Consider the following 72,089-nt stretch of genomic DNA (forward strand, 5'->3'; position numbering starts at 1 on the left):
CTGGATTAGCTGATCTCTAATGTCCCTTCCAGTTCTAAATCTACAATCCTATAAACATCTGTGATCCTATGTTTCACATTCAAATACATCTTCTATTTAGGTCAACGTAACAAAAGAAAAATAGTTTTGTTTTATTTTTTTCAAATTTGTATCCTTTGCTTTACATTCAAACCAATACAGTAGGACTAGGGGAAGCTGTTTGTTGCCTGTGGGCAACATAGTTGCCAGTATCAGGAAATAAGGAATTTTAGGGGCTTGGAATATGAGAGTGCATGTCAAATCAAGCCAACAAACATTTATTAAGCGCCTACAGTATTCCAGGAAATATATTATGTGCTGGGGGTATGAAGAAAGCTTTTTTTTTTTTTTTAATAGTCCCTTCAGTCAGTCAATAAACATTTTGTTAAGCACCTACTATGTGCTGGGCACTGTTTGCTGGTGTTGTATATATGAAAAAGAAAGAGTTCCTCTTCTCAAGGACCTCATGGTCTAATTGGGGAGATAATATGCAAATAATTATGTGTAAACAAGATACATTCAGAATAAATTGTAGATCATCTCAGAGGCAAGGCACTAAGATTCCTGGAGGACCAGGAAAGGTTTTGCAAAGAAATGCATCTTTAGCTGAGACTTGGAAAAAGCCAGGGAAGTCAGGTATTTAAATTCATTCATTTTTTGCCTTGATTTATTTGGAGTGGAGGCTTGTTGTTCTTGTTTTTGTTTTTTTTTTTAAAAAGCATGACACAAGTTGTCTAAAATAAAATGCATTTAAACCCCCAGAAATAAGTTTTAAAATAAAGTATATACTCCTGTGTGGATAAGTAAAGGAGATCTGGGACAACTTGTAATACCACCAGGCTACATTGATACAGTTATGGGTTTCAAAGAGGTTTTCCTGGTGTAATACAGTAGTCACGTGGATCTGAATTGCCCAAGTCCTCCAAGTGGGCAGACATCTGATTGTAAGTCTTTCTGCTCTTCAAGGCTATATAAAGAATAGGTTTCTTATTACACTGGAAAATCAACCAATCAACAAGTATTTGTTAAGTGCCTCTACTCTGATTCAGGCACTGTGCTAAGTGATAAGGACACAAAAATGGAAATATTCCTGCCCACAGGGAGGTTACACTACTCCAAGAGAAGTCAGTGGCAGTTATTAGTGACAACCTCACTATTGAGGGAATTAGGACAGCAAGTGGTCAATTGTGGGAACTGAGTGAACCACACAGACTCCATTTTCCAACTCAATTCTAGAACTGGCTCAGTTCTCTTTCTCTTCAATTATGGGTCTTAGTCCAATTTCTGCTCTGTGAGAAAATTTTATTCAATTGTGAAAACTGGAAGAAAACCTATTGCACTATTTTGAAACTAGTCCCATGTGGCTAAAACACCGGATCACCTCTCCCGTTGTTCAGAGAACCTTAACTGAGGCCCTAGGTTACCAGGACTTGACACCTGATCAGATCCAAAGAATGATATGGAGTTTTTTTCACAACTGTACATCTCAAACAACCCATATGTCGTATTTGAAAATTGGCCCCATATTGATCAATCAGCTATTGTTTCTTTGTGATTTTGATTGTTTACAGATACCTGAAGGAAGTGGAATACCTCTTTTTCTGAATTCAGGGAAATATACCTGTCCAGTCTCCTCCAAATTTGGAAAATCCCTAATCTTTTATCTAATTAGAAATCACATGACCTAATGTTGTGTTGTTTCCTTTTAATCAATTGGATTTATTTGATTGTTTTTAACATACGAAAATCTGTGTCCCCATGTATTTTGGGTCCAGGCTTAAGCTGACAACTCTTGGTCCCAGTTTGTTGAGAAATTGGCATACAATGCTTGATAAATCAGCATGCTCAGAAGATCAAACCTTTGTATCTTCAGTCATTTCATTACTCCTCCCCCCTCCCCCCTCCCACCGTACCCCTTATAGATGGCTAGTAGTGAAACTTACCCTTAACATCTCATGCCCTTTTGGAGATTGTGGGACTGGAACTAGACAAAGTAGGAGCCATCTTCCATAGAATTATTTTGCCATTGCAAATAGAAATGAGAAAAAGATGAGGTTTTGACAACCTGTTATCCATCCCATACCCCAAAATAATTGCACAACATAATCCAAATACAGTTGTAGAAACTGGGCTCTTCACTTCATCAGTATTCATATTTCTGAGGCATATGCCTCATGTTTTACAGATGAGAAAGTTTTATACTTAGCTCCACCAAGTCTGTTTCCCCACTAATCTCCACAAGATGTGATAGCTAAGTGGGTAACTGTCCAGTTCATTTTATTTGTGTGACTTGGTTCTAGCTGAATCCTGTGTTTATGGACTGACCCAAACAAAAGGAAACCCTGGGATTTAGGGTAGAAATCTATTTCTATTGGCAATTGCCCTAAGGGACCAGGAACTAGATTGTATCTCAGAAGCCATCTCAGCTCCCTTATTTTATGAATAAGAAGATATCCAAGGAGATTGTGATTTGTTCAACGTCACACAGATAGAAAGCATCAGAAGGAGAATCTAACCCAGATCTTCTGTACTTTCTACCATACTATGCTTCTTCTTAGAAGCTGCTTAGAGCTGGGAAATTAAGTGACTTGCCTTGAGTCACACAAATGGTAAGCATCAGAGGCAAGATTTGAACCCAGGTTCTCTGACTCCAAAACCAATAATCTTTCCATTGTACCATTAGTAGAGTCATTAGACCAGAATACTGTAGGGACCCACCCCCTCTAGAAGTTTCAAGTCATTTTATGGCTGATGCAGGGTGGTACTGGGAGATCAGATTTAACCAAACCATTGCTCCTAACTAAAAAGGATTCTAACTTCTAAGGATGTCCTGAAGTAACCAATTCAGTCTCCTATAATCCAGGGAGAATCCAATGTTTTTCTAGACCTTTTAGGTTATTCCTGAATGGGCTGAGACCCTGCTTTATATTTTTAAAACATTGTTGCACAGGATTACCTCTACATACTAGAGGGAGAGAAAGAGGGGATGAAGAAGGAGGGGGGAGAGATGAAAAGGAGGGGAAAGAAGAGAAATGAAGGGGTGTTTGGGGATGAAACTGGGAGAAACTGCAAACAGTAGCTAGTAGAAGCTAGCCTATGTTAAATTAGAATAAATATATACTACCTAACTATATTGTGTGCCTATAATGTGCCTGTCAATACATAGTTTATACCTTGGGATACTACATAATAGAAAAGTAAATCTTGTACTTTAAATAGTAGGCTTAGTTCAGGAACAAGTGGATAGGGTCAATATGAACAGTAATAATGATGATGATGATAGTAAGTATGTATATAATGCTTTAAGACTTGCAAAATGCTTTAAATGTAATATTTAATCATAACACCTTTTCTGTGAGGTAGGTGCTATTATTTCTTCCATTTTACAGATGGGGAAACTGAGGCACAGAATGGTTAAATGAATTGCCCAGCATCATACAGCTGGGAAATGTCATTGCTAGAATTCAACCTTATATTCTCCTTATTCCAAGCCCAATGGTTTTTAAACTTTACCTTTCTGTCAAATTAAGTACAAGGTTGTAAAAATAAGCTGATGGAAAGAGCACTAAAGTGAGAACCAGCAGGACTTGGGTTAAAATTTCAGTTTTCACTTTGGGTGAATCTCAGATGTTGTCTGGGTCCCTGTTTCCACACCTACAGAGTGAGCAGGTTGGACCAGATGATATCTCTGATTCCTTGTGGCCACAACCTTATGCTTTTCTCCCTACTTTTCTTCTTTATAGAGAACATTCTTCTCTGTTTTAAATTCATTCCATCTATGGAAGAAAAAAAAGGATCTTAACTAGGATTCTATCTTCTCCTTTCTTGGCATCTCCTTAGCCAAGAGACCATGATCATGTGCAACTTACTGAAAAACAGGATTGTTTTTTCTGACCTTTTTCCAGGTACTCAAACCTGGAATTTATGCAACATTTTGGCTTCAGCCTAGATAACATTCTTTTTTTTTGTTTCACTGCCTTTTCCATCCTTTTCTGACTCTACCAATCGACACGATGTACCTACCTCAAGACTGTCTCCTTTTGCTCCACACACACACGGCCAGAGCGGTTTCCTCTAGCCTACTTTCAGTATTTCTAGTTATTCCTGCCCCCATTCTAGTTTCTACTTCCTTTTCACTGTTTTTGAGGTCAAAGTCTCTCTTTTTTGAATTTAATGCCAGTTATTTTTCTAAAAACTTTATTACAAAACTAAATTTTATTCTTCTGTCATATCTGTATTCTTTCCCCCACATCCTCCTCATTGAGAAAGCAAGAAAAAAAATCAATTCTTTCAATTCAAATGTCCCATTGTTGTCTCTTTCTCCCTTGTGGAAGTCTTATTCCTTAAAGTGTATACTTAGAGGGAAAAACATAGCACCAATTTAATATATCCTTTTGAGTGGATTGTGCAATCTCCCTTTGATTTTTCTACCTCATTTCTTATCACTGAAGTTAACTTGATTTGGTGCCTACAATCTTTCCAAGCCTTCTCCACTCTTTTTCTGATGTTCCTTCCCTTGGTACCATATACTCATGTTCAACACTTATTTGGGGATTTTTCCCCCTGGCTTGGCATTAATTTTTTCAATTTTTGAAAAATCTTTCCCTCCCTAAACCTTTACTAAAATATCAGAGAGCAGGGAATAGGGGAGGGATGGGATATTTAAAAATAATCTCCATATTAATTTAAGGATCTATTATTTCACTGATGTGGATCCTGTCTCCATTGACAAAAATCACCACTCCTCTTATCTTAGACTCTTCTTTCAGCAATGTAAACGTCAGTATGGAAATGTTTTACATGATTACACACATATAACCTATAATCTAATTGCTTACTGTTTTAGGACAGGGAGGAGGGAAGGAGAAAATTTGGAACTTAAACATTTTTTAAAATGAATGTCAAAAATTGTCTTTATATGTAATTGGAAAAATGCTGTTTTATATACATACATAGATGTGCATATACATGCATATCTATGTATGTTTATGTGTGTATGTATCTGTACATATATATGTATATAAACATGGTCTATTGCCTGGAACATACTTGAATCCTTTCTAACTGTGTAGGAACTCCCAGAGTTTACATAATTCTGGTATCACTTTTTAGAACGTAGGGTCATCTCCACCTTGTAATAACTCATCAGGTTAGTATATCAGCGGAAGATAATGCAAACTGTCTGATCCAGGGATCCTAAACCTAGGGACAGATTATCAGAGATTCATGAACTTAGATGAGGGGGAAAACATTCATCTTTATTTTCATTAACTTCTAACTGAAATTTAACATTTCCTTCAATTGTTTCAAAACTTTACTCTGAGGAGTACATGGGCCTCACCAGAATGCCAAAAGTGTTCATGACATACACAAAAAGTTTAAGCTGACAAGCCTTTATAAAGCACCTACCACACATGTTTGTATATTGCATATGCATGTATACCCATATATACATACACATACACAAAACATAGCTTTTGCTACTTTGTTAGATCAGTAATTTCACTGCTCTGGTACTTCTGGTATCCTTATCTTTTTGCCTTTTACATCCATGCAATTCAATAAATCTCCAATAAATCATCCATTCAATCAATGTATTTTTCCTCTGGCTCTTATAGTATCTCAAGGGATACTTGGATTATTTTGCTTCTCACTGCTACAATGTAATTGATCCATAGACCTTTCCAGTCATTCATGTCCCCAATTTATCCTGGATAGGTAGATGAATAGGGAGAGAAAAACAGAGACATAGAGCTACAGAGAGAGAAGGAAAGAGAACTACAATTGTTTAATACATCAAGGATATTTTATTGCATGGCAGAGAAAGGGAAGGAAGGAAAAGGGGAGAAAGACTTCTCCCACCAAAGCAGATCACAAATCTCTAATCCCTAGGGAATGCTCTTCATCCCCCAAAAAACTCACTGCTCAGCAGCCAACATGTCATGAATCTCTTGAATTTAGCTAGTTTGGTTATTAAACAAAGGATATCAACAGGCTCACACTCAAAGTCTTACTAGTTCAGTTAGACTTGCCAGTTTGTACTCCATTAGCATAGACTTGGAGAACCTAGGGTCAAAATCAGAACATGACAAGGCATCAGAGCAAGAAGAAGGCTACAATAAAGGATAGTTATACAAGAGATACTTGCATGAGTTTGAAACATACTACCTTAAGGGGGCCTTTTCAAGATATGGAGATGAGGAGGAAGAGGCATGGTTAGACAGAAGTAACTCCAACTGAAAAAGATAGAAGGGGCTTAGTGCACTGCAAACTCAACAAAAGTCACCTTTGTTATTTATATGTTATATATATATATGTACATATATATATATATATATATATATATATATATATATATAAAATATATTTCTAGGTTGCGTATTTGTCAACATGGGTGCTCAGGAGCCAGCTGATTTAGCTCCCAAAGCTTATTGTCAAATTTTTCACTTGCTTATTCGTAAATAAGCATTTATATTTCAGAAATCACCAAACAAATCAGGGTTTGATGTATGGTTTTATTGATTGTTTAGACCAGAGGTTCCCAGACTTATTTGGCCTATTGTCCCCTTAAAAAAAATTATTCAGTGTCCCTCCCCCTGAAATCCACTTTCTTTAACCGTTTAATGTTTTTCTTAAAATTTTCATCATTTCAAAAAAGTTTCCATGACATCTTAAATTTAATAATTTATTGAAAGTTTGGAGTTTTTCCTGCACTGAAACTTTGATGATGCAATATTGTGTCATGTGACCATAAAGTATCGTATTATAAACCAGTCATTACGTGCACATATTCCTGCCAACTTATGCTGGATTTCCCAACAACGCCTCACCTGCCAACACTTGCTTATTAAGACTTGTCCATGGACTTCACCACTGATAGGTTATAACTTGCATTTTGTGTGTTTCTTTGTAAAATAATGTAATCACTACAACTTTAACTCTGTTACACAACAAATGAAGCATGTACAAATGGTTTTTCAAAATTTTCTTCTATTTTCTTCTTTCCTTATGCTTCTACCACTCCCTTATTTTTAATCAACAACTCCCAATTGCAACCAAGGCCACTACTGCCCCTTAACCTGGATCATTCCATTGCCCCCCAGGGGGCAATATGGAGCCTTTTGGGAATCTATGGTCTCTAGACTTAGGAAAGTGATGGAGAAATATGCTAATAATGCAAAAAGTGTGTATTGCATATTTTTTACCCTGGAGAGCTAGTTGTTAAATATTTACCAGCATACAAGCCCAAAAAGAGTGAATGTAATTTGGGGCTGCATTCAGAATCATTGCGCCTAGGATTATGGAAGGCAATAGATAACCTTTTGAACTTTTCTCTAGTCAGATCATATCTAAAGTATTTTGTTAGATTCTAAACATCTCCATTAAAAACATTGAAACCTAAAGAATGTACAAAGAAAGGCAACCAAGATGGAGAAGGCCTTTAGTTCACATCATATGAAGGCATTCCTCTGGGAAATATGACAGAGAGAAGGAAATTCTTCCAGAGGTGGAGACTACAGGAAGAGACGAGACGACCAGATTGATTGAAATGGAAAGAATGGACAGATTTATGGCACAGCATGAGATGTCTTATCATAATAGTACATGATGACTTTCCACCATTACCTGAAAGTATTAGAGAAGGGCATAGTCATTAGTGTGAGTTCCGATTCCTTCTCTCCATTGATTCTTTCATTTGTTACTTCAGCAACTACTTTTATTTGCCTCTAATATACTCTAAAAGAGGCTGTCAAGGTGGTTGGAGGGATGGATTTGGAGCTAAAGAGGCCTGGATTTACGTTCTGATTCTGACATATACTAGCTGTATGATTCTGGAGAAATCAAAATCTCCCTGCCCTCAAGGAACTCTCTGCCTAAGACTATAAGTTATGGGTGAGTTGCTTATATGTATTGGTGTGAGGTGAATTCCCTACATCAATCAAATCATAAGTCCAAAATGATTAAAAAATGAATTTCTGTTTTAAATAATATTTCTTCAATTACATGTAAAGACGATTTTTAACATTCATTAAAGGTGATTTTTTAAAAAATTATCTAAGATGTGGACTAAACTTTGTCCTTGTATTCCTACTACCTAAAAACAGTGCATCACGTAGTAGGCACTTAATTAGTGCTTCTTGAATTGAATCTACCTAGTTCTGCATTACATGTTACAAAGAGATCCAAAGGTTGTGAAATACATGAACTCACTGATGCATGTGTAGCAGGGTCCTCTTGGAGCTGGAGATGTGCTCAAGCCCAATGGGGGTTGAAATAGCGGATAAGGCCACTTGCTTAAAGCACAAGAGGGTGCCCCTGTTTTCCTATTTCCCATGACTGGAGGGTGTCAAAGAGGATTGGTGACTGAGTCAGGAGGAGCGTGTCACCCACTTTAGTAGAACCCAATCACATATCGAATCTGTTGCCTTGTCTTGTTTCTATCTTCACAACATCCCCCTGCAATAAATAGCCTCTGGTTGGCTACCTAGCCTCAAGTCTCTCCCCATTGCAATCTACATACCATTCAACTACCAAAGTGATTTTCTATCCTACTCAATAAACTTCAGTGGCTCCCTTATTACCTTCAGGGTCAAATATAGAATTGTCTATTTGTCTTTAAAGCCCCTTACAACTTCATCCTTTCTTAACTTCCCAGACTTCTTATTCATTACTCCCCTCCAAGCACTGTCTACAATTTTAGCTACAATGACCTACTCTTTCTTCCTCTACTCTATCTGCTACTGTCTCTGTACCTCTTAATATTCCTCACACTGAGGTTTCTGTGCCTTTGTTCTGGCTGTTCCACATGCCTGAAATGTTCTTCCTTCTCACCTCCCCCTCTTACTTTTCCTGGCCTCCTTCAAGACTCAGATCATTTCGCTTCTTCTTCGGGAGAGGTTTCCTGGTTCCCCCAGCTGCTACTGTTTTTATTCTCTGATATTGCTTCAATGTACTGTGTGTGTGTGGTTATTTACATGTTATCTACCTAATTAGAATGTGAACTCCTTAAGGGTAGGAATTGGTTTTGCCTTTTTTATCCCCAACACTTAACATAATACCTAGCACATAGCAGGAAAAAAGCTCTGGTTGTCTCTTTTGACCATATTGTTTAAGATTCTTCTAGCTTTACTTTGGACAGCCATCAAGGGGGAAGGGATCTCTCCCCTCCCTTACTAAGCAGCAACAGCCGCTAAGAGCACTTGGTAGGGAAAACACAAGCCTATCTAGGCAAGATTGAGATTGACTTCAAGTCTTTGGCTGCCTCCTCTGCATCGTGTTTCTTTCCTAAGCACAGGTGATCAGACATTTTGAAAGATGGAATTTTCCATCCTTGGCTACTATCTTCTGAGTTTGAAAATGAAAATATGAGTCATTTCCCAATTGAAAAATGGTCAAAGAATATGAGCAAGCAGTTTTCCAATGGAAAAAAATGCCTCATTTGTTGAGTTACTATCATATAGACTGCACATCTTCAGGGGCTTCCTGAAGAGACATCATTCTTCAAAGGAAACAATCCATCATTCATTTTATGTGAGTTTTGCTAAAGTTCTGTTTGTAGAGATTTTCACAAGAACACCAGCATGGAGGCAGAACGGAAGCAAGCTTTGAATAGAAAAGCCTGATTCCTCTCATTCCAGGAGGTAGAGTCAAGCTACCCCCTGGGATGACCTAGGTCCCTCTGAGTAATTATGGTAATAACTAATAATATTGAATAATAATAATAATAATAATAGTTAGCACTTATATAGTGCTACAAGATTTGTAATATATTTTTACATGCTTTTTTTTTTTTTTGATCCTCACAACAGCTCTGGGAGATAGGTGCTATTATTATCCCCATTTTACAGGTGAGGAAACTGAAGCAGATAGAGGTTAAGTGACTAACCTATTGTCACATGGTTAGTATGTATCAGAGGCAGGATTTGAACTGAGATCTATTTTTGCCTTAGGACTCTAGAGTCCAAGTCCAACCCACTCTATCCCTTAACCCACTTATTTGCCTCTGAGTACAGAGCCAGAGCCCTGTTCTGGGGAGGAGACCCTTTAATGGATGGGTACTGCTTGAAAAGATATGTGATTTTACTGGTGGGGGCATTCTTCTGTAGTTAACATAGAAAATGAATAAATTAAAAGATCATTGGAATGTCTCAGTGCCTTCATCTGCATAAGAATACTGGCCTAACCCCAACTCATCTCCACGTAATGGCTTTCCTGGCCAAGAAATGATTTGGCCACTAAGAAGCTAATCCTTGCCATGACTCATTCTTGCTCTCAGGAAAGTCAAAAGTCCAAGAGAATAAATGCTAGAATGTTCGGAACTTTTGATCTTGAAGAATGAATGACAATCATCCCCATCATCCCTTTGGAGGTGACCATCCAAGATCACAAGCACACCCCTCTGAGGAATTCTTTGAGTAATAAACAAAGATAAATAATGAATGGTTTCTAGGGCTTTCTACTGGGGGCAGAGATTTGTAAGCAGTCCTTTCTCTGAAAGCCTGAAGGTAGGGGGTTCTCAAGCACTAGCCTAGCCCTAAAATAGAAGTGCTTGGCTGGCACCAGCCTCAGCACACAAATATTTAGATTGGTTGGAAAAATCTGCAATCTGAAATAGTCACTCCCTCAGTTTTTGCCCACATGGCCTGAGATATGTGACTAACCTGGGCAAATGCTGCACCAAGAATTACTGCTGGCATGGAGCCCAGGGCTAAGTGCCAGCTCAGGATGTACTCAGTGCTCCCAATCATCATCAAAGACCCAGATAAGACAGGTTAAAAATGTCTTTTTTCCATGTTGCTGAAAGCTCAAAGCATGAACAGGACTTAAAGAGTGGTTATTACCTGTACTTTTTTTTTCACCCCAGTCCAGTCAAGTAAGGAAAGGTATGAGGTATTTTGTTGTTGTTGGGTAGCTAGGTGGTGAAATGGATAGAGTTCTGGGTCAGGGGTCAACAAGACTCCTCCTCCTAAGTTTAAATCTGGCCTCAGGCACTTACTGTTTATGTGACCCTGAGTCCTCTTTGCCTCAGCTTCTTCATCTGTAAAATGAGCTGGAGAAGGAAATGGCCAACCCCTCTGGTATCTTTGTCAAGAAAACCCCAAATGGGATCATAAGGAACTGTATACAACTGAACTACTACTTACCAAGATACTCCATTGGTGAATTGATTTTGGAAGCAATTACAATTGTAAAATTATACAATTATACGTTGTATAAATACAACAAATATACTACATGATATTACAAGATGCCAGCCTAATGGTGAGAAGATCTGGTTGGAGTCTTAGTGCTACCATTAATACATTATCTTGGATAACTCAGTCTCTCCGAGCCTCAGCTTCCTCATTAAATGTGGAGAGGTAGATCTGCCCTGATGACTTCTCAAAGTAGTTTTGAGGAACAAATGAGATGATACATGTGAAATCTGTCAAGTGTCATACAAACGTGTCAGCATTTGTTAAACCTGGGTTTGAAACCTCCCTCTGACATTTACTAGCAGTGTTACTATAGGTGAGTTAATGGACCTCTCAGGGCCCTAGTTTCCCATCTATGAAAAGACTAGTCAGGGTTGGGAACCTGTGGCCTTGAGGCCACATGTGGCCCTCTAGGTCCTCAAGTGTGGCCCTTTGAATCCCAACTTGGATTGTCAAAAGACCACACTTGAATTCAGTCAAAGGGCTGAGCTTGAGGACCTAGAGGACTACATGTGGTTTGGAGACCAGAGGTTCCCCACCTCTGAACTAGATGATCTCTAAGGAACGTTCTAGCTCTAAATCCTGTGATACCAAAAACAGCATAGCTGGAAAGCGTTAATTCAATGACATCCATGCAGAGGAGAATGAGGTACAATGAGTCATTATTCACTATATTTTCCACTGAGATAAGAAGCTGTTTTGTGTTTGACTTTGTAACTCAGGGAAGGTTTTACTTAACTCCACAAAGCTTGCGAAGGAACTGCTTCTACCCCAGACTAGCTCTAGAATTTTAGCAACTGCTTTATGATGTCTCCTTACCCTCTTACCTCCTTTTGACACATAGGGTTAGTGAGAATCTGAGCTTAAATTCAGCCTGCTTGCTGAAATGTGTTTTCAGCTAAATTTGAAAACAGGTAGGCAATAATACCTGTACCTTGGCTCCCATTAATCAATCAACAAATATTTATTGAAGGTCTGCCATATAGGAGACACTGTGCCACTCAACTAGAGATTGGAAGATTGTAGGATGTTAGACAAAGCTCAAAGGAAACCTCAAGGCCTTATATTTCACCCCTTTCATTTACAGATGAGAAAACTGTGGCTGGAAAAGTTCAAAGGATTTACTCAGGGGTCACAGAGTATGCTGGGATGAATTATGAGTGGGCTAACAGGACCCACAACTATAAAACCAATACCTGATATACAGAGGGAGCTTTAAGCTGTACAGAGTGCTTTACTTATCTTATCTCATTTGATCCTATCCTGTACCAAGTACTTCCAGTTCCCATACTACACTAGCGCCCCACCTCATTGCTGGGCAATCTAGAGACTTAGTCATAGGACCATAGATTAGAGTTACAAGAAAATTTTAGAGATACTTTTGTCCAACCCCTTCATTTCAGAAGAGAAACAGAAAGTGCAGAGAGGTTCACTACCCCACAAGTAAGTTACAGAGCCTGGATATGAAACCTGGACCTTTGAATCCAGATCAGATACTCTTTACACAGTACCATGTGTCCTTGATCTCCTCCTCCTACCAAACTGATGATCTGCAGAGCCATTATACTAACCTCATTGTTGTACACCTGTGAAACCTGGACAGTCTACCCATGCCATGCTAAAAAAAAAATGAACCACTTCCATTCAAATTGTCTTATGAAGATTCTGAAGATCATGCAGCAAGATAAAGTGCCAACACTTTTTTTAAAGTACCAAAGTCTTTTCTTAAGCTAAACTACCAACCATCCAAACTCTACTACAGAGAGCACAACTCCAATGGGCTGGCCATGTTGTTTGAATGCCAAATGTACCTTTGCCTAAAAGACCATTTTGTGGAGAACTCACACAAGGCAAGAGCTCACAGAGAGGTACAGAGAGGTCAGAAGGAGGAAAACAAGGGCATCTCATGGTCTCTCTGAAGAACTTTGTTATCCATTGTGAGACATGGGAGACGTTAGCATAGAATCATCCAGCATAGTGTACCTTTATCAAAGAAGGCACTGTGCTCTATGAGCAAAGTAGAATTGCAGTAGCTCTAAAGAAATGTGAGATGCACAAATTTAGAGACATCTCCCTCCCAAATGGTCATCCAGCCCCTGTTAAAAGCCCTCCAAGAAGAGTGAGTTCATCAACTCTTTTTTTTAATTTAATTTTATTTTCACCTCTGCATTCTCTCCCTTCCACTTCCCCTTTCAGTATGCCCAATGAGAAAGCAATGAAAACAAAATCCCTTAAAAACATGGAAACATGTATAATCAAACAAAACAAATTTCCACATTGACCATTTTAGGAAAACAACAACAAAGTATCAATCTGCACTCTGAGTCTATCACCTCTCTATCTAGAAGGAACCTACCACCTCGAGGCAATCTATTCCATTTTCATTGTTATCTAGTCCTTTATTCAGTTGGGTCCAACTCTTCATGACACCATTTTGGGTTCTCTAAGCAAAGATATTGGGTGGTTTGTCATTTCCTTCTCCAGCTCATTTTGTAAATGAGGAAACTGAGGCAAAGAGAGTTAAGAGACCCCCAGGGTCATACAGCTAGTTAAATGTCTGAGGACAGATTTGAACTTAGATTTTCTTGACTCCAGGGCTGGAATAAGTCCCCAGGGGACATTTTCAACTTATAGACATATCAAATATGAGCAGAACACTTTAGTGATTATTTGAATAATTCAGGCAAAAAACATATTTTTGTCAAAAACATCTAGATGGGTTAGGGGGCAGCATGTAGTCAGGGTAAGGGGAAAGGGGAAGAGGTGGGAAGGAGTTGGAGGAGTAGTGAATTACCTAAATATCTCTTACCTTAGTTATTCACTTCCTTTTGCACATGGCGATAATCATCAGTGATCTTGTCCCACGAAACTATATCCAAATTCTTACTTTGCTTGACCTAAAACAACAACAACAAATAAAACCTCCTGGAGTTGTTCCAGGCTGGACTTCAGACCTTAAAGCTATGGTAAACCATATTTTAAAATAAGAAGAAGGCATTGAACATAACTCTCTTACTGGACCCCTTCTAGCTCTCTGTAATCCTATAAATCCCAATAGAACTAGGTCCAAATCCTTACCCTCTTACTTACCACCAGTTTGACCTTAGAGAAGTCAACTGACCTTATTGGTCCTTATTTTGCTACATTATAAAATGAGAGGATTAGATTCTATGATAACTGAGATTCCTTCTGGCACTGTGATCCTATGGTTTGTTCATTACTATAACTATCCTATCAACTGTGGTTATGAATGGAAAAACATACTTTACCTACTTGGTAAAAGTAGGGGGGGAAAAGAACTGCCTTTTTCACCCTTTTTGTTTCATAATTAACCAGAGGACCTGCTCATAGCAGATGCTTAAGAAAAATTTACAGAATTAACTTGAATTCTGCCATATACCAGCCTTTAAAGACTCTTGGTCTTAGAGCTCCCTTTTCTGTGGTTTTTGCTAAGTCACATTCAAAGACTGATATTCACAGAAGGAGATAAAAGTCTTTGGGTACTTAAAGACTATTTACAATGTTCGATATGTTCCTGTAGTTATAAGACATTGTTTGCCTTATGTTTTGCTTTCCTTTGTACCAATAAAAGTGAAGTTTAAAAGTGATTTTTTTTACCTCCACCTAGACATTTGGCCTCGGAGTCAAAAATCACTTCAAATCCCAACAATCCTGTGTTGGGTTTTTTTGGTTTGGGTTTTGTTTTATTTTTTCAGACCAAACCTATGATTTTGCCAAGTTCTGGGACTTCCTGTACCAAAGTGCCCTTGCTCTACAGTTTACAGTCTTAAGAAAGTGCCTAGGAGTACTGAGATAGTAAGTGACTTACCTGGAGTCACATAACCAGTGTGTGTTAGGGCTTGAACGTCGATTTAAGTGACTTTAACATCAGCTCTCTCTCCACTACACCTGGCTGTCCCTCTTAATTATAACTCAAAATTGTTCAATTTCTCCCAAAAACCGTAACAAAAGTTATTTGTATTATAAACACATTGGCAGGTAGGTGGTGCAGTAGATAGAGCACCAGACCCAGAGTCAAGAAGACTTATCTTGTTGAGTTCAAATCTAGCCTCAGGCACTTACTAGGTATGACGCTGAGCAAGTCGCTTAACCCTATCTGCCTCAGTTTCCTCATCTCTAAAATGAGCTAGAAGAGGCAGCTAAGTAGAGCAATGAATAGTAGTGCCCTGGAGTCAGGAGGATCTGAGTTCAAATTCAGTCTCAGACACTTGACACTTAGTAGCTGTGCCCTTAGCAAGTTACTTAATAAAATAAAATAAAATGATCTGAAGAAAGAAATGGCAAATCCCTCCAGTATCTCTGCCAAGAAAACCCCCAAAGGGGTCACAAGTGAAAATGACTAAACAATGCAATTATAAATATATTCATGTAATGGGCCGAAAATTTTTGGACCTATGGGAACACCTCATTTTAGGAAAACACAAATATATCTCCTACTTTGAACTCTCCTGGTATATGTTAGGTCTTGCCTTGAGGTCTTTTTTTTTTAATCAATCAGCTCTATTTTCACAAGTTCTGAGAGTAACCTCACTTTGATGTACATCTTCCCTGTTAAAGCCCAAAGACTATGAATATTTTCACTGACCCTGATGCCATAGTGCAAACTAATATTTGTAGGAGATTTTTTCTTCAGGGGCTAAACTGAACTAGAGATCCCCTAATCTAACTGACTGACTCAGGTCAAATCCCAACACCCAGATGCAGACTTACTGGATCACCAATAAACCAGGGCATTTAAGCCGGGAAAGACCAAACCCCAGCTAAACTTTATCATCCACCATTAGTCAGAGAAGGCATCAAACTATCACTCAGGCCACCCTCCCAGGAAGCAAAAGAAAACAACAAAATTCAAGAGGAAAAATAGGTGTTGAGAAGCTCCCTCAGGATCTTCTTCCCTTTCTCAGCACACTACATATTCCACCCACTAAGCATTCTATCTAATCATGTTCTTCATTAGCAAATTGGCCCCATAGATACTGGGAGATCTTAGTCCAGGAGTAAAGTACTTAAAACAATGGCATACTCATTACCTAGGTAGCAGCTCACAAGATAAAAGAAGTGTTTTCCAGAGGAAGGAAGGCAAATCAGATGGCCTCTTGGCCCAATGGAAGTTACGGATGCTTCACCAAAGGGCACATTACAGAGGTATGAGACAAAGGTTTTCGAAATAAACCCTTCTCTCCCTCCCCACCCCAGCCTCTGCCATGTTATTTATTACACAATTTCCACTCACCTTTTAAACAATTTGCTTTCCAAGCCAATGTACATTCCAAGCCAAAAAAAAAAGAAGACGACGACGTTGGCTTCTTTCATACACAGGAAATTGCATTTTTCTGGGGAATAATTCAATATATGGTGATGCTAATTCTACAGTGCCCTAAGACTCCCTGCCGGGGGAATACCAAGGACATATTGAGGGCCATGCTGTCCCACAAACTTGTTATTTGGCCCAACAGATGAGAAGAGGCTATTTGTAAAGACCAAATTGTGTTACCTTGGCTCCTAGCCCAAGACCTAATTCACTGGAGGCACAAATGACCCTATGAGTCACTTAAGGATGTAAACTCCCTTAGGAAGAAATAGAAATCCAAATATAAAATATGCACTGCTTTAAATATATGTATATTATATATATATATATATATGTATCCTATGTGCATATGTATTAAAGTTTCCTTAAGGTGACAAATATTATTTCAAAGAGGCAGGAAAGATAATTAACATCTTTTCACTTTCATTTTTGACTACGTGTATTTTTCAATACCGAAATGTCCCCAAGTCTTAAGTTATTTAGCCCAGTACTGGTCAGAATTTTCAGAAGATTGGCCAGGCTCTTGTATGAGTTCATGCAGACAGTATTCGTTAGTCTGCTGACTGTCCTCTTTGCTCTGATCTAGCCTGCCAGTTAACTTTCCAAAAAAGCCTTTCCATAGTGTCACCCTCTTCTTCCCCACCCTATCACCAAATAACCAGTGATTTTCCTATAACCTACAGGATAAAGTACAAACTTCTCAGCCCTCCCTGATCTAACCCCACCCTTCCTAACTCCTTTATTTCTCCTCTCCACACAAAACTGCTGCTCCAGCAAGGAGACATTTTTCTCCCTGAAATCCAAACCCAGGAGACAGTGTGACATATAGTGGAAAATTAGTTGACAAAATGACATTATTATGTTGGAGTCAAGGTACAATATGTCCAACTGTGCTGTTCAGACCAGTATAAACTCAGAAGGCTCTACCACAGGTTGGGCACAAATAGTCCACATGAACATTTGAAGTGGAGATGTCTTTAAATTTGCACATCTCACATTTCTTTTGAGCTACATCCACTCTGCTTCACCTATAGAGCACAGTGCCTTCTTTGATGTGGGCATCATGGGCCATGCTGGGCACTCCTTTACCAGTATCTTCAATGTCATGCAACTGATTTCAAAGTTCTTAAGAGAAACTTTGAGAATGTCCTTGTGATTGAGCTTGTCTTATGTGAGTTCCCCAAAAAAGTCTTTTAGGCAAACCTATATTTGACATTTGAACACCATGTCCAGCCCAGTGGACTACTATGCCAGGGTGCAAATCCAACCTCTGGAACTTACTAGCTGTGTGACCTCCTAGCCTCCAGTGATAAACAGTCCCTATTCAAATCCCATAGTAATCAATAAACATTGATTAAAATTTTTCACTTGCTCTATGGACAGCAAAAAAAAAAAAATCACCTTGAAGGAAGACTACTTACAAATAATTATGTACATAAAAGATAAATACAGTGTAAATGCTAAGTAATCTCATGGGAAAGTGGGGGTAGGGAGTATCCCCTCCAGGACGAGGCGGAATTCGAGCAGAGTCTTAAAAGAAGGCAGGAAAACTAGGAGGAGGAGGAGGTGAGATGAGAGAATACTCCAGGGATGGGGAACAACCTGTGTAAAGACATCGGAAATGAATTATTGTTTGCAAAGAATGGCAAGCAAGCCAATGTAGCTAAACTGTAGGGAGAATAAAGTGTAAGAAGACAGAAAAGGTAGGAGGGGGACAGGTTGTAACAGGTTTTAAATGCCAGAGGACTTTTTTTTTTTTTGATAGTAGCGGCAATGGGGGATCTCTGGGGTTTATTGTGTGACGTGGTCAGGTTCAGATTTTAGGAAGATCACTTTGGCAGCTGGGTGGAAGAGGGAATGGAATGAAGGAAGACTTGAGGCAGAAAGAGCTATTAGCAGACTATTTCAACAGTTCAAAAAAGAGGTGAGTGATGAGGGCTAAGAACTAGGGTAGTAGCTATGCGAGTGCAGAGAGAGGCACATGTATAAGAGATGTTATAAAGATAAAAAATAGTAAGATGATGAGACTGCCCTTTGATCACGTTGTTTTCCATTTCAGGAATGTTCTTCTTCCCCTCTACCTATCTAAACCCTACAATCCTCCATCATCTAGATCACAGTATTTCCTTCACAAGGCTGTCCCCAGTCATTCCAGCTTTTGTTGATTCCCTCCTTTTGATGAACTCCTGTAGACTTTATCAATTAATTAAAAATTAACAAGCCTTTCTTAAGCACCTACTCTGTGCCAGGCACTATGCGGGACACTCGAGGTACAAAGATAGAAAGCAAAAGTCTCTGCTCTAAGTGTGCAAATATTACACAATAGAACCACTAAACCTTTCCATTTTCCCTGAAGACAAACCATCCTATGTGTTTGTATCCCCCCTCTGCCAAAAGAATGTGAACTCCTTCACAACAGGGAGTATCTTGGTTTTCTATGCACATTCTCAGGGTTTAATACAGTACTTTGCACTACTAGGCAGTTAGTATCATTCATTCACATATGGCAACATATGTGTATATATACATATGTATTATGCATACAGACAAACTAAATAATTTGGTAGAGGAGGGACTAGTCATTAGGGAGATGAGGAAAGTCCTCATTAAGAAAGTTGACCTTGAGCTGAGCTTTGAAGGAAGCTAAGAGGTGGAGGTGAGGTATACATTCCAACAATGAGGAAAGGCATTGGCCTGTACGCAGACATAGAAATGGAATATCATATGTCAGGAGCAGCCAGAAAACCAGTTTGACTAGACTAAAGTGTGCATGAAGGGGAAGAATGTATAATAAGGCTGAAAAGGTAGGATGCTGCCAACTTGTAAAGGGCATTGAGTGAGAAGAATCTGTACCTGAGAACAAGCTTGACCCCAAAGAAGAACTATAGGAAGACGTTTTTACCCACTCCATAGCAGAAGTGGGGCAGGAGACATCCACAGGTACGGAATATTGCATAAAATGCCTGATTTTTTAATGTATTAATTGGTTTCACTGATTTTTTTCTTCTTCCTCTTTATTTTTTCTCTTAACTTCTTTTTTAAATGAAGGATGGCTCTCTGAAAGGGCAGGGCTACAGATATGGGAAAATTTAGGTGATACAAAAGCAAATGATGTCAATAAAATTCTATTTTGAAAAACAAACAAGAGGTTTTTTATTGAATCGTACAAGTTATAGAGAGCAACTGGAATTTATTGGGCACAAGGAGTAACCTGGTCAGACTTGTGCTCTACACGATCACTTTGGCAACTATGTGGAGGACTGCAGAGGTGAGAGTCTTGAGATAAGGAGGCTAGTTAGGAGGATTTCAATTAGTCCAGTTGAGAAGCAATAAGAGCCTAAAATAAGGTGGTGGTCACACGTGTGAATAATTCTTAGTGTCCTTCGATGCTTTGCTAAAGGATGCCTTCTATGCAAAGTCTTTCCTGATCCCTCCCCACCACTGCCTTCTAGTACCAAAATCATCTTGTACATGCACACACACACACACACACACACACACCCTTACCCTTACCAAATATAAGCACTTTCAGGACCCAGATTGTTTTGTTTTGGGATACCAAGCACTTAACACAGTGCCTCTCATATAATTGATGCTTGATAAATATCGATTGAAGACATATAATGGATGATTAATAAATATAGGTTGAATAAGAAAGGGCTAGGTGAGAGTTGTGAAGATGGAATCAATGTAGCCTTGCATTTGTTTTTATTTCATGTGTATCTATCTTGTCCCACCCATTAAATTGTATGTCTTTCAAGGTCAGATACTATGTAATAATAATAGGAAAAATAACTAACATTTACATAGCACTGAATATCTAGCAGGCCCTATGCTAAGCACTTTACAAATATTATCTCATTCACAACAACTCTGGGAGCTAGGTGCTATTATTATCCCCATTTGTATAGATAAGGAAACTGAGGCAAACAGAAGTTTAAGTTACTTACCAAGGGTCACACAGCTGGTGTCTGAGGCCACATTTGAACTCACATCTTACTGACTTCAGGCCCAGTGTTCTAACTGCTATTTGTGTTTCTTGTTTCTTCTTTTGCTACACAGTCTTGGAACACAGGATGCTCAATAAACCCTTGATGGACATGAAAATAGTAACATAAAATTGGTTAAGTGAGTGAATGAATCATCTCTAACAGTCAGTGAAAGTTTCCCCCTGTTCATTCAATTCCCAAGACTTTCCTTATCTTCTACATTAGTGTTTTTTTCTGCTTAAATTAATAAGGCCTCTCTTCCTTTATGCAGTGCCCTGTGACAGCTTTTAAGGCAGACATTAAAAAATACTTGACAATTATTTTCAGGTGTCACTCACTTTAATGGGTTTCTAACCAATTACCATTTTTTTTCTTTACAAAATCTCAGAAGTTAGGAAGGCCTCAAAAGCCCTCTTACTCATCCCAACCCAAATTACAAATCCCCTCTGAAATGGCAGACAAATCCATTCAGATTCCACTTGAAACCTTCAATGATTGAGAAGGTCAATTCTCAGCCCCACACTAAGTGTCCATTCCATTTTTGTATAAATCTGAATTTGAATAAGTATTCTGTTGACTTCAAATCTACTTCTACACATCCTGTACATTAGTCTTGGTTCTTCTCTCCAAGGCCATACAGGATAAATCTAATTCCTCTTTTGCACGCCAGTCCTTCAGCTTTTGAGCATTGCCATAATGATCCACACAATCCAAGTGTGTCCTATCTTCAATCTTTTCTTTTCCCAAATAAACAGCTTCCATTCCTTCCACCAATTCCTGGGTGGTATGACTCAGAATCTTGTCACTTCCCTACTTGCCCTTCTCTGGATGTGTCGTAGCATGGCCAAAGAACAAATTTTCATATTAAATTCCACAGGGAGTATACAATTATATTTTTATTTCCTTGTGAAACCAGCAAAAATATAGATAATAATCTGGAAGGAGTTGATGTTTCCACAAATATAGTATGGTATAAATTACAAAGAAGAAAATAATAGCTTTTGGAGTATGATCCATTTCCTAGAATCTGAGGCTCTGGATTTATACAGACCAGGTTCGGTCTTGGGGACTTCACATATAAATCATGGTCTTTGGCTCTTGTACCCCAACACCTCTGGCTTTCCTTGGAAACATCAGAATCTGAATCTTGCCTATGTATTTACAAAATGGGAGGTAGCCCACAGTGGGGGAAACCACCTAATAGAGGAGTTCTATGACCAAACATCCTGAAAGGAAGAAAAATTCCTCAACTAAGCTGATTTCCTGGACCAATCAGGATCTGAGGACCAGAAAGATCCTGAGCTAAGACATGGAGGAGCAAACTCAAACCTTGCTCTTCATCAGTACTAGGTCCAGGCACAAACCATAGTCTGATATTCTTAGGGGGAAATCTGAGTGGGATCACAGCAAGAGATTGAATTGTGGGATGCCGCCAGATTGAACATAGACCCTATAAAAAAAATCACAATGAAGTTTTGGATCATGGCTTATAATTACTGTCATTACAGCATTATGTTTAAATAGAGCTTTATATTTCCCAAAGCACTTTCATGCTCATTATCTCAATAATCCTCCTATCACTGTGATCATTCTTTCCCTCCTAAGTATTATGCTGTACCAAGTTTTCCATATATTTTGTGTCTCTTCAGGAGAATACAGTATTCTGCTCATTGAGTCAAGGACTATTGGGTTTTTTCTTTGTATCTTAAGTATTTATAGTGCATTACAACTCATTGTTGTTCAGTCATTTTTCAGTTGTGTCCAATTTTTCCTGACCCCATTTTGGAGTTTTCTTGCAAAAATACTGGAGTGGTTTGCCATTTCCTTCTCCAGCTCATTTTACAGATAAGAAACATGAGGCAAACAGGGTGAAGTTACTTGAGCAGCGTCATACAGCTAGTAAGTGCCTAAGGACAAATTTGAACTCAGGAAAATGAGTTTTCCTGACTTTAGACCCTCTATACTCTGGACCAATTAACTGCCCCAGATTATAGGTAATAGGTGCTTAATAAATATTGTTGAATTCTTTGAATTTCTAGACAGAGTTTTATGAATAAAGAGAAGTCAGAAAAACTTCAAAAGTGTACTAGATTCTTTAGGAGATGAGAGTTTCTGAAGCATACTACTACATTACAATTTCTGTTTCATCACTGTTTCTCTTCAGAAAATGCAGACTTTCCTCTCTATCTCCTGGTATGGTAACTTCTCTGTTTGCTTTATACATATCATCAAATCCCCATCCGGTTTGGACAAATGGCATTCATCAACAACATTTACTCTTCCTGGTATAGTGTTTTGTTCACTAGAGAAATCAGCAATCCAAATAGTATGTTTTCATTTTTTAATCCCAGTAACACCCATCTCTAGTAGGAGACCCCAGAAAGTGCTAATTGCCAGCAAGTCAGGTCCAATCCTGACTCATTTTGTGACCTTGACCTCTCGGAGACATAGTTTGTAGAGTAGTGAAGGGATAATAATCATATTTCACTGTTCCATTACAGTGTTCTTATAAGTTAGGCCAAGTCAATAAGCATTTGTTAAGTACCTACTATGTCCCAAGCACTGTGCTTAGTGTTAGAGATACAAAGAAAAGCAAAAATGGTTCCTGCCATCAAAGAGTTCACAATTTAGTTGGGGGAGATAATATTCAAACAGCTATGTACAAACAAGATGCATACAGGGTAAAGTTGGAGATAGTCTCAGAGAGAAGGCACTAACATTAAGGAAGACCAGAAAAGCATATTACCAAAGATGAGATTTTAGCTGTGACTTGAAGGAAGTTAGGAAGCAGATATGAGGAGGAAGAGCATTCCAGGCATGGGGATAACCAGGGGAAATTCACAGAGGTCATGAGAAACAACAAAGAGACAAGTGTCACTGGATTAATCAGGAGGGGGAAAACTATAAGAAGACTGGAATTCATCATCTATGCAAACATGCTTACAACAAACATGTATTAAGCACCTTTTATTTAAAGCACAGATAGCTAGATGGTGCAGTATATAAAATGTTTGGCTTAAAGTCAGAAAGATGAGTCTTCCCGAGTTCAAATCTGGCCTCAGACATTTACTAGCTGTATGATCCTGGGCAAGTCATTTAACTGTGTTTGCCTCAGTTTCCTCATCTGTAAAGGAGCCGGAAAAGAAAACAGCAAATCACTCCTGTATCTTTGCCAAGAAAATCCCACATGATGTCATGAAGAGTTGGACATGACTGAAAAACGACTGAACGACAAATTCAAATGCACTGTGCTAGGCTCTGGGGGAATTACATAGATAAATAAGACCTGCTCTATGCCCTCAAAGATCCTTAATGGGAGGAATGACAAGATGAACAGAGATGAAAAATAACAGTAACTCACATTTATATAATATTTTAAGGTTCACAAAGCACTTTCTTCACAACTAAGATAAATAGCATAAGTATTATTAGCCCCATTTTACAAATAAAAAAAAACTGAGGCTCAGAGTCTATGGTTACATAGAATTCTCTATGCATTATGCTAGGCATGTCATACTCAAGTGACAATACAAAGTATGAGGTCATGTAAGGGAGGGATGTCTTCTAACTGGGTGGGGGAGATTCATGGAGGCATTTGAACTAGATTTTGAAGAATGAATAGGATGTCAACAGGCAGAAATGGAGGGTATCCTATATATGGGGGAAAGAAGGCTCAAAAGCAGAGAAATTCAATTAAACCAGTTCTACTTGGCTGGACCATTGAGTGTGTGATGCAAGTGTGATCTACTTGGTAACTGCATGTGTTTCTGGTAAACATTTCCAAGAATACCTTCTCCTTCCCTCTTTTTTATGTTTTATCAGCTAAAGAAGATTACCAGGGAGGATTTCAAAGATACTCAGGAAGGACTAGCATTCTAGCCCATCCTCACAAACATTCCCTAAGAAGTCAGAAATACTTTTAAGAGTTTGAATTTTTCTTATCACAAGCTCATAAAACTAGCAGACACATTGTAGAGGATGGATAAACAAGTGATATTAAGGGAGACAGTAGATCTGTGGTAACAGTGGGTAGGTTTAATTGGTATTTAAAAAGAATAACTCAGCATGTTCAGCTTTCAAACACTGTGAAAATGTGTCAGAGTTAAAGACATTTGTATGTATATGTATACATACATGTGTACATGAGCAATTTTTAAACACCCCAGAAAGCTTCTAACTCTAAGATATCTATAGTAAGGTACCACTTTCAATTTGCTGTATTTAGATTACTTTCTCTCATATGCACAGAGCTACTTTGCTAGGTGCAAGGGACAGAGGAATTAAAAAAGAAATAGCCCCTATCCACCAGAAGCTTATAGTAGCATATGTGTGTGCTTGGATATTATACTTTAATATATAGATCCTAATTCTAATCTAAGTTCATATATAGCTTATACTTCTGCTAGAATACAGTCTATTAATGGACTATGAACATTTAAAGATCATTTGCATGGGAAGAAAGGAAAAAAGAATTTCTTTTTTCCAAGTTAGGAAAAAAAGACCGGGTAAAGAATAATAAGCCTATTATTTTAGAATATACTTTCCCTGAGGACAGGACCTGTTTCATTTTTGCCTTTATATCTCCGTGCCTAGTACATGCTTGGCACAGAGCAGGTCACTAATATATGCTTACTGACTGAACTGAACCTGTTTGAGCTGCCATAATGAAATTCTCTCTAGAAGTGGTGAGGCTGTGTGACTTCCAAGCCAAAATTTCCAAGTGATTTTATTATGAGGCAGCAAAATCACAGCTAAATTATGCAAAATACAATGTACATTTTATATTTATGGGTTGAATGGTTACAAATGAATATAATTTGTATAAATATGTATCTATCTATATATTGTACATGCAAATATAATACACTGATCTTTCATATGCTGGAAGCTCATCTAAAACAGACCCCCATTTAATATTAATATTATAGCATAATAACTTTTTTCAGTTTTTATTTTTGATGTATTCCTGAAAGTAGCTACTGGTTACATTAAATTTTACTTTATCCATAACTAGATTCCTATCCTTTTAGCATCTCCCATCTTCACTCCCTATAAATAATTTCTCTATCAGATTTTTATGGTCAGTCCCAGGGGCCTGAACCACATGAGGATGTATAGAATTGACATGCTTTGAGTAAATTATAAACTCCTTGAGGGCAGAGACTTAAATAAGATGCATCTTGCAAGTTCCCCCACCAAAGTCTAACACATGGCTTGGTATATAGGAAGCAGTCAGTAAACACAAGTTGAATGATTGGTTTGCAATCCAAAAGCAGTATAGTGGAAGATCCAGCCTTAACCTCACTCCTGAGAGCCTATCTTCCATCATTGATTGCCTTTTGGACATCTCAAACACATAGGCATCTCAAACTTAATATCCCAAACAGAATCCATTATCTTTCATCCTCCTCTCTTCCAACTTTCTATTACTGTTGAGGGTGGGGTGTATGGAGTGTTCAGGGAGGACGAGCACCTCTGGTGTGAGGGTTTTGTGTCCACCTGATTCACCTAACTCTCATCTATGGCTCCAAGAAGCTGTTGCCTGTGCAGTGGCCACCTCCTGGTAAACCATCTCAGCAGACAGGCCCTAAACCTGTCAGTGAGTTAGGGAGATATCCACCCCAAGCATGTGAAGACTTCACTCAGCAGAGCAGGTGAATGAGAACAAATTGTTCCAGTGGCCATGAAAGCAGCTGAAGCAGGTCGTGTGGAGCTTGGAACTTGGTCAGGCATTGAAGACACCAAGGTTATCCATTGCATCCTAGACCATTACCAATTGGTCTGACTTGTCTTGCCACTGGACTTTGATGAGTCAAGAAGAGAGAGTGAGGCCGACAACTTTGTGCAACTCTGCCTCACTTAAATCCAGTTCACATGCAAGTCATCATCCATAATGTTATTTTCAAAAACAAAGGATGAGCAACTGTTCAGGATACCACCATCCTCCCAGTCACCCAGGCTTTCTGCCTGGATGTTATCCTCAACTTCTCTCTTGCATTCACTCCACATGTCTAGTCTGTTGCTAAAACTTGTCATTTTTACATTCACATGAGTGTCAGCATATGTCCCCTTCTCTCCTCTGACATTGCCACCATTCAGGTTCAGATCTCATCACCTCTTAGTTAGACTATTTCAATAGTCTACTGGCTGGTCTTCCTGCTCCAGATCTCTCCTAATTCCAATCCATATTTCACTCAGCTGCCAAAGTGATTTTTCCTAAAGGACATGTCTAACCAAGTCACCTCCTATTCAGTAAACTTTTGTTATTATTCAGCTGTTTTTCAGTTATGTCCAACTCTTTGTGGCCCCATTTGGGGTTTTCTTGGCAAAGACATTGGAGTAGTTTGCCATTTCCTTTTCCAGTTCATTTTACAGATGAGAAAACTGAGCCATATAGGGTTAAGTGACCTGCCCAGAGTCACACAGCTAGGAAGTATCTGGGACTAGATTTGAACTCAGAAAGATAGCCTTCCTGACTCTAGACCTGGCACTCTATCCACTGTAACACCTAAGTGCCCGTCAATAAACTCTAGTAGCTCCCCATTATCTTCATGAGCAAAAACTAAATGCTCTACATAATCTACAGCCCTTTACAACCTTGCCCTTTCCTATTTTTACACTCTCATCGCACCAACCTTCTTGTTCTTAAAACACAACATCTCCACTCTCAGGTCTCTTTGCTATGCCTGGAATTCTCTTGCTCCTTACCTCTACCTCCTGGCCTCCCTGGCTTCCCTCAGGACTTGTCACAAATCCTGTCTTTGGTTGGAGGTTTTTCCCAGTTCACTGCCCTTCCATCTCAGATATATGTTTACTATGTATCTCTCTATCTATCCATTTTTGTTTGCCGGTTACCTCCCCCATTAGAATGTGAGATCTTTGAAGACAGGAACTGTGTCTTTGCCTTTCTTTGCATCTCTAGGACTTTACACATTGCCTAGAACATAATAAGTAAGCCCTGAGTCCAGAATTACCTGCTTCTGGCACCCACTTCAGAGTACTGGGGCTAACAACCCATCTCTTTACTCCAGTCACAGTGAGGACCTCCAGTGACTGAACATGACAGTGGATAGATTACCAGGGGAGGTCTCTGGAAAACAAGTTCACAGCCCATCTCTGACACTAATTGACCATAAGTAAATTTCCTAACTTCTCTGAGCCTCATTTTCTGAATTTGTAAAATGGGGACACTTTCTAATAGTGCCACATTATAATAATTGTGGTGCCTAGTTAATCAGGTTGTAAGTCGCTAGCCTGTTTCTTTGTTTCCTGTGTCAATTCCTTTTCCATAAAATAACAAGAAAGACTTTCTCCCTAGTCATTTCACCAAAGGTCAGGCAAGAACAAAACCTTCCCAGGCATTGGTGTGAAAATTTCACTTTGCACATATCCCTTCATTTGAGAGGCATCATGATATGGTGAATAATAAAAAAAAAAAAAAAAAAAGACTTGGCTTCAGGAGTCCTGGCTTCAAATCCACCTCATCCATTTACTACTTGGATGACCTTGAGGAATGGGTCAAACCTCTTAGTGCCACAGTTTTCACATTTGTAAAATAGGGATAATAGTAATAATTATACTCACAAGGCTGCTGCAAAAAAAAAAAAACAACTTTACAAACCTTAGGATGCTACATAAATGAGAACTATTTTATGGATCTTTCCAGTGAAGTTAGTCAGGCAAGTGTTGTTCCCATTCTGTAGATCAGAAAACTGAGACCCAGAAAGGTTAAATTACTCATCCAAGTTCATGCAGCTAATAAATGCTGAAACTGGAACTCAAACCCAGGTCTTCTGACTCCACGTCCATTGCTCTTTCTAGGTTGTAGGCCATCATTATTTGGCACTTTTAACCACCCCTTTCAACAGTTACTATGGAATAATGTAATGAAACTGATTTCCCACATTCCCCTCAATGTGTAAGATAGGGCATATAAGGATACTTTAGATGTTCTTACATGTTTATTATCACTGAAGTGTGAAGAATAAAGCCCTCCTTTAGAGGAGTTAGGGACCAGCGTCCTAACTTTCTGCATCATTTCTCCCCCTGTCCAGTCAATCCTTCATACCCCTGCACTGCTCTGATTACATCATTCCTCTCTCAAGTGAGTGAGGCCAGCAACTTTGTGCAACTCTGCCTCACTTAAATCCAATTCACATGCAAGTCATCACCCATCATGTCCTTTTGGAAAATAAAGGATAAGCAACTGTCCAGGGTACCACCAGCAGCAGCTACATATTGCCTACCGAATCAATTATAAATTGCTAATCTTGGCATTTGACTCATCTGTTCACAAGCCACCTTTTCTACATTATCTCATACTACTCCCCTTTGCATACTCTAAATTCCAGTCAAACTTGCCTACTCTCCCTCCTCTGTCCTCATCCTGCCCTCTCCCCTCTCTGTCCTTTGGCTCACCCATTTCTGGAATGGAACTCCCCTTTACCTGATCTTCACCTTCTTTCAAGACCCAATTAATATGTCACCTCCTCTATGTAGCCCTACCCCCCAACCCTGTGAAAATATCTCCATCATAAATAGTCTCACAGCATTTTGTTTGGAGCAGTCCTTTACTGTTATGACATTCTGTTTTGTGCTCTAATTACTGGTTTGCACATCTTCCCTTGTGCCACCCCTTGCCCACATTCAGTATTAAGTCTCTGGAGGGCAAAAACTATTACCTTAGTATCTTATTTCATCTTCATATTCCCTAATGCTTAGCACAGTGCTTTGTGTGTGGAAGGTCATTAATAATTTCTGATTAAGTTGAAAAAGGAGTCTTGCTTGGAATACTATTCAGTAAATCAGTAATTTATTGAGTGCCTATTGTATGTCCATCCAGCACAATGCAAAGTGAATCTGAGATGGGGCACTACATCTTGATTTCATTGATGTAAGAATTACCAGGTGAGGGGAATTCCTCAGCCAATTTAGGCCCTTTCTTGGCTTAGAGAGGTTCTTATAACAAGGAAAGGTTAACTATCCTAGGGTCAAACAACCAGTAGGTATCAGGGGCAGGACTTAAGTCCAGCTCATTCTGGTGTTGAAGTCAGCCCTTTAACCACCACATCAAGCTTCTTTTCTGTCTGTATGGGACAATGTCAAAAAGCAAAAGACATAATGATAAGATCTCTGACTTGGAGGAAATTACAGTCTAACTGCAAAACCAAAACTTCCAATTATATGTGTGTTCTCTGCTGATCAGACAGCTTTTTGGCACTGTATTTGAACAAGATATTGACAAGCTGGAATAGATCCAGATGCTGGAATTACGACTGTGGTATTACAAAGAGCATTTAAAAAAATAATATGTAAGGAAATGTCGAGGAAACTGAGGATGTTTATGTCTGAAGAATAAAATACTTACAGGAGAATATGATCATTTTATTCAAATATTCAGAAGCATGCATATCTATAAAACTTTTAAATGTTGGTATATTATATATGCATTGCTATGTGCATTTATCTCTAGGTATAATTATGTGCATGACTATATTATGTATGTATGTCTACATACATATGTTTTCATGTGTGTGCAGATCATATATAAAATCTCTCAGGCAGAGGTGGACTGGAGCCAGCTTCTGCTAATATGAATATTTACACTTTGGAAATTATCAAAAGTTACAAATTAGGGCTTGGTTTATTGTTTTCTTGATTGTCTAGATTTAAGAAGGTAATGGAGGAGATATTAGTAATATTTAAAGGTCATACTTTAAAATGTCATACATACTCCCCCAATTGCTTTTTAAAATATTTACCTATATACCATACCTTACAGTTTTTTAAATGATAAGCATCAATACTGATTCAGGACCTCATATGAACTACCATAACTCTGTTTTTCTCTTATCTTATTTCTCTGTCTCTGTGTCACTGTGTCTGTCTGTCTCTGTCTATCTCTCTCTTTATAAGATCAGAGGATCTGATACCAGAAGAAAATTTAGATATCATCGAGAAAGGGCTCTTAACCTGGAGTCATAGAACTTCTTTAGAAGACTGTCATGTGGAAGGATAAAATTCATTCAGCTTGACCCCATGGGACAGAACGAAAACCAACAGGTAAAGTTATAGAGGGGCAGATTTTATGTCCAATATAAGGGAGAATTTCCTATTTAAGCTGTTTAAAAATGAAAGAGACTTCCTGTATTGTTAATGTACTTTTGCTTAATTTGAAGATCTTTCCTACCTATTAAAAGGTTCATGTGCCCTGCTTAAATCTCATGGAAGCCTAAGTCATGTGTGGTGAGAAGAGTTTGCTGAACTTGTGGAACAAGAAGGGTGGAGCAGAGCTGGAAGGAAGTTGTGAGAGCAGTTAGGGTAGAGGAAAAAGAGGACACAGGCAGGCACAGCTAGCCTTGTGAGTATTTGTTTGTGGGAAGGCCCCAGCAGGGAGAGAAGGCTTGGGATTGGAGTTGTCCCCTGAAGTACTAATGTGTATTAACTTCTTGGTTACTATGATGGATTTGGCTTTTTGGTGTTGGGATTTGGCTTTCTGGTCTCTGAATAAATGGTTTTCTTCTGCCTTCTACATGGAGAGTCTGTTACACTTTGTGATTCAGAACTATGCCAGCATATTCATAGTCACCCTCGGTGCTGTGAATATTGCCTTGGTGATATACTTCCTTGGAACATAATAATAGGTGACATGTATATAGTGCTTTGAGGTTTGCAAAATATTTTCTATACATAATCTTACTCAGTCACCACAACCTAAGTGCCACAGTCATGAGAATATAACCTATTAGAATATCTCCCAGTTTTACAAATTAAGAAACTGAGGCTCAAAGAGGTTAAGGAAATTACTTATAGGATCACACAGCTAGTAAGTGTCAGAGGTGAGCATTGAGTCTAAGTCTGGTACTTGTGGCATTTAAAAAGTTTCAAGAGATATAATTTCTGAGCAATTTAATCATTTTTATTGATAATGCCAGCATTCTAATTGAAGAATGGTCATGTGGCCATCTCTCTCTCTTAGATCAAAGACAATCATGGCAGCAGGTTCATGGTTTATATGCCCAACCATCAGAAGAGGCATGTTCCCAAGGGTGGCAATCAACTCTGATTGGTTAACAATTAATGAGAGAATGAATACTACAATGAGGCATTGAACATGAACTTTGATTATATCATTTAATTCTTAAGTTACCCTGAACCTTGGACAATCTATTCAAGGAATTTGTCCTCACCCAAACCTGAAAAGAACGCAATGGCTGCCCCACTTGGGGTAAGTCTGGATAGAGGAGAAAGTTAGCTCAACCTTCAGAGACTGAGGTCTTGAAATGAAGATAAAAGAAAAAGGGAGAAACCTGAATCTCCCTAAATTATTGATTATTAATAATCATTTCTCTTATATTCTGTTTATTATACCATGTTCTATCACTGGAGGTCTTCAGCATGACTGGGAGTCGTGGATAAAGAGATGGGTTTTTGGCCCAGGTACTCAGAAGTAAGTGCCAGTAACAGGTAATCCTGGACTCAGAATTAGTTCTTTATAGAAGTCCAGGCCATGGACCAGTGAGGAGAACCAGCTGTCTTAAAAATTGTGGTACCCAAAACCCATAATAACCCAGATATGGTCTAAGTGGGGTAGAGCATAGTAAGACTTATTCCTGGAAGCCATAACTCTGATACTTATCTGCTTTGTGCCCTTGGGTAAGCAATTTAATCTTTCATAACCTCAATTTTCTTATTTATAAAATGGATATAATAACAGTTGTACTTATTTCACAGGCTTATTGTAAGGAAGGACCTGAAGTGATATGTAAATATAAATACAAACTATTCCATTTAGTGGGCTGGGCATGTCTATATTCAGGTAAAAGGTCCCAGCCTTTAAAAATTGATTCATGTAATTAACTCTTTCTATCAATGCAAATGGATACCTGTTCTGCTAGTTAGGGTCTAAGAGAATTGCTTGGAGCACTAAAATTTTCAAAGGGTCACATAACCAGCATGTCCCAGAGGTGGAATTTGAACCAAGGACAACCTGATTCTAAAGCCATTTCTCTATGCACTATGCCTTGTTGCCCCTTAAACTTAAAAAACAACAACAACACATACCTTTTATGTGTAAGTAACTATTCAAGGCATTGGTGATACCGAGATAAAACCAAAATAGTCTCTCATTGACTTTAATTTTTTTATTATTGATTTATTTTTAACATTCATTTTTTTAAAAATTTTTTAGTTCTGAATTTTCTCTCTCCCTCCAGTCATACCACCCATTGTGAAGGCAAGAAATGTGATATTAATTATGCACATTAAATCATGCAAAACATATTTCCATGTTAGCCATGTTGCCAAAAAAAGAAAAGAAAGGAAAATGAAATTAAAAAAAGTATGCTTCCATCTGCATTCAGTCTCTATTAGGTCTTTTGCTGGGAGTGGATAGCTTTTTTCATCATGACTCCTTTTGAATTGTCTTAGATCATTATACTGCTGAGAATAGCTAAGTTATTCATTCACAGTTGATCATCATACAACACTGCTGTATACAAAGTTCTCCTGGTCCTGCTCACTTCATTTTAGATCATTTCATGTCTTTCCAGGTTTTTCTGAAAGCATCCTGTTCACCATTTCTCATAGCACAATAGTATTCCATCACAATCACATACTACAATTTGTTCAGCCTTTCCCCAATTGATGGGTATCTCCTCAATTTCTAGTTCATTATCACCACAAAAACAGCTGCTATAAATATTTTTGTACATAAAGTTCCTTTCCCCATCCCCACCTCCCATCTCTTTGGGATACAGAGATAGCAGTGGTATTGCTGGGTCAAAGGGTATGCACACAGTATTATAGCATAGTTTGAGCATAGTTCCAAATTGTTCTCCAGAATAGCTGGACAAGTCCACCAACAGTGCATTAGTGTCCCAATTTTCCCACATCCCCTCCAACACTTGTCATTTTTCTTTTCTGTAATATTAGTCAATCTGAAAGATGTGAGGTGGTACTTCAGAATTGTTTTAATTTGCATTTTTCTAATCAATAGTGGTTTAGAGTATTTTTTCATATGACTGTTTATAGTTTTGATTTCTTCACCCAAAAATGGCCTGTCATATCCTTTGACTACATATGAACTGGGGAATGACTCATATAGTTCTCTATATATTTTAGAAATGAGAACTTTATCAGAGAAATTTGTTCTAAAAATTTTTCCCCATTTTCTGCTTTCTTTCTAATCTTGGCTGCATTGGTTTTATTTGTGCAAAACCTTTTCAATTTAATGTAATCAAAATTATCCATTTTACATCCTGTAATGGTCTCTATCTCATTTAGTCAAAGATCTTCCCTTATCCATAGATGTGACAGGTAAACTATATTCTCCTTTGATTTGCTGATGATATCACCCTCTACGTCAAAATCATGTACCCATTTCGACCTGATCTTGGCATACAGCATGAGATGGTGATCTATACCTAATTTCTGCCAAATTACTTTCCAGTTTTCCCAGCCATTTTTCTGAATTCTTGTCCCAAAAGTTTGGGTATATCAAATACTGGATTACTGTCAAACACATTTGTCACTGTTTATTATGTACCTAATCTATTCCACTGATCTACCACTCTGTTTCTTAGCCAGTACCAGATTGCTTTGATGATTACCACTGTATAATACAGTTTGAGATCTGAGTACAGCTAAGCTACCTTCCTTCACACTTTTTTCATTCATTCCATTGATATTCTTGACCTTTTGTTCTTCCAGATGAATTTGTTATCATTTTTTCTAGTTCTATAAAATCATTTTTGTAGTTTTCTTGGAATGGTACTAAGTAAATTAATTTAGGTAGGATTGTAATTATTATTACATTGGTTTGGCCTACCCATGGGCAATTAATATTTGTCTAATTGTTTAGATCTATCTTTATTTATGTGAAGTGTTTAGTAATTATGTTTATATAATTTCTGGATTTGTTTTGGCAGGTAGACTCCCAAGAATTTTTTATATTAACTGCAGTTATTTTAAATGAAATTTCTTTTTCTATCTCTTGCTGCTGAACTTTGTTGGTAATATATAGAAATGCTGATGATTTCCGTGAGTTGACTTTATATCCTGCAGCTTTTATGAAGGCATCTAGGTGACAAAGGAGATAGAACAATGGACCTTGAGTCAGGAAGACTTGAGTTCAAATCTGGCCTCAGACACTTACTAGCTGTGTCACTCTGGGTAAGTCATTTAACCCTCTTTGCTCAGTTTCCTCATGTGTAAAATGAGCTGGAGAAGAAAATGGAAAACCATTCCAGTATCTTTACCAAAGAAACCCCACACAGGGACACAAAGAGTCAGGCATGACTGAAATGAAATGAAAACAAGAAGAAGATATTTGGGATGGTTAAAGGGTGTGGTCCATGCTTATAAGAGTGGTAACAATTTGAAAGTATGAATGGATGAAAAATTCAGGTCAGCATGGGGCAAAGCCAGGAAACTGGGCACAAGGATAGAAGTTCAATATAGGAAAAGGAGATGTGGGGCTGAGTTCCTCACTGGACAGGTGAGCAGGGTGGTTAATGGGAAGTCAAAGGAGTGTGACCAGCTGGCCCATCAGAATCAAATAAGTGTTGCTGGTGTAGCAGCACAGAATAGATGACCAGCTCAGTGCCAGGATGAATAAGGAAGTTTCTTGGTGCTCTTCAGCTATTGAAGAAGCTCACCCAAAGATTCATAGATATAGAGCTAGAAAAGACCCCAGAGGCCATCTAGTATAATCCTTTCATTCTTCATATAAAGAAACTTAGATACAGGGAGTTTAAGAGACTTTCTCAAGGTCACATAGTTTATGAGCATCAGGAGTTGGATTTGAACACAAGTCCCCTGACTCAAGACCTCTTTCCATTGTACCATGCTGCCTTCTTTATGTCTTTTTGTATTTCTCTGAAATCTTTATGTGTCATTTCTTGAAGTGTTGCCTAATAATTCTTGTTAGGTAGGTGCTGCTGAAGGATTGTAAGTGCTATCGACACCTTCTCAATTTTGGCACCTGGGGACAAAGTCTCCACTGCTTCACTCTAGGTGTGGGTCTGCTGGAGGTTTCAGCTTAGATGGCTGCTAAGAACAATGATGGAGGTAGCCCTAAGGAGTTTAAAGGAAGATAAGGCTGCATGCCTGAGATTTTTAAGTAAACCATAGCGGGAAAAATGGGCAGATTATTTTTGTAAATAATGAATAGGGTAACTGGCAGGAAGGACCCCAGGAGGGACAGGAATTGGATCAGAATTTAGACTAGACTTTCTTCTTCAGAAACTGTAGGAGAAAATTGTATCTTTGTCAAGAAAACCCCAAACGAGGTGACAAAGAGTCTGATATGACGGAAACAACTGAACAATGACAGAAAAATCATCCTATCTTCAGAGGAAGTCCCATTTCCTTGTTCCTAGTTCTGATAGGGTGACATCTTCACCTTCCCATCCAAAGAATCTGTTGATTCTGGAGAAAAGAAGATAGCTCTGGATCAGACAGAAGGCTATCCCCTAAAAACAAGACCCTTCCTGGGGTCCTTGGGGTTCCTTGGTGGGAAGCTTGGAAGGGTAGCTTTCCAGAGTTGTACAGTACAATCTCATCTTTTTTGCTATGCCTCCAAATCTTAGGATCAGAAATATTTAGCTAAGAAGGGAGGTTAGAGGTTATCTAGTCTCACTCCTCATTTTATATAAGAAACTCAGGCCCAGAGAAGTACACTAAGACCTGCCCAATGTCACACACCTCACTAGTGTAGGACTAGGATTTGACCCTAAGCTCCCCAATTCCAAATCTAGTGTTCTTTCCACTACACTATGATGAGTGAGTAAATCTCTTTGTTTAAGAAAGTAAAAAATAAATGTCGTCATCCTCTCCCTCTTACTGCCAACAATCATGTTTAAACGTTCTGACGTCTGCTGTTCTTTGGCTGCTTTGAGGAACAACTTTACTTTGATCTATCTTCTAAAAGTTGGCAAAAAAAAAACCATCTCAAATGAAAGCTTTCCAAGAGACTGATTGTGAAATGGCCATGTGTTTTAGGTGCTTGGATGGGAGAGGCATCCCATGTTTACCACTGGAGGGAAGGAATGTTGGAGGCAGAGTTCAGTGCCGGTTGGGAAGGACATCTGTGCATACAGCTCTCTGGAGACTAGCAGTGTCCAGTCTGTTTCTGGATCTGCTCAGGCACCAGTATGCAGTTACGAACATCAATAATGACTTTCCCTATTTATCTTTATCTCACTCTGTGATGATTCTGGCTTAAACCTGCCACTTTCAAGAAAGAGATGACAGATCTGTGGCTCTGCATTTACAAAAGAAAGAGGCCTTGTACATATACTATGCATAACAACACAACTAACAGACAATCCAGCAGTAGTTTGTTTGAAAGGGAGTGTATGCTGAGACGTCCAATGGGAGCAAAGTGAGCTTTGAGACTTGATCAGCCGCCAGATGAAGACGTTCACTTTAAAAACAAAACAAAATAAAGCTACTCTCTTTTGGTCTAGCATTTGCCTAGAATATTTACCCAGGAAGTAACCTGCTATTTTATAGACTGTACATTCAGTTGTATACCTTTTACATAAAGTAATTATTGATATATGAAGACTCTCTACAAAGATCTGAACTTCAGAACTGTCTAGATTGGTTGTGTGATTCATTCATTCACTCTAGCAGGTCACAGAGATGAATCTTTAATAATTTAATCTCAGAAAAGGAAATAGATCTAGCTCTAAAAGAACTAATTTTAAAAATGGGATATCTATGGTGACGTAAGAAGCAAGACATTAATAATAACTTTAAAAAAAATAAAAGTGCAGAGAATACTAGATCCTGCTATATTTCTTAATTTTTTTTTTAAATCTTTTGCCCCACAGACTGAAAGGCTCTGCTTTGTCACTGGTTCTGTCATGCATATGCTAAGATCATATAAAATTCCTTAAATGTGATCACAGAAATAACTTTTCTGTAACTATTGGATTATCAACATCAAAAAGTACATAAAACAGAAAGATATGTGCTCACCAGAGTGCAGGTTGTCCTTTAGTAGAACAAATGAAAAGGTCTTCCCTTTGCTCCTGTTTTTGAATGACATTATAGTGATTACATCAGGACTTCGTTAAAGAGATTCATGATTATTCAAAAAATGACCAGCCAACTATTTCTTAAAGAGATCAAAGAAAGAGGAAGAAGACTCATATATACAAAAATATTTGCATTTACTCTTTATATTACTCATTTTATAGTGGCAAACAACTGAAAATTAAGGGAGTTTCCATTAATTTGAGAGTAGCTGAACAAATTATAACATAAAATTGTAATAGAATACCATTGCACCATAAAAAAATATTTAAAAAGCTGTTTCCTGAGAAACCTGAGAAGTTTTGTATGAATTGATGCAGAATGAAGTAAACAGAATCAGGAGAACAACTTATATAATAACATTATAAAGATAAACAATTTTGAAAGACCTAAAGATTCTTATCAATGCAATGAATAAGTATGATTCCAGTATAATGAAGCATTTACCCCTCTTGAAACAGACATGATGGACTGAAGATGAAAAATGAGATACATTTCTGGACATGACTAATGCCAGAATTTGTTTTGACTGATTATGCATATTTGTTACAAGGGAAATTTTCCTTTCTTTTTTATTGGGGTGGGTAGGGGAGAGATGGGAAGGAAAAAAAAATGAACCATTCTTGAGAGAGAGAAGAAAGGAGGAAGAAAGTGAAGGCAGTGGTGGGGGAGAGAGAGGAGAAAGAGAAAAGATACATACAGGGGAAAAAAACATAAAAAATGGGTAGTCAAGACCATGACATACAGTTGTATGACCAGAACATTGGTTCATCTATCAAGTATAGGCATTGAAGATGAACAAGCCACTGGACCCAGAATTTAATAGGAACAGAGTGAGCTACATTGCATTTTGGAAATTGGGCAGAACTTTTACTAAATCTCAAACACACACACACACACACACACCTTCCAGATCAAAAGCCTATCTTTTTAATGCACGTATTCTCCCAATGATCTTATATGGTTCTTCACAATCCAAAAAGAATCAAAACTGTGGATGATGTAAAGAGCAATAGAGAAACATGGTAGGCACAAGTAAGAGGTAGTACACTCCATCCCTTGATGGAAGAAGTGGCCTACATGGTATCATTGAGGAAATGGATGACCCCACAAAAGGAGAGAGGCCAATCATATATAGAAAACGTGGTACAACACATGAAATGAAAGACCTACAGGAACATCTCCAAATGCATTGGGTAGATCCTCTATGAAAGATCTGTGGAAGAAGACAGAGCAGGATAAGAAGGCATAGATGGGTCATAATCTAAACCAATGGAGAAAATTTCTACCTAATCTTTTAAACTGTAACCATATTACAATTTTAGATGATGATTTTATGTGAATATGTCTTGTCTTCCCAACTAGACAATTGAAAGCAAGTACAAAGTTATTCTTTGTACAGGCTAAATGAATAAATGCCACATGAATGTATATGACACATTCCTCAACTGAACTCTCCATGAAAGATAAAATATCTAAGCTCAGTTTCCTCATGTGTAAAATGAGCTGGAGAAGGAGACGGCCAACCACTCTAGTGTCTTTGCCAAGAAAACCCCAAATGTCTGAACAACAACAAATCTTTTATTTGCATAAGGCTTTAATAGATATGTTGTCCATTGATTGTCAGCTCTATGAGGGCATGGAATGCCTTCTAATTATTCCACATCTTCCCAAAATGCTAATTTCAGGCATTTGATGAAAAAAAGATCTCACTTGGCAAGTATTTACACATGTGCCATCTGTTGGTATAATTATTGACTTTTGTGAATCTATGCTAAATTACAATAAATGTAAATACATATATGAACAAAGACATAGAGGACAAAGTTAAGAGTTAAATAACTCATTGTTATGGAGTAAATAAGAGATGTCCCTGCCATACTAACTTCTCACCCCACTTACTAGACTGATTGACTTTTAGGATCCCAGAAATAAGGGATCCCAGACGTAATTCTAGGTTCCCATTTACATCAGTGTCATGAACTCCCATAGTGCATGGATTTAGTACGATCCCTAGCTCATTGACAACCCATTTACTAAATTATGTGTGTGATGAATATGGTAAGTAATACATAATTACCACTGAGGCTCACTTCAAGCATGCATGATTTCCTCTCTATCTGTAGTACACAAATCTCTACTCACATCCCCAATCTGAGTCTGATTAATTAAAATTCTGCTTGCCTACACATCCATCCATCAGAAGCTGAGATTTTTAGTATTCCTGGAAAAACCTTATTTACAATGCACTTGGTTCACTATGCTCTTATCAACCAGAGCTCTTGCTTCATTCAGTATCTCAAGGAGAGAGGCTACAGCGGAGTCCTTTGATCAGCCTGCCACATATACCAAGTCACCACAGTACAAAGTACAGTCAGGTCTCGTTAATCTACATTCATTCTGTCCAGATGTCCAAGTTTCCAAAGACATAAATTTACGGCTTATATTATGCAGTTACTTCTGATTTGATAAAATGAGTTTGGTTTTGCTCAAATAAAACTGTCTCTGGAGTTCAAAGGTAAAGGAGAAGACAGAAGATTAAAGGCATATCCCATATAGTTGCTCCAATCAACATACCTTCTCCAAAATATCATTAATACATTCTAATCAAACCCTATTACAACACCAGAGAGCTGTCCTGTAATATAGTTCAACTGATTTCATAACTTAGATGTGAATCAAATGATTGGAGACAAATACAAACCTAAAGCTTAAGCCCCAACAGCATTTGTCCAGGGAATGTCGATCTGTTTACCTTCACCAAATTGCATAATCTTAGTAATTTTGATTAATTATTGAATAATGTCAATATCATTCCAAAATAATGTGGTAGTGGGAAATTAGTCAAGTTTTTATTTCAAATATAATGTTTACTTTATTACGTTCATTTAATATTTATTACCATTGAGAAGCAGCATAGCGTAATGGCTAGAGGGACTGCATTTCCAAAGATTCAGTATCTACTTGCATCTGTAACACACCCTAGTTATGGGACCATGGGAAATCTCTGCCCCTTCTCCTCTTCCCTCTCCCCCTCTCTCATTCCATCCCTCCTTCCCCTCTCCTGCCTCACAGCCCTCCCCACCCTTCTCTCTCTCTCCCCCTCTCCCCTGTCCCCTGTCACAGCAACCCATTTTGAATACTAGGTCTCTCTATATCTAGAAGTATAGGGGCTACTTACAGGCCTGATTCTACTATTTATAGGTAGGGGAGCTTTGACTTCTTCTACTTCTGACCTTATGTAGCTAGGTAACAGAATGGAGAAGGGTGCATGGCTTGGAGTCAGGAAGACTCATCTTCCTGAGTTCATAATCTGGCCTTAGACACTTGCGAGCTAAGTGACCCTGAGCAAGTCAAGGACATGGCAAGCCACTCCAATATTGCTGCCAAGAAAACCTCAAATGGGGTCAACAAGTGTCAGACATGACTATAATGGCTGAACAACAACAACTTCAGACCTGGCTCATCCTTCCTTAGATAACTGGGTCCTCTATTTACTGGGAGCTCATCATATGGATGCCAGATTTAGTGTGAACACCTGATCAGCTTCACCCACTACAGCTCATAACTCTGGAGCTCAAGATATTCAACAGCTTCACCCTCCCCAGTGCCTAGGATTACAGGCCTGCTCCACCATGCCATGCCATGGATGAACCCCTTAAACTCTCAGTGCCATCAGGCATCTCTCTAAAACCACAAGTTACTTATCTGTTGTGAGTAATCATTTGGTAGAGGGAGTTTTCACACCAAGTGATCCCTACACCAATGAAGAAACAGGTCGAGATAAACTAAAAAAATGGATTTCCATTGTACAGGATATTTTGATGGACTTCAAAGCCACTTTTTGTACCTGAGCAGTATGCTCTGTTCCACCATTATTAAGATTCTATGTCTCAGGTATTTATAAAGATCTATTTTAACCTCTTGTAGCACAAATTTTGCCCTCCCAGGAATGTCTCCTATTTATAACACTGTTCCTGTTGAACTAACTGTCCCCTGTAATGGGGTTCTAACCTACATTTCCATGCTTTATATAAATTACTACCCTTTCAGTATTCTCTGATCCCATCAAACTCACCTTCTTACTGTTCCTGGCATACCACATTCCATTTTTCTATCTCAGTGTCTTTGCAGATTGTCCTTCATGCTTTCAATCCCTCCAAAAAGTCACTTAAAATCTACTTCTTTTAAAGCTCAGCTCAAGGGCCTTCTCTTATATGAGGCTTTTTCTGATTCCCCCTCTCATCAGATGCTATTCCTCCCCACCAAAAAAAACAATTACTTGACATATATTTTTGCATTTGCTTAAAAGAATATATATTGTTTCCCCAATAAAGTAAAAGTTGTCTGAAGGCAGAGACTCTTTGATTTTTGTCTTTCTTTTTTCAGTGCCTAGTGAAAAGAAAATAACTACCACATGGTACATAATAACTGAGTATGGGTTGACTGATTCAACATTGTGTAGAAGAACCAATTTACAAATTTAGACATTAGACCAGGCAAACCTGTAATCTCTTTGGAATCATAGACCTATCTATACATCCTTTAAAGCCTGTGTCAAATACAACTGCCTTAAAATTACATTAAAAAATTATAAAAAAAAGATGAGCTTTAAAAAAAATGGATTCAAGAACTCAAGGGAATATAAGAGAAAGGAGAAACCATTTGAACAATAGCATCTTAAATATAACACAAGGCTATGTGTGGAGGAAAGACAGTAAGTTTTAATTTTACTGGAAGTCAATAGGGTGAAAAAACAGAGTGTGGCTTCAGGAAGAAAAAGTCAGTCTGGGAGTCAAAAATGCCTAGATTCAAATGCTATTCCAATGTATACTGGTTGTGTGATCCTGGGTAAGTCATCTGACCACCTACTTTCTTTGCTGAAAGTTTCTTATACTTTTGAAATCACAGGTCTGATCACACATCATTTAGTAAGTCAATTGGCAAGCACTGAAGATACAAAGAAAGACAAAAACACAGTACCTGTTCTCAAAGAACTTGAGACAACAGGCAAAGAACTCTATCCATACAAGCTGTATCTTCTCGTTGTTGTCAAAGAGGACCAGTGACTTAAGGGTGATGTCTTGATTTGCACGTAAATTGGATTTAATCAAGGCAGAGTTGCACAAAATTGTCAGCCTCCCTCTCTCTTCTAGAGTCATGGAAGTCCAGTGGCAAAACTAAACTCAGGATGGCTGTCAATGACCCAGGAAGCAGGGGATGACCTTGGCATCTTTGATGTCTGACCACGCTCTAAGAACTCCATAGCACCTGCTTCAACCACCCTCATGGTTGTTGGAACAAATTTTTCTTACCTGCACATTCCACCAAGGAAAGTCTTCACATGCTTGGGGCAGACACCCCTCTAAGTTCCTGTTGGGTTTGGGACCTTTTGGTTACCCTCAACATGGTTTAGCCCACCTGCCAGTTTCTCCTCTTAACCAGAAGACAACTACCACATTCCCCAGTTAGCGACATGGGTACAGGAAGGGGCAGTCTTCCAAAATAGACATTTCTAAACCTCATTTGCCAGACACATTTGAATCAGAGCATGTGGTGAGATAGTTTTGTTTACTAGCTGCTTGTAAACTATAAATGGAAGATGAGAGGGAAGGCACTAACAGCTGGAGGAACCAGGAAGAAGAACCTGTAGAAGGTAAACTTTGAGTTGAGTCTTAAAAGAAACCAGGAAAGCCAGGAGATAGAGGTAAGGAGAGAGAGTGTTCCAGGCAAAGGTCCAAAAGTTGGATATTGACTGCCGTGTGCAAAGCACAACCCTGTAGCTAGGCTGTAGAGTATATGAAGGGAACTAGTGGGTAAGAAGACTGGAAAGACAGAAAGGGACAAATCGTGAAGGGCTTGCTTATCAAATAAAATACCTGATATGTGAACCTGGAGGGAGTGAAGAGTCATTGGAGTTCAGCGAGTACTAGGGTGATATGACCAAACTTGTGGTTTAGGAAGGTCACTTTGGGGAACTGTCTGGAGGAAACATTAGATGAGGAGAGATTTGAGGGAAGAAGACCAATAGAAGAATATTTGTCCATGTGCATGGTAATAAGAGCCTGTTTTAGAATGGTTGCTATGTGAGTGGGAAGAAAGAGATGTATAAGAAAGATGTTGTAAAGGTAAAAAAAAAAATGACATGATTTGACAACAAATTGGAGATGTGGGGTAAGTGGAAGTGAGGAGTTGAGAAGTACAGTTAAGTGATAAGCTTGGGCAACTGGAGAAATATCGGTTCCATTAATACAATATTAGGGAAGTTGGGAAGAAGGGAGTACTTAATCTTAAAAAAAAATAGGCAATGGGGCACTAAAGATTTTTGAGGAAAGTAATGACATAGATACAATCAAAGAGAAAGTGATGATATTGAGAAATTTTGAGGTCTCAAGGAGTGAATTCCTAAATCATCTTAATAAAATTGGAGGTTAAGTCATTTGCTTTTGAGTACTGAAGATGGGAATGTTTTCGGGGGTGAAGAGAGATTTCAAAAAAAAGTTTTGATCATAGTGTAGTGGGGTTTGGCACATGCCCAGATCACTTGAGATGGAAGCACCCACTTAGAAGATGATAGAGAGCTGACACAGGAGAAAATATTGTCCATTCCCTTATCATGTGGACAATGTCCTCTTCCTATTTGTTATGCAGCTGGAACTGACTTTGTATTGAAAACAACCAGACTAAGACAGTCTTTCTTTACAGTTGTGTTCAGAAGTAAAGGTCTATTCACCCACATCTGTGGGCACCATGCACTGAACTGGGAATAAAGTGGAATTAGGTTCATCATTTAGCCCAGTTCTTATATAGCATCAGTCACACAAAGTTCCAAGTCCAAAGCCTCCCTGGGCTGGCATCCTGGGACACTGGTTTCTCAGGGTTTCCCTGCTAGGCTGGCAACAACAACCATCCTGGAATCCTGACTCCAAGGTCACCATGGCTCAACCTCCTGGGTCCAGAGATTCAACCTCCTATTCCTAGAACTGAAAAAAACAAAACAGACCAAAACCCAAAGCCCCTATCTCAGGGCCCCGAGGCCTGAAAGAAGCTTAGTGTATGGTGCCCAATGGTGTGGGTGAATGAGACATTTTCCCCTGCACAAAGCTGGAAAGACAGACTATCTCCTATGGTGGTTTTAAAGTAGCTAGTTCTAGTTACACAGACAATAAAAAGAGGCTACTCCCACCCACGTGGTAGGGGAATGCAGAATATCTTCTCCCATCAAAATGTTCCTGACATTTCCCATATGGATCTTTCCTTCTTAAGTGATCTGGGTATGTACAAAGCCCTGTTTCCATGGAATCATAGATCAAGAGTGAGAAAGGACCTCAAGCTATCTAGGCTTTCCCGTTCGTTTGATTGATTAGGAAACTGAGGTTCAGATCAGTCCAGATGGAAAAAGAAACAGTAAATCAATAAGGTTAGAATATATTTGTCAAGCAGTGTAACTATAGCTGTGATTATGTACCACAAATCCAAGGTGAATAAAATTAGATTAGGAGTTTTTGACATTCTATATATCTCAGGCCCCTTTGGCAATATGGCAATGCCTATATACCATATGTATATGCCTATATGCCTATAGATTCCTTCCCAGAATTAAATGCATGAAACAAAATATACAGAATTACAAAGGAAACCAAAGATTTGTGAAAACAGATGTCATTGTTTTTCCATCCAAGTTCATAGAACCCTTGAAATCTATGAACAGAACTCTTGATGGTCCATGAATCCTAGGGTAAAAACATGTGGACTAGATTGGTCAATATGTCATCAAACCATCAAGGGGAAAAATAGATGTGGGTCCATATTTTGTTAAATCTCTAGCAAGAGGCCAGATTAACAAAATTTTCTGGTAGCCTCCTGCTATGGTAATTTCATTATGTAGTCCTAATTAATTCTATACAAATTAAGATGTATTTTGTGGTCTACTGCCTGGGATTATTAACCTGGGGCTTCCTGGAAGATTTCAGGGGATTCTGAACATTCATGGGTTTAAAAAAAATAAAGCTTTATTTCTACTAACTTCTTTTTTCCCCACTTAATAGTATACTGTTTTTTTCTAATTACATGTAAAGATAGTACTCAACATTCATTTTCATAGGATTTTGAGTTCCACATTTTTCTCCCTCCCTTCTCTGCCCCCCCAAGACAGCAAGCAATCTGATTTAGGTTATACATGTACAATCATGTTAAACATATTTCCACGTTAGTCATGTTGTGAAAGAAGAATCAGAACAAAAGAGAGAAACCAGGAGAAAGAAAAAAAACAAAAATAAAAATAGTATACTTTGATCTGTATTCAGACTCCATAGTTCTTTCTCTGGATATGAATGGCATTTTCCATCATGAGTCTTTGGGAATTGTCTTTGACCAATGTATTGCTGACAAGAGGTAAGTCTATCAAAGTCAATCATCACACAATTTTGCTATTACTATGTACAGTGTTCTCCTTGTTCTGCTCCCTTCACTCAGTGTCAGTTCTTATAAGTCCAGGTTTTTCTGAGATCAACTTGCTCATCATTTCTTATAGCACAATAGTATTCCATTACATTCATATGCCACCACTTGTTCAGCCATTCCCCAATTGATGGGCATCCTCTCAATTTCCAATTCTTTGCCACCACAAAAAGAGCTGTGATAAATATTTTTTATACATGTGGGTCCTTTCTCCTTTTTAATGATCTCTTTGGGATACAGACTTAATTGTGGTGTTGCTGGATCAAAAGGTATGCACAGTTTCATAACCCTTTGGGTATGGTTCCAAATTGTTCTCCAGAATGGTTGGGTCAGTTCACAACTTCATCAACAATACATTAGTGTTCCAATTTTCCCACATCTTCTCAACATTTATCATTTCACTTTCTGTCATACTGGACAATCTAATAGGTGTGAAGTGATACCTCAGAGTTGTTTTAACTTTCATTTCTTGCATTTCTCTAACCAATCATGACTTACAGCATTGTTCATATGGTTATAGACAACTTCAATTTCCTCATCTGAAAGCTGCCAGTTCATATTCTATGACCATCTATCAATTGGGGAATGACTTATATTCTTACAAATTTGACTCATTTCTCCATATATTTAAAAAATGAGGCCTTTATCAGAGATACTGAATGTAAAAATTATTTTCCAGTTTTCTACTTTACTTCTAATCCTGGTGCATTGATTTTGTTTCTGCAAAAAACTTTTTAATTTAATGTAATCAAAATTATCCATTTTACCTTTCATAATGTTCTCTATCTCTTATTCCATCATAAATTCTTCCCTTCTTCATATATCTGACAGGTAACTTATTCCTTGCTCTCTTAATTTGCTTATGGTATCACCCTTTATGTCTAAATCATGTCTTGGTAAACAGTGTGAGATATTAGTCTATCCCTAGTTTCTACCACACTATTTTTCAGTTTTCCCAGAAGTTTTTGTCACATAGTGAGTTCTTATCCCTGAAGTTGGAGTCTTCAGGTTTATCAAACAGTACATTACTATATTCATTGACTACTGTGTCTTGTGTACCTAACAGATTCCACTGATTCATCACTCTATTTCTTAGCCAGTACCAAACAGTTTTGATGATTTCTGCTTTGTATTGCAGTTTTAAGTCTGATATGAGCTAGGCCACCTTCCTTAGCAATTTTTTCATTAATTCCCTTGATATTCTTGATCTTTTATTCTTTCTGATAAATTGTGTTATTTTTTCTACAAATAATATAAATGAAAAACAATAAAATAATTTTTGGTAGTTTAATTGGTATGACTGAATAAGTAAATTAATTTAGGTAGAATTGTCATTTTATTATATTAGCTTGACCTACCCATGACCAGTTGATACTTTTCCAATTATTTAAATTTGACTTAATTTGTATGAAAAGTGTTTTATAATTGTGATCACATAGTTTCAGGGTTTGTCTTGGCAAGTGAACACCCAAATATTTATATTGTCTACAGTTATTTTAAATGGAATTCTCCTTCTGAGCTTTGTTCTTAATATATAAAAATGATGAAGATTTACATGGGCTTATTTTATATCCTGCAACTTTGCTAAAGTTGTTAATTATTTCAAATAATTTTTAGTTGATTCTCTAGGATTCTCTAAGAATACCATCATATCATCTGCAAAGAGTGATAGTTTTGCTTTCTCATTGCCTATTCTAATTCCTTCAATTTCTTTTTCTTCTCTTATTAATAAAGCTAACATTTATTAATTAAATAATGGTGGTGATAATGGGCATTCTTGTTTCACCCCTGATCTTATTGGGAAGGCTTCTACTTGATCCCCATTACAGATAATGCTTGCTGATATTTTGGATAGATACTACTTATTATTTTAAGGAAAACTCCATTTATTATATATCTGCTCCCATTTTATTGGAGAATTCATCCCATTCACATTCACAGCTATGATTACTAACTGTATATTTCCCTCCATTCTATTTTTCCCCCATTTTTACTTTTCTCTCTCCTTTCACTCAGTCCTTCCTCATCAGTGTTTTGCTTCTTACTACTGCCTCCCTCAATCTGATTTCCCTTCTATCAGCACCTCCTCCTCCCTGTTCTTTCCCCTTTCCCCTCCTACTTCTCTATAAGGTAAGATAAATTTCTATACCCAACTGAGTGTGTATGTTATTCACTCTTTGAACCAAATCTGATGACAGCAAGGTTCAAACAATGCTTGCCTCCCTCTCTTCTTTCCCTCTACTATCATAAGTCTTTTGCATCTCTTCCTGTGTTATAATTGACCCTATTCTGCCTTCCCCTTTCATATTCTCCCAGTTTAATCCTTTTTATTTACCCCTTATTTTTTTATATCCATCACATCAAAGTCAACTTATTTCTACACCCTGTGTCTATGTATGCTCCTTGTAACTGCCCTACTAGAGATACAGTTCTCAAGAGTTACAAATATCATCCTTCTGTGCAGGGATATAAACAGTTTAACCTTATTGAATAACATGTTTTTTTTCCTGTTTATCTTTTTGTGCTTCTCTTGTGTCTTATATTTAAAGATCAAATTTTCTTTTCAGCTCTGGGTTTTTTTATCAGGAAAGTTTTAAAGTCCTCTCTTTCATCAAATGTCCATCTTTTCCCCTGAAATATTGTGCTCAATTTTGCTGAGTAGTTGGTTCTTGGTTGTAATCCAAGCTGCTTTGCCTTCTGGAATACCATATTCTAAGCCCTCCAATCCTTTAATGTTGAAGCTGATAAGTCCTATGTAATCCTCATTATAGTTCTGTGATACTTGTATTTTTTTTTCTGACTGCTTGTAGTATTTTCTCCTTGACCTGATAATTCTGGAATTTGGCTATAATATTCCTTGGAATTTTCATTTTGGAATCTATTTCAGGAGATGATCAGTGAATTCTTTCAAGAATTATTTTACCCTTTGATTCTAGGATATCAGGGCAGTTGTCCTTAATAATTTCTTGAAAGATGCTTTCTAGGCTCTTTGTTTTTTATCATGGCTTTCAGGTAGTCCAATAAATCTTAAATTATCTTACCTGGACCTATTTTCCAGGACAATTGTTTATCCAATGAAGTATTTTACATTTTCTTGCATTTTTTCATTCTTTTTATCTTGTTTGACTTATTCTTGAAGTCTTGTAGAGTTATTAGCTTCTATTTGCCCAATTCTAATTTTTAAGGACTTACTTTCTTCAGTTAGCTTTTGTATCTCCTTTTCCATTTGACCAGTTCTACTTTTTAAGGAGTTGTTTCCTTCACTTGATTCTTTCTTCTATTTGGCCAATTGTATTTTTTAAGGAATTGTTTTCTCCCCTCAATTTTTGTCCTTTTTCCAAGCTGTTGACTCTCTCTTGCATAATTCTTATTTATTTTCTCAATTTTTCTCCCACCTCCCTTATTTGATTTTTAAAATCCCTTTTGAGCTTTTCCAGAAAGGCTCTTTGGTCTTGAGACCAATTCATCTTCCTTTTTGAGGCTTTGCACGTAAGCATTTCGATATTGCTATCCTCTTCTGAGTTTGTGTTTTGATCTTTCCTGTCACCATGGTAGCTTCCTATGGTCAGGGCTCTTTTCTGTTTTTTACTCATTTTTAGCCTATTTTGACTTTTAACGTTGAGCTCTGCTCCTGGGGCACAGGGGACACTGTCCCAAGCTACTTCTGCTGGGGTCACTTGCTTTCTGCAGCAGGGCCTTGGGTACTGGCAACTTGCCTACTGTGTTAGTGGTTCCTGGGCTGGCAGTTAACCTACTGTGCTAGGACTGGAGGCCTCACAGCTGGCCTGCTGTGTCACTAGGCTGCTGAGCCAGGACCAAGACACCTCAATTGCTGATCTGTTCTGTAACTGATCTGTTCTGTGCTGATCTCCCACTGGCTTGACCAGACACCATCTGCACTGGGCTGTGCTCCCCTTTTGCTCAAGTGAGACAGACCTTTTTTGAAGTCCTTCTAAGTTATCTTAGCTATAAAGTTGTTTCACTCCCTTTTTTATGTAGGTTTTGTCACTCCAGAATCCATTTAGAGGCTTGACTTAATGTTGTTTCAAAGGAAAACTGGGAAGAGTTCAAATAACTTCCTGGTTTTTCTCTGCCATCCTAGCTTCACGCTCTATTTTCACTAACTTCTAATTGAAATTTAGCATTTCTTCCAATTATTTAAAAATATTATTTTGAGGAGTCCATAGGTTTCACCAAACTGCCAAAGGAGTTCATGGCACATTAAAGAGTTACGAACTCCTGATCTAATGGGGAAATCATTGACCATCAAAGACCCTAGCTAGAATACATACACCTTGATAATTCCTCTCTTCTCAGAGTTCTTGGTCCAAATGGCTCTGAACTTAGCCAAGTCATCCTCTTTGAGCTGCAGGTTCCCAAAGTGTGAAATGAAGCTAAGAGACAGCATATAGAGCAAAGAATATGGACCTTAAAGTTGAAAGGCTGAGTTGCCATGTGACTTATTGACCATGTTATTTTGGATATTGCCTTTACCCTTGGTGTTCTTACCTCTAATATGAGGATCTTACTTCCACAATCCACCTTGCAAGGTCTTTGTGTGGGGGAGGCAACATGGTACAGTGGAAGAAGTATAGGATTTGGGGACAGAGAACCTGGGTTTATAACCAGCCTCTGCCATTTGTGACCTACAAGTCATTTGACCTCTTTGGACCTCATTTTCCTCATCTATAAAATGAGGAGGTTGGACATAATGGCCTCCAACATTTCTTTTAGCTCTCACAATCAACTGAGATGATGTGTTATAATACTGTACAAACCTTGGAGAGTTCTATGCCAGCCATCACTATTACTACTATTATCATTAAATTTTGTATTGACATGGAAGGATGGGAAATAGAGTGACATGGAAACCCGTTTCTATGAAAATAGAAAATTATCAGCTCATACATTAAAATCTGAAGAGTCTTCTAGGAAGGACCTCAGAAGGGTCCAGAAGCTACCTAGTCCAACTCTTTCATTTAACAGAAGAAGAAACTGAGGATCAGAAAGTTTAAGTATCCAAGGTCATATAAACAATGACCATCAGAGATAGATTTGAATCCAGATTTTTTTTCACCATACCACCCCTTTTCCTATTTAAAGAACTGATCAGCATGGGATTGAATACAAATAAGAGATACAGACTCATCCTATACCCTTTTGTTTGTGAGTGCTGATTTTTTACTGTGTGTATGTTCATCCTTCATTGCCGAAGAAGACCGTGCCATCAGAGAAATAATGACATGACTTGCACTAGACTTTGTTTTGAGTGAGGGAAGGCTGTACAAGTCACCAACCTCACTTCTCCTCCAAAGCCATCTGAATCCAGTGACCAGATATTCATCAGGATGACTGGAGATGACTCAGGATGAGGGAATTGGGGTTAAGTGACTTGCCCAAGGTCACACAGCTAGTGAGTGTCAAGTGTCTGAGGTGAGATTTGAACTCAGGTCCTCCTGACTCCTGCACTGGTGTTGTATCCCCTGCACCACCTAGCTACCCCTGATTTTTTACTAGCTACAAAAGAGAACATGGCAGGGGGTCGGTTGCCACACAACACGGAGAAAGAAATGAGAATTTTCTATGTAAAAAGAGGTAGAAATGACTAACTGGAAGGACCAGTGTATCTCATTTTGGGTATGCAGAAAATACTTAATACTTCCTCTCTGATAAGTATAAGCAGGGAATGAAAGTGCCCTGGTAATAAGGAGTCAGTTAATATGATCAGTCAAGCTGTATGGGTACCACGTGATTTGTCCACCCAAACAGTGAAAGGTGATGCTATCTCTTTAGAGTGGAGAAGAGGACTGATCTTTGTAAATCATTCATACTATTGCACATAGTAACTATTTAGAAGCAAAGCTTACTGGGAGAAAGGATCTGATTGTATGGATTTCTTTTCATTTTGTTCTGAGTCAGACATAGAACTATAGATTTATAGCTGGAAGGGACATTTAGAAGTCACTGAATCCAATTTTTTCACTTGAAAAAGAAACTGAGGCTCAGAGAACTCTAGAGGAATTACCCCAGATCACACATTTAACTAAGTATTGGGGATAGGATTTGAACCCAAATCTTTCTTATTCCAAGTCCTAGGCTTCCTAAATATGACACTACCTTGGTTTTTTCATGAAAGATTCACCATATTTTGAAATGTCTAATCCCTGTCTTGTTATATTACATAGGGCTTACAGTAGGTATGTAGCACTTTTGATTAACAGTGACTGTAAGTGTGGATCAAATCATGAAACTATAATTATCAAGGCTCTAATGATCTTTGTTTACTCAACTACTGGAAATCTTCAATTCTGCACACATTAGGCACTCATTTTAATTGAACTAAATTAGTTATATTTTGACCTAAAAGGAAAGTTTCATTTCCTTGAACTAGTACTAATCAAAACCTTCTAAGTTATTTTTTGCCTACTGAAAATCATAACCCTAGACACCATCTTTCAATGATTGAAACTGTAGGCAATGAGTAGGAAGAGGTAATCCGTGCCCATAGGACTGGCTTTGCAAATTAAAATCTTCCAGTGACAGCAAGTGTACATAAATGTTTCTAAAGCACTAGTAGCCATCTAGAAGACATCAAAAGTGCTAGAGAATCCATTACAGAAGAAGTGAACCAGTTAGGAGACAATTTTTTGACCAAACAAGGTGTTTGGTATTTCAATTTTAAACCGAAAGTACTGCATTTCTTGCCTTCTCAATGAATAGAGTTGATGATTTATCTTCATACAATTCAAAATGAGGAAAAGTTCCTCAATACTGCACATGATATGATTTTTATCATTCATACCTACCATTTAAAGACTATCTATTATTACCCAAGGTAAGAACCTTATCTTCTAATATTTCATTTTAAATAAACCTGAAATCTTATAGGACTCAGTAGCAATACTGCAGTCACTAATACAGATTGTTTGCCTGAGATTAATTTTTATTACCAGAAAATATAAGGTAATTCTCAGATAAACTGACCTGTATTTCATTGTGTAGCGACAACTTCCTGTGGCCCCATTCTAATCATTTCTAATAGTTTCTCTTCAATCCCAGCAAATAAACTTTTCACACAACTTAGGGAGGCATTCTCTCTGGCTGTCTCTCATGCCTAGAACACTTCCTCATCTTCCTCCTCCTCCACTCAGGCCACTGACTTCCCTGGCTTCCCTCAAGTCCCAATTAAAATGTCACCTTCTACAGGAAGCCTTCTCCAATCCCTCATATTTCCAGTGCTTCCTTCTGTTAATTATTTCCTATTTATCCTGTATAAAAGCTTGCTTTGAATATATTTGTTTCCATGTTGTCTCCCCCCATTAGATTATAAGTCCCTTGAGGGCAGAGACTGTCTTCTGCCTCTTTTTTGTATCCCAGAATTTAGCATAATACCTGGTACGTAGTAGGAATTTAATATATGTTTATTGAATGACTGTGTATTCTTTCCCAACCCAACGTCTCAAAGAGCTTATCAGGTACAGTGTTTGTAAAAGGTGGTTGGACCTTATTTATTTCCAAAAGAAAATCTTCCATAAGATAGGCAAATGCAAATATATACAGGTTGAAATTTATTTCACACCACCCAACTCATCACATTTTCAAGCGAAACATTCTGCTCAGTATCACCTACACTTAAAAAAACAGGAAAACACAACTTGGTAAGGCACAATATTGAGAAGAGGTGATGTGGAGGACATTTTCCTCATTTTGGCTTTGTAAAATACCTGTGGTTTTTAAGAATATATCTAAGAACAGAAAGCATAGTGTCCATAAAGTTGCAAGAATGTAGTTCATATACACATAGTAAAAAAAAAGATAACAAAACAGGCTCAGGTACATCACATTTTCTGAAATAGTAACATTGCCCTAAAGTTTAAGATTTACATCAGACTAGCACACTATAAAATAGGGTGCTGATAAGAAACCATCTTTGCAATACCAAGCTGCAAGTTTACATTTAACAAGTTTTCTGGGCTTTGAAATGAGTTGACTTCCTATCCTCACAAACACATAAAGTTTTCAAAGTTTCCCTACCCTGCCTAATTTAACAGAGAAATAAATATGAAGAGAAACCTCTGGCCCAATCCCAGCTTTCTCACTCCATAAAACATTGTAAAATATCAAAATTCCTGCACTCCTAAAAACAACCCACCAAACTTTAAGCATCTGAGTTAGCCCAAGCACTACTAGCACTGGACTCAGTTCTTGGTTCAATTTTTAACTTCACTGGTGTAGAATCAAGCATCCAATAAGAAATAAAAGTATTTTAAGTGAAGCTTTCAGACCTGGAGGGTGTGTGGGTCTGATTCCCCCACCACCATCACCCCCCCCCCTTTTTTTTTAAGACTAAATGCTTTTCATAGAATCCTTTAAAAGTTAGGCTTGGGAATTGCCTAGAATTCATTCATTCAATAGTCTGTTTTAAAAATCACAAGAAGTTAAAGCAACGTTTAAAAATCAATTCAGCTTGTAACAAAACATTTCCAAAAACTATGGCAACTATTTCATCTTAACAAAAGATACATAATAATAAGAGCCTATGTGTATTTAAGAGGTTTATAGGTTAATCTTTTGTTCCATATATATTTGAAAGAGGCTTTTTTTAATTTTTGATAGCTACTAGCAGGAGCAAGAAAAAATTATAGACGGGTATTGGCCTTCCTCTAGAGAACATGAGTTGAGACTTATTAAATACATAAAGGCAAAAGGACTTAGGATTCTTCTACCCCACAGTTACACAATGATTCCCTTTCAGGTTAGATACAGACCTAAGTGAATATGGAAAAGCTACCTTAACCCAGGGTAAGCTTGAGCTCAGCAACTAAAAAGAAAAAAAAGAGGAAAAAAAAAACCCCTTGCTGCACCCCACCTCTGTCAGACAGTGCGTTAAAGGCTGATGTGGCATTTTCCAAGAGAAACAATGCCTTGTAAATATCACCTACTAGCAAATCTGCATGACTCACAAATAATGACATTCTCCAAGTCTCAAGGCAAGCAGGAAGTTAAGGAGCTGTGAACACAGGTCTCCTGATCCATAGTGCTCAGCTGCAGCCAATTAAAACACTAGCTTCCCATTACTAGCGGCAACAGCATTCTCATGATCTTTAAGACACATGGCACTATTCCGCTGCCAGTTCTTTGGGGAGAAGTCATCTGTTGCATTTAACTGAATGCTTTCACGGGTTTTTAGGGTAGCGGGTATTTTTTTAAAGCAGTCTCAGCAGACGATTAAATTAAAACCCCTCTAACAGCACACCTGGGCTGGAATCAAAAAACGATCTCTCTTTATAAAAAGCTTTCTAATGAGGAAAAAGCCAGGTCATTCCTTGAAAATCCAGTAATTGTGGCATATCCTTTATTCTCATTCATTTTTTTAAAGTTGAATCGGCAATATAAACAGCCATTATGTAAAGGAGAAACACTGAGGAGCACATATTGGCTGACTTTAAAAAAAGATACATTGTATCACACAAACATTTGCTACCTCCTTTCAAAAGAGCATTCCCATGCCTTACAGATGGTACAAATTAGCCATGCAAGCCCTCAAGCACACAAAAAAGCCTGGGAGTTAGAACAAAGTGGGAAGGAGGCAGTTTGGGGCACCTAAGAGAGGAGACCTTTGGACCACAAGTCAGGAAGTTCAATGGCCACATTTTGCCCACATTAGCATGGTTATTCCCTAAAACCAAATGGAGGAGCCATTCCAACAGACTCACTCAATACCAGCATGTCATTTGACCCATATCTACCCAATGCCCCCAACTGATTTAAGTATATATATTTTTTAAATCATGGCTTTGGGAAGGGGCTACACAATGCCAAATAACCTTGTGGATGGATTTTTTTCTCCCACTGAATTAGTCAGGCACTTATACTTGACTGACATAATTGAATTGACCAATTGTTTCGCAGTTGTACACGCACGAGCTTTTACAAGTTTCCGCAGATTTTTTTTAATGAAAGTGCAATCTGCAAGGAGTTCTAAGACTAAAAATATTGTTCTTTAGCAGGCACCATGTTTCCAAGAGATAAAAATACCCACAGATGACCCTTTGTTTAGTCTACTGTTTAGCATTAAATCAAGTTTTCTTCTTCCTCCTATAATTTATCATGCTCCTTTGTCCTTTTATATATTAAAATACAACAAAATCTCCATGATCTTTACTCAGGTCTGGAGTGTCTTGTCATGAGGTGTGATGTAGCTTTAATGATCAGATTGCTGGAAAATTCTTAATCTGCTTAAAAAACTGTTTGCATGAAAGTATGTCTGTCCCCTTCGCTCGCACAAGAATATAGAGAGAAAGGACAAAGAAGAACATAAATTTAGCTCTCCCACAATGACATATATTTATATATGTGTATATATATATATATATATATATATATATATATATATATACACATATATACAAATTATATACACATATATACACATTTTCTATACAGTGAAAGGAAAAGTCATTTAAGCTAATATAGCTTCTAATTTGTATTTCTTCTAAAAATGGCCTTTTCTGGGTCTAGGGCCAGCAGCATTATACCAAACAGCAATATTTCTTCCACCAAGATTTGGAAATATTTTTCATTTTGTCTGGAGTCCTATTCTTGGATTTCTTTGGTTGCTGTTGAGTGTCCGAGTGCTGAATGCCAGCCACAATGGCTGCATCAAAGACCTCTTTAAGGTTTTTCTGAGTCAAGGCAGAGCACTCAATGTAAGAGGTAGCTTTGATCTCCTCTGCACACAGCTTAGCAGCCTCCTCAGCCACTGGCTTCTCCTTGCATTTGTCCAGTTCAATGAGGACTTTGACATCTTCTCGAAGGTCTGACTGTGTGCCAACCAGTATGATGGGGGCTTTGGGGCAGTGACAGCGAATCTCTGGGACCCATTTCTCACTCACATTCTGAAAGGAGGAAGGGCTTACGACGCTAAAGCAAAGCAAAAAGATGTCCGTGTTGGTGTAGCACAGAGGCCTGAGTTTGTCGAACTCATCCTGTAATGAAACAAAGCAGTCCAGAATTATTTCTTTTTAGTCACAGTTTAAAGACTCAAGGCAGCATGTTCCAAGCTTATGAAAATCCAACTGGATGTGGAAGGAGAATTGTCTAAGTAATAATACCATTGCCCCTTTTAGGTGGCAGTCACAATGTACAGATGATGACATCCATCTTCTGGATGTGTCAGTACTGGTTCTTCCATTCCCACATGCCTCTAACTCTTAGCATCTCTCATGACATCAAAGAACTACCAAGGCGGCACTATAGTTGGCTTGTCGTTTATGTACAGACACTGCATTACAAGATTTACCTTATTTAGTTCTCCTACTAGAGAGAATAACTCAGGTCTAGATTCTCTAAATTGTAGGGACAAATCTATTTATTCAGAATTTAGTTTCTGTATCCATATCCATAAATAAAAATGGAGAAAATATCTATGCATATAGCCCAAGTAGAAGGTAAATTTCTTGAAAATAAGTAGTCTTGTATCCCCAGTGACTGACACAGGGTAGGCACTTAATAATTGCTTATTGCTTGATTGATTAACAAATATTTGGTGAACTGAATTAAGAGTACAAAATACTTCAGGGTACAACAGAAAGAATTTGGAGACAGAGGATCTCAGTTCAAAGCTCTGTCAATTACTTCCGTATGTGACTTCACACAAGTCATTTAACTTCCCTGGCCTTCAGTTTTTTCCTCTGTAAAAAAAAAAAGAGAGAGAGAGAGAGAGAGAGAGGATTGGACTACATGGCTTCTGAGCTTCTTTCCAGGTCTAGGTCCATGATCCTCACACCAACTAGAAGCTCATACGGACATAGATTTGTCTGTTTCATAGAAGGGAAAAAGTATATAGTGGACAGAGATTATTCAATCTTCTCTGTATTAATCTTGTATGTTCTGATTAATACTGTATTTCCTCCCTTAGAAAGTAAGCTGCTTGAGGACAGGGACTGCTTTATCTTCTTTCTTGCATCCTTACCACCTGGCACACACTAAGCACCTAATAAATGCTTGTTGGTTAATTGACTACTTGAGTATTAGAAAGTATACAGTCATACACTGCAGAGTGAAAAACCAACCACAAACTTTCATTCAGTGACATGCTCTGGTCTTCCTGCCATTTGTGTCAACTGACCAATGATTTAATAGGTGGCAAAGTCCTGTTCCCCATCTGACATCTATTCTCTTTTTCTCCTCTTTCTCTCTTTTTCCTGCTTTCCTTTCTCTCCTAATCAACCTGCTTACCTTTTCTTTTCTACCTTCTCTGAGCCAGTTTGTCCCAATCATATTACCTGTCCTGTTTCTAGAGTTCCCACGTGTTAGAGGGCCATAGAGGTTGATGAGCCCATATCCTTTGTGAATCTTGGAACAAAAGATGTACTGGAATTATTCCAAATGATTTGAATTGGCAATCTGTAAAACTTCTATTAACCAGATAACTAACTATATCTTCCCCTTCTACTTCTACTTTACAAATGAGATCTTCTAACCTGTATGAATCTGAAATCTATTTTTCCCTCTCTTCATGCAGCTTTCTTTGCAATTATGTGAAGATTCGAATAGTTTCCTACTAAAAACCTGGATAGGAATGATCTCATTGCTATTTAAAGTTCATATTTGTGGCTGCCATCCATTTTAATGTGCATCATGCAGACTTAGCTATCCGGTGGCATGCAAAAAATTAAGCATTATTCCATAGTCTCCTCTACACGATTATTCATTCTGTCACATTATGTACAGTGCCACATTTACACAAACATCAATCCCTGTCAAAGCCTTCCTAGTCACCACCTCTCTCTCTTTCCATTTGAAGGCTTTGGGTCTATTTTCATTGAAATTTATTATCTCCATTCAAGGTGCCACATTTCAAGGAGAGGTCAGTCAGCTAATATGAAAAGGATGTTCAGTTGAAACCCTGGAATTGTTCAGGGCATTTCTGAAAAAAATCACAGTAGCTCCCTGAACTTTCAAAAGCCCAAAACAGAAGTCAAATTTGCCTTTATGGATCAAATACTGAACAACAGTAAACCAGATAGGCTTTTATTTGGCTCAGAAAATATTTTAATTAAAGGTTCCCTCATATTCTCAGAGGATCTCAAATTAAGAAGCACAAAGAACAAATATAATATGAAATTAGTCCCACTATACTTGACTGCTGAATGAGGCCAAAAACACTTGGATATTGGCTGTGTTTGGAGGGCTTGCATTCCCCATAAAAAGCAGGCCAACTCAGATGAGACCAGACTAGGTCTATGACAGGAGGCCAGGAAGCAGGTTTCACCAGACCTCTGGAGACTGAGTCTGAGAATCTAGCAAAGCAAAGCAGAAACAGCCCCCAGCTCCCTTTGCTTAAACAGAAGCTCTGTACTCACTGATGTAAATGCAATATGCACATGGAGGGGAAGGCCAATGGAATGGCACTCTCCATTCAGTCAAATGGATTCTGGGAGCCAAGTAGTTTGTATGAACTTGCCAGGTACGTGTTAAAGAAATTGTGCATGATTAAGCTTAATCATATAGGGAGAGGGGAAAAAAGCAAAAAAACCAGACAGCAGAGGTTCCTACTGTGAGTAGGACACAGCTTGGTTCACAAATTAAAGGAGCTCCTGTTGTGAGCAACTCTATTGTGAGCCACATTATTTTGGCTATGATCTTTTTTTCTTGAGCCAGTGTCTCTTTAAAAATTCCCAATCCCTTTCTGTTTCACCTAAAGTAAGACTGTGGGTGATGTGTTAACCTCATTTTGACCAATGTGTTTATATCTATACACAGTTTTTAAGAGAAAACCCAAATATATGAGGAACAATTTGTATTTGGAAATTCACACTTCTACATACGAAGCTATATCTTCCCTGACAAGCTATAGAATTAGCTTCTATAGATCACCTCATTTAAGTGTAATCTGTGGGGGAATCTGTACTCCAATCTCTTGACATCTAAAGTGAGAAGAGACATGGCAGCCTCATACCAGATGTAGGGATAGCATGAAGATTATCTTAATCAGGTAATGTCTTTAAACTTGAGTTCCTCGAAGACTTTAGGGAAATACCTTAGGTGTTGATCCAAGTCACTTGGACAGGAGATTAACTAACCTAGGGGGAATGGAATAAGATTTGCAGAAGAGCTCAAAGTGACCCTGGAGGTCATTTGGTTCAGTTGAGTTCATCCAGTCTAATCCCCCTCTCCCTTGCACCTATAAATGAAGCCAAGAAAGGTGAAATAACTTAGGCTAAAGGCCACACAGGGAGAAAACCTAGGATTCAAACTCAGGACCTCTGACTAGTACTCTTTACTGCACCAGGACGTTTCCTATTTTGGTTCAATTTAGTCTAATTAGAATAATTACAGAACATCTATCCCACTCAAGGCACTAACTATGCTAGGCCTAGAAGAGAAATCAACATGAACCTGACATCTGTCACCCTCCTCTTCATCCCCTAGTCTGACTGAGGGTTCACTAATTTAGAATTGGGAAAAGAACTTAAAGGTTTTCTCAACCAACCCATTCATTTCAAAGAGGAGGAAACTATGACCCAGAAAGGTCAAGTAATTTGTTCAAGGTCACACGGGACATAAATGGCAGAACTGGGACTCTAGTTCACATGTTCTGACTACAAATCCAGAGCTCTTTCCTCTTCGATGGGGTCAGTTAGGTGGTGTAGTGGATATATCTCAGGGGCTGGAGTCAAGAAACATCTTCCTGAGTTCAAATCTGGCCTCAGGCACTTCCTAGCTGTTGATCCCAGGCAAGTCACCTAACCCTGTTTGCCTCAGTTTCCTTATCTGTAAAATGAGAAGGAAATGGCAAACCACACTAATATCTTTGCAAAAAAAAAACCAAAAAAACAAAATTGGGCCATGAAGAGTCAGACATGACTGAAATGACTCAAGAACAAAGGAATAGAAAAGTACACCAATAAACCTATATATAATATAACAAATCACTTTCTTCACAATTACCCATGGCACAATTACAATTCCATTTTACAGATCTGGAAACTGAATTTCAGGGAAGTGAAATAACTTACTCATGATTATACAGCTATTAAGTAGCATAGCTGGAATTTAAACTCACATCTCCTATTCCATCACCTTTTCCTACTTCACCAACATTCGCTGAGCTTTAAAATTCCTTTCATCACAAGTCTCTAAGAGAGGTAGTAAAGTCAACACACATTGACTGAGCACCTACTATGTGCTAGGAACTGTGTTAAGTGTGGGAAAATAACAAAAACCAAACCAGGTAGCATAAGTATTAGTATTTCCACTTATCAGATAAGGAAACTCAAGGTCAGAGACATTCCATGACTTACGTTAAGAGACATTCCTGAGAAGAGGTTAATCAAGGGCTCAAACCCAGGTTGTTTCCCGATATTAAGACTAGAGCTCTAATTGTAGTGCGGAAGGTGCTGAGCAACAGAGGGACAGAAATAAATTGTTGTCAAATCCCAGTGATAGGAAAGGGAAGAAGCATCCAATGACAAGGGGAAGAAAGAAAGGAAATGAGCATTTATTAAGCACCTACTATATGTTAGGCTGTACCCTTTATTACCTCATTTTATCCTCACAACAACTTTGTGATAAAGATGCTATTATTATCACTGTTTTCCAGATGAGGAAACCAAAGCATACAGAAGTGAAGTGACTTGCCCAGGGACACACAGCTAGTAAGTGTCTGTGGCCATAACTGAACCCAGATCTTCCTGACTCCAGGTCCAACACTCTATCCACTGTACCCACCTAGGCTAGGCAAGGGAAGGAATCTGAGACCACTTCATGAAAGAGGACATCTGAATTTGAAGGATGGGTGGAGTTTTTGACAGATGTGGAGGGGAAAGATATTCCAGGCAAAAGTAACTTCATGAATAAAAAGAGACAGAGAAATAGAGCCACAAATAGTTCAGTTTTGATGGATGTAATTACTATACTATACTACGTGACATCAGACAAATCACAACCTTTGTGGACCTCCTTTTTCTCATTTGTAAACCAAAGGGGTTGGGCAAGAGAATTTATTTCAATTCAATTCATGAGCGTTTATTGAGATCATACTATGTACCAGCCACACTGTAAGGCACTGGGGATATTTTAAAAAATAACAACAACAAACTACCTTCCTTGCTATGAAATAGCTTAGTAGCTTACATTCTACTAGCATCTCTAGTGTATATTTCAGATCTAAATCCCAGGATTCTGTAATATCTGGGACTTTCCATCTTTTCAAATGAGTTTCAAAGTCCAAGAGGAAATATGTCAGAGTACTCCAAGCCTCCAGTCAGTGCTGGGTTGTTGTTGTTTTTAAATAGGTAGCATGGTTTCAGTGGTTTCAAAGTCAAAGAGAAACAGATATTGACTCAGAAAACCACAATATGACATCATCTACATTGTCTTGTATTTTTATTTATTTTGTTAAACATTTCCCAATCACATTTTAATCAGATTCAGTTGCATTTGAGAGTTTTGTGAGCCTTATTCAGGGAGTGTGACACCTCTTATGTAAACTGTGGGCAGAACTAAGGTCAGGAGACCCAAAGGCACAATCTTGCAGGAGACTTTTACTTAGCTATAGGATGATAGACAAATTAATCTCTCAGAGCCCGTTTCCTCATCTGGAAATGTGGATAACAACGATCCTACCAACGTCACAGTTATTTTAGACTGTGTAAAGATAGCCTTAAAGTCTGTATGGAGAGAGCTAGAAAGTCTAATGATAATAACTCACATTTAGGTTATACTTACTTAATTTGGCAAAGCACTATGTAAATGATTTCTTATTAGTTATTATTATTAGGCTTTCAAACAACTTCCATATAGCTATGTACTATGATTATTATTTTATGATTAATAAAATGTTATTAGACTAACCAGGAGACCCTGTGTGGGTGTGGGTGTGGGTGTGTCACAGACCCTCAGCACTCTGAAGCTTATGTACAGCTTCTTAGAATAATGTTTTTAAATGTCTAAAATAAAATACGTAGGATTATAAAGGAAACCAATTGTATAGAAATACAGTTATCACAATATTAAACAAGTTCACAGATCTCAAGTTAAGTATCCCTGGACTAGAGAAACTCTAAGGTCTTTTCCAGAGCTAATATTCTAAGCTCTGTGCAATACTCTAAATACCCGATTGCATCCAAAGAAGTAAAAAAATCTGAGTTGTAAACCAAGAAACTCTATTATTTGGGGGATCATTTGAGAAACATTTCATTTTTCCTTAAGAGTAGTGTTGTTTTTTATTTCTTCTGTTGTTGTTTTGCTTTTGTATCTCCACCAATTACATAGAGTAGGTATTTAAATAAAAACTTGATTGATATGAGGTGTTCCAATTAAATAGATGAATGAAGCTAAGTTATGTGCCAAAATGTTTCCCTTTCTATATTCATGATTGGAATCTTTATAAAATCTAAGAAATGCTTTCCTGCCTTCTTGAACAGAGTTATACTGAAAACAATTTAACCATTGCTTGATAACTAAGGATAATCATCAAAAACAAGTATTAATATGCTAAGCTGTTAACAAGGTCATCATGAGCCAATGAGCTATGCAGAGCCTTATACATAAGAACTTAATAATAATATCTGTAAATTGAATTGCAGACCTGGATAACTGGTGGGGTAAAGTTGACCCCACATGAAATGATCCTAAACTTTCTGATTTCTTGTTTGCTTTTTAAGGTTTCTGCCTCTCCACTTCCTGTCACTTCAACAAACAATTGCTTTTGTCAATATATCTTCCTTGAGCAGCTTTTTGCTTGACACCCTCTCAACCCACTGTGTATGTGTACACACACACACACACATACACACACACATACACATACACACACACACACACACACACCTAACAAAAGAGATAACTTCTAAAATAAAGGTCAACAGGCTTTAAGTAGAGAATTGTCTTTTTTTTTAATCTACATGTGTGACCTTTGTAAAGTTCCTTCACCTCTGTAGGCCTCCATTTCCTCTCTTGTAAAACGAGGGGATTGGGTTGGATGGCCTGAGGACCCTTCCAAATCTAAGTCTATGATCTTCTGGATGGTGGAAAGAGAAAAGAGTTCTCTTGAGAGTAAAAGCTTTGATTTTATCACATTTTTTGACTGCCCAAAGGTCTCTTCTCCTTGCTTCTGATTTCCCAATAGGCTGACAGATAAGCAGATTTCTCAATAAGTGAGATGTCACTGTATCAACACTATTCAGGTTGGCAAATTTACACTGCATGAAGAAAAAAATTAACTTTATAAAAGTGAATGAAACTTTGATCACAAAAATCACCATAGTATTTAACTACTGTAAAAAATACAGGAGACTTTGCTCTTCTGCATCTTCAAAGCATACTGATTTCTTTGTCCCCAATTCTGTCTTTCAGCAGTTCTTGCTACTTTTTCACACTAATATAACACTAAAGCTTCGGGAACCCTTCTCACCCCATATTCATATCCCCCACCCACCCTATGTCATCCACACATCACATAGTGGGAATTCGGGTAGTAAGCAGGAAGTAAACAGTCAGCCATGGTGGTGGGGAGGAGAGCAGTGGTAGTGGGATGGTGTGTGAACAGAAGGCTAGACTGGTTCCCCCTAGGAGCCCTTCAAGTCTGAAACAGTCCCCCACTCCAGTTCTCTACTTGACTCTCCCACAGTGCAGGAATACCAGGATTATGAGCTGGCTTTGGCTCTAGTGACAGATGGCACCAAGCTTTATGAAAAGTTATCCTCATTTAGAGCGGCCATGTGGTTATCAGCGTAAAGTCACATGGTATGCAACTTTACCCCACCAGTTATCCAGGTCTGCAAATACTTATTAGAAACAAAGGGAAATTAGTGATTGGAACCAGTTCCAATGGTTTAACAATTTAAACCTGACTAGGAATGGGTGATGTAATGATAAGGGTATTGTTATATCCTTTACCTTTGCCATTGGTTAATATGGGGATCCAAGGATGAATTTATGGAGACCAAATCCTCCCCTCCCCTCTTTTATTACACCATCAACTCAAAACTCCTAGCACCTCACCTTCTTTTGGGAAATGTCTGATTCTTTGCCAGACAAGAATAAATATTCAAAATATTTCAAAAGACTGACTGGGCATAACCACCCAATTCATTAGCTCCTAGACTTGGGTCATGCTAAACAATAATATCTATGTATTAATAGATAATGGGGTTAAAAAAGCCAAATCACTGATTAAAAAAAAAAAAGCAAAAACTAGTCCCTACCAGCCATTAACTCTAGGACCTTGAAATAAATCACTGAAGCTTTCTGGATTCCTCAGCTATAAAATCACTATTATAAAATAATATATAACTGCCTTGAAGAATGACTGCAAATGAATGGAAACAATCATAAATTACTCTGCAAATATTATAAGCATCTTTAACAACTTACTTTCTAGAAGGTCATGTACATAAATAAGGTAGTAAATTAAATAATATCAGATGATGATAAATGTAAAGTATTTCCTGAACACCAAGAGTCAAAGAATATTAGATATATCAAAAATAGACTTTAAGAAACTGTAGTTTTCTATATCATACAGATTGGATTCATTACAACAAACATTTTTGAAGTGTTTATTATGTTCTAAGTACTTTTCTAGACCCTAGAGACCCAAGGATAAAATAGAAAAGCAGCCCTTATCCCCTCAAGAAGATCACACTCTACTGGGGTGGAAGGTGGTATTTCATACACATGGGTAAGAGAAGATAAGGGAAATAAGAAGGGCAAACTAACAACTGAGAAAGATCAAGGAAGGCTTCCCGAAGGAGGAAATGTCTGAATGTAAGACAAGGATTCTAAGAGACTGGGATGAGGAAGGCATACATTCTAGAAAAAAGGGATCAACGTGCGCCAATGTATCATGAAGTTGGATCAAGTCCCTTTGGTGAAGAAGACATGGAAAAAACTGAGGTCAGCCTTAAATGCTAGGCTAAGAATTTTTGTAATTTTATCCTATGGGCAAGAGGGAATCATATGAGTTTTGTTGTCACTGTTGTTGTTTTAGCAGCCCAGGGCTCTAGAAAAATGATTTAGATCAATGGTGTCAAACTCAAATAGAAATGGATCCCTGCCCTATGTATATTGACTTGGAAAAGCACAAATTAAAAATTATGTACATTTTATTGTATTTTTATTTATTTTTGTTAAACATTTCCCAATTGCACAGCTCAGCATTTTAATCTGGTTCTGGCCTCCCTCGTGCAGGTGAGTTTGACACCTCTGATTTACATGATACCCAAGATGGATTATAGAAGGGGAAAGCCTGGAAGCAGAGACTTGTTTTTAAGAGAAGTAGGCAATATGTCCCTCAAAAAGGAACTAACAACCAGATAAAGATCTAAACTATATAACTGTACGCACCTCAAACTAAATACCCAAAACACCTTTCACCTCAAACCATCTCCCCTTCCAACTTCCCTGTTTCTGTTGCGGGTATCACTACTCTTCCAGCTGTCCAAGAATCATCCTCAATTCCATTCTCACTCACCACCACCCCACTTTGTCCAATCAGTTACCAAGGTCTTGTCAATTCTACATCTGAAACATCTTTTGCATTCACACCCACCCCCACCACTATCCACTAACAACAAAACCTTTCTGACTCAGGCTTTCATCATCATCCCTCATATGAAAGTTCCACCAGCCTCTTAATTAGTCTCACTGCATCCAGCCACTCCTTTTTCAAATCCATCCTATATAGTGCTATCATGTTAATAATCCTAAAGTATAGGTGCAAACTTGTCACTCCTCTGCTCAAGAAGTTTCAATGACTCCCTTTGGACTCTACATTTTACAATAAAATATAAGCTGATCTGTTTGATATTTAAAGCCTTTTACAATCTGTCTGTAATCTATCAAAACTTCCTTAATCTTAGTGTCTTCCTTGTGAAACTACCCCAATATATCTTTTTGTATATAATTGTTTGTATGTTGCCTCCTCCATTACATTGAGGGTAAAAACTGTATTTTGCCCTTTTTTTTGTATCCCCAGCACTTAGCACAATGCCTGCTTAATGAAAGTTAGTTAATGATCTTTCTATGCTGACTGCACGTTATTCCTTACCATACTCTCTATAACTAAACTGATGTGCTTCTCCCTGTCTAACAAGGCAGAATCCTTGAGGAAATACAATTTCTCTCTCTACTACCCCACCTCTTGGTAACCTAGCTCAACTAAAAGGTCACCTCCTACAAGAGGTCTTTCTTATTGTTGAGACTTCCAATTGTTAGTACCCTTCTCCACCAAAATTACTTTGTATTTATGATATATCTGTTATAAGTAGTTTCTCTCTGATAGAATGTGAGCTTCTTGAGAGTAGGGACTTTCATTTTTGTCTTTGTATTCTTAATATCTAGCATTATGCTTGGCACATAACTAGTGCTCAATAAACACAAATTAAATTAAATTTTATGAAAGATTTAGGAACTGTGATCCACACAATGGCCAACCACAATTCTCAAGGACACGAGATTCTGCCTACATTCTGAGTGGTGAATAAGACTTTGGAGTGGGGTGATAACATGGTCAGTGTGGGAATTTGTTTTGCTTGACTGTACATGATATAACAGGTTTTATTTTTCTTGCTTTCTCAGTTGGGGAGTGAGGTGGGAGGGAGAAAATGCAGATCTGAAAATCAAATTTAATTAGGGAAAAAGTAGAATTACACAAATCCAGAAGAGAGTTTCCAATATTTAATTTGTAACATTTCAAGGATATAACATATTAGTACAGTGGAGAAAAGGTGCTGAACTTGAAGTCAGAGAATGTGTGTTCAATTTCAACTCTGGAATTCACCACCTGTGTGACCACAGGTGAGTCATGTCACTTCTGAGGGATCTTAGTTTTCTAGAGAATGAGGGAATGGATGCTAGATGACTTTTCATATCCCTTCCATTTCTAAATCCATAATTAAGTGTTATACTGTGTGTAGTTCACTTATAGAAAGAAAAGTGACATGAGGACACGGTGAGTAGAGAAAGAGACTAATGTTTAAGACTTGCCTCTCTGCCTAGTGACCTTGGCCACTACCAGCTGGGCCCCGCCAAACCTTTCAGCAAGTTTATTAGAGTAATCCTCTCCCTGTTCATGATATGAGAAAAGCCAAAAGCAAGTATGAGAAGGATGATTTCACAACGCCCTGGAAAGATAGGTCAGTCTCTTTGTAAAACATTTGGAAACCCATAACCTCTTTTCAGAATTATTTTCAAGGAATTATTTTACTGACCTGGCCGGCTGTGTCACAGAGCTGCAGTCTCACTGGCCTGCCATCCACAGATACAACAGCTAAGAAAAAAAGACACAAAGAAAAGTGTAATGAGAGGTTTCTTAAATTATTCACAAGAGAATAATACCTTCTACCCTCCACCTCCATCCCTACCCAGGCCCTCCCACCAACACGATTTCTTTTAGTTTCTTCAATTAATTTAGACTTAATAGCCCGGAGAGCTGGAACCAGATCAGCCACAAACATTTGGGTATACAAACCCTCCAGGGCTTGACAATTCATTTCACTGCAGCCGATAAAGTAGCAAATCACTGAAGGAAAACCCTTTGATGAGACCAAAAGAGACACAGCCCTTTCCCCCAGGTCCAGAGGATTTATTCTCTTGTCACATTTATGTTTCAGAAAGACTTAAAAACAACAGGGGGGTGGTGTGAGAGAGGACTGGGGGTAAGTGGGAATCAACCTCACAGCTCTAAATCATTGGGAAGCCACAGTAAATATTTTTGTTTTCCCTTGGGAAAATTTTCTGACTGTAGAGTTTATCACAGAACCCAAGCTTGTTTGGAGACCATGTGCAAACAGCGGCTACCTGCATTGTTCTGTTTATAAAAGAGGTTTCTGCTTATCTCTCCCTTCTGTTCAAATAAGGGGATTTTTTAAAACCGTTCACCTTTTGACCAGAATGTGAAGATGGTTTTTTTTTTGGTCTTTTATTCCAACAAGCCTTGGTGGAATTTTTTTCGTCAGCAATGCTACATTCTGGATTGGTTTTAAATGATCCCACCATCACCCACCACCAATTGGTGAGGAAGAAAGGAGGAAAAAATTATATTGTTAATTTTTTTAAAATCATGCCAGATAATGTCCATCCAGCTTGTCTTGATGGATTAATAAATTGCTAGTTCTTCGACACAACGAGTTACTAATAGCTCAAAAAAGAGGGTCGTTAAGGGGGTGGGTGCAGAAAGAACAAAAACTACAATAAACGTTTGCTAATCACACACTCTTCAAGGGTACCATAAAACTTCCAGAAAGTGAGAAAGACAGAGGAAAAATTACAAAGAAGGTTGTAATTGAGGAGAGAGTTTACCTACGCTTCAACAGACCCTCTAAGAACCTCGTGGTTGGGGCTCGAAGTGACTAAAGAGGTACTTAAAATCGGAAATAGACCTTGCTATTGTTATGGGGAGGAAGGCCGGGAAGAAAGAAAACCTGCCTATACCCCGGAATAATAACTCTGCTAAGAGGATTTGTGAGTTGTGATTGGTGCTATTTTGATGCAAATTAAGCCTTATCTGGCAGTTTCTACAGCGCTTTAAAGTTCAGCAAGCACAAAGTCAGGCACACCACCAGAAAGGACTGAAAGTCCCAGGCGGGGCTGATAACAGCACACCCAGTTATCACCCTCCAATTAAAACTCCCAACCCAGGCGCCAGGAGGTTTCGCCCGGACTCAGCATTTTCGCCCCAGGACAACTGTACCGGCAATCAGAAGTTTCCCTTTTTAATTTGTTTCTTCCTCTCATTAAAAATGGGGCTAGATCTCAGAAACTACTTCCTCCCCCTCGCTTTTTTTTTTTTTTTTTTTTAGTTTCCATGTGCACTTGACTTCCACCTCAACAAGTTTGGGGAGTCAGGATCACCTCCTTACATTTTGCTCCCAACATCCCTGCCTCGAGGTTGTGATTAATTTCTCTATTTCTCTATTGAATGCACAGCAACACCCCCTCAGAAGGAACCACTTCGATAGCAAAGGCTTTGCTTCTTTAATAACGTTCATTTATAAGAATGAATACATGGCTCTCCGTCCCTTCCTCTCCAGTGCAACACGAGCTCCGTGGAGCCCGGTCTCCAGCTCCTGCCTTACCCGAGAAGTTGTCGAAGGCGGTAGGGATGTACTCCGTGGGGTACCCATTCGTGGTGTAGCTCACCACCAAACTCGTCTTCCCCACCGCGCCGTCCCCGACCAGCACGCACTTGATGCTCCGCCGCTCCGCGCCCCCAGCCCTGCAGCGGCTCCCCAGGGCTGCTCCGAGGGCAGCGGCCGCCGCTCCCCGGCTGCGCACCCTGCGCGGGGGCACCGGCGGCACCTCGCAGCTGCAGCAGCCCGGCACTGGCTTGCTGATGTACTCCGCTTCTCCCTGCTGCGGCGGCATTGGCCTCTCTCCCGCGGGCAAGGAAGCAAAAAGGATGAAGGGAAGCCGGTGCGGGGCGCTCGGGGAACTGGGAGAGGGAAGCCTTGCTCCCCGGAGTGCAAAGGGTCCTTCAGTGCCCTGCGGACAGAGCCCCACTGGACGTCCTTGGGTAGAGATCTCTTCCTCGCTCCCAATCCTCTGGGGCGTACGAACCCGGTATGGTCCAGGCGGCGACTCCCGTCTCCTCCCTGCGTCCAGGCAGCTTTGCAGGCGTCCACTGGGGGAGCCGGGAAAGATCCACGGCCCCCCTCCTCCCCCTCCGCCCCAAATTGTCTCCTTACTCTCCGGTGACAAGAGGAGACTGGCCGGCCGGCGCTCTCCTCACCAGTCTGTAGTCTTCCAGCCACCAGGCGAAACGGTGCAATAACCCTCTTCTCCACGAGCCACCCAGAAAAACTGGAATTCCGCAGAAAAAGTGGAGAGACAAAGGAGGACTTGGGGGAGAAATGTGTCTGGCGCGGTTCCTTAATGGACAGTCACCAAGGCACAGCGCGGCCAGGAGTAAGGGACTGACCCAGGAGAGCCTCGCACAGAGCCTCCTGCAGCCCAAGCGCTCCTTGTCTGTGTGTGTGTCTCTCCAGCTTCACGATGACATAACTCGAGGGGAGCCGACGGGAGGGGGAAAAGAGGCGGAACCTGGCCCTGCGCCGTGGCTGCCGCGGCTGTAGCTGCACCCCTTGGAGACTGAGGCTGTAGCGCTCTCTACCTGCTCCCTACACCTCTTGCACCTTCTCCACCCCTAAGTCAGCAGCAGCCACTGGCGGGAGGCGGCCGGGATCAGACCCACTCCTGGGGGACTCCAAAGGAAAGAACTCCATCCTGGCCGCCAGTCCAGTTTCCAAGGTCGAAACAATTTGACCGATGCCTATTGGCTGGAATCATTCTCCTCCTTCCCTCTCCCATGCCTTTCCGAACTTTGGCTCTCTCTCCTCTGGCCTCTTCCTCCTCTTTTTCCCCCTCTCCTTTCCGACTCCCTTTCCCAAAAACTTTCCCCTCTAATCCCCCCACACCCCTTAACAACTTCTTCTCGATCCTTTCCTTCCCGTCCCTGTAGACCCAGAGCTCAGCTTAAAACTCCCTTTCTCTTGTCAGTGTTTCACAAATGATGAGTAAGGGAAGTATGTTAAGAGTATGTCTCAATTAAATAAACTGAATAAACTATCCGATTTGAGGCTTCTTTTCGTCTTTTACGCAACTGAATGCATCTTTGTTAAGGTATTTGATTCTTTGAGGGTCATTCTTTTTCCATCACGTCTTAGACAATGACCAGAAATCCAACCAACTGGTTTTAAATTTTTTTTTTAATCAAAAATACAATTCAATTGGTTTCAGCATTTACAACGAAGACTAGGTAGGTCATACAATGACTACACGCTGGACTTTAGAGTCAAGAATACCTGAGTTCAAATTCTACCTCAGATTCTTAATAGCCCTGTGGCCCTGGGCAAGTCATTTAACTTTTCCTTCTCAGTCTTTGTTTCCTCACACAAACTCACAAGCTAAGAGAAAAAAATGTATGTAAAACATTTTGCAAACTTTAAGGTATGCTATAAATGATGATGATGATGATGATGATGATGATGATGATGATGTGCCTGGTAACGTGTAAGGCACTCTGCTACAGAAGAAAGGAAATAG

The 72,089-nt window shown here is 38.6% G+C and overlaps 1 protein-coding gene and 2 long non-coding RNA genes across 3 annotated transcripts; 1 reads left to right on the plus strand and 2 right to left on the minus strand.

Moving 5' to 3' along the window:
- Nucleotides 1-5,805: 5,805 nt before the first annotated feature.
- LOC140529078 (uncharacterized) lies at nt 5,806-20,636 on the minus strand. Its single transcript, XR_011975413.1, has 4 exons — nt 20,496-20,636; nt 14,023-14,110; nt 6,187-6,254; nt 5,806-6,084 (listed from the first exon to the last, which is right to left on the minus strand). It is a non-coding gene; the product is annotated as an uncharacterized lncRNA (long non-coding RNA).
- LOC140529079 (uncharacterized) lies at nt 19,152-37,324 on the plus strand. The gene is made up of 3 exons (XR_011975414.1): nt 19,152-19,485; nt 30,450-30,596; nt 36,537-37,324. It is a non-coding gene; the product is annotated as an uncharacterized lncRNA (long non-coding RNA).
- A 16,194-nt stretch (nt 37,325-53,518) lies between these two features.
- On the minus strand, nt 53,519-71,020 carry RHOU (ras homolog family member U). Its single transcript, XM_072647477.1, has 3 exons — nt 70,124-71,020; nt 68,258-68,316; nt 53,519-57,025 (listed from the first exon to the last, which is right to left on the minus strand). The coding sequence occupies exons 1-3, from the start codon at nt 70,410-70,412 to the stop codon at nt 56,570-56,572; spliced, it is 804 nt and encodes a 267-aa protein (XP_072503578.1). The 5' UTR covers nt 70,413-71,020; the 3' UTR covers nt 53,519-56,569.
- Nucleotides 71,021-72,089: the final 1,069 nt, after the last annotated feature.

The sequence above is a fragment of the Notamacropus eugenii genome, chromosome 2 (genome assembly GCF_028372415.1).
Source record: "Notamacropus eugenii isolate mMacEug1 chromosome 2, mMacEug1.pri_v2, whole genome shotgun sequence".
NCBI lineage: Eukaryota > Metazoa > Chordata > Mammalia > Diprotodontia > Macropodidae > Notamacropus > Notamacropus eugenii.

What these genes read in the sequence shown, in the direction of transcription:
- RHOU (XM_072647477.1), bottom strand. Translation starts at nt 70,412, where the DNA reads ATGCCGCCGCAGCAGGGAGAAGCGGAGTACATCAGCAAGCCAGTGCCG. An exon ending in CGCCTTCGACAACTTCTCGG is followed by an intron (nt 68,317 to 70,123) that starts GTAAGGCAGGAG and finishes TTTTTTTCTTAG; the next exon opens with CTGTTGTATCTGTGGATGGC. An exon ending in TCTGTGACACAGCCGGCCAG is followed by an intron (nt 57,026 to 68,257) that starts GTCAGTAAAATA and finishes GTTTCATTACAG; the next exon opens with GATGAGTTCGACAAACTCAG.